General features: G+C 41.0%; 11 protein-coding genes across 11 annotated transcripts; 2 read left to right on the top strand and 9 right to left on the bottom strand.

The window, feature by feature from the left end:
* Positions 1 to 9464: 9464 nt before the first annotated feature.
* Positions 9465 to 10327, bottom strand: LOC122984220 (olfactory receptor 13C8-like). Its single transcript, XM_044354554.1, has 2 exons — positions 10152 to 10327; positions 9465 to 9671 (listed from the first exon to the last, which is right to left on the bottom strand). The coding sequence occupies exons 1-2, from the start codon at positions 10325 to 10327 to the stop codon at positions 9527 to 9529; spliced, it is 321 nt and encodes a 106-aa protein (XP_044210489.1). The 3' UTR covers positions 9465 to 9526.
* A 5161-nt stretch (positions 10328 to 15488) lies between these two features.
* On the bottom strand, positions 15489 to 17174 carry LOC122984518 (olfactory receptor 4D1-like). Its single transcript, XM_044355017.1, has one exon. The coding sequence runs from the start codon at positions 16618 to 16620 to the stop codon at positions 15694 to 15696; it is 927 nt and encodes a 308-aa protein (XP_044210952.1). The 5' UTR covers positions 16621 to 17174; the 3' UTR covers positions 15489 to 15693.
* A 250-nt stretch (positions 17175 to 17424) lies between these two features.
* Positions 17425 to 19266, bottom strand: LOC122984142. Its single transcript, XM_044354471.1, has one exon. The coding sequence runs from the start codon at positions 19034 to 19036 to the stop codon at positions 18233 to 18235; it is 804 nt and encodes a 267-aa protein (XP_044210406.1). The 5' UTR covers positions 19037 to 19266; the 3' UTR covers positions 17425 to 18232.
* A 3444-nt stretch (positions 19267 to 22710) lies between these two features.
* On the bottom strand, positions 22711 to 24789 carry LOC122984380 (olfactory receptor 10G4-like). Its single transcript, XM_044354781.1, has one exon. It carries the CDS (start codon positions 24237 to 24239, stop codon positions 23313 to 23315), a length of 927 nt encoding a protein of 308 aa, XP_044210716.1. The 5' UTR covers positions 24240 to 24789; the 3' UTR covers positions 22711 to 23312.
* A 641-nt stretch (positions 24790 to 25430) lies between these two features.
* LOC122984381 lies at positions 25431 to 26836 on the bottom strand. The gene has a single exon (XM_044354783.1). It carries the CDS (start codon positions 26665 to 26667, stop codon positions 25726 to 25728), a length of 942 nt encoding a protein of 313 aa, XP_044210718.1. The 5' UTR covers positions 26668 to 26836; the 3' UTR covers positions 25431 to 25725.
* Positions 26837 to 27068: 232 nt separating this feature from the next.
* On the bottom strand, positions 27069 to 32421 carry LOC122984219 (olfactory receptor 4D1-like). Its single transcript, XM_044354553.1, has 4 exons — positions 31300 to 32421; positions 28035 to 28183; positions 27726 to 27947; positions 27069 to 27083 (listed from the first exon to the last, which is right to left on the bottom strand). Exons 1-4 carry the CDS (start codon positions 31859 to 31861, stop codon positions 27069 to 27071), a joined length of 948 nt encoding a protein of 315 aa, XP_044210488.1. The 5' UTR covers positions 31862 to 32421.
* Positions 32422 to 33241: 820 nt separating this feature from the next.
* LOC122984440 lies at positions 33242 to 34459 on the bottom strand. The gene has a single exon (XM_044354899.1). The coding sequence runs from the start codon at positions 34288 to 34290 to the stop codon at positions 33349 to 33351; it is 942 nt and encodes a 313-aa protein (XP_044210834.1). The 5' UTR covers positions 34291 to 34459; the 3' UTR covers positions 33242 to 33348.
* A 4237-nt stretch (positions 34460 to 38696) lies between these two features.
* Positions 38697 to 44746, bottom strand: LOC122984216 (olfactory receptor 4D11-like). Its single transcript, XM_044354550.1, has 2 exons — positions 44501 to 44746; positions 38697 to 39968 (listed from the first exon to the last, which is right to left on the bottom strand). The coding sequence occupies exons 1-2, from the start codon at positions 44744 to 44746 to the stop codon at positions 39054 to 39056; spliced, it is 1161 nt and encodes a 386-aa protein (XP_044210485.1). The 3' UTR covers positions 38697 to 39053.
* A 6164-nt stretch (positions 44747 to 50910) lies between these two features.
* Positions 50911 to 52429, bottom strand: LOC122984215 (olfactory receptor 52I2-like). Its single transcript, XM_044354549.1, has one exon. The coding sequence runs from the start codon at positions 52427 to 52429 to the stop codon at positions 51632 to 51634; it is 798 nt and encodes a 265-aa protein (XP_044210484.1). The 3' UTR covers positions 50911 to 51631.
* An 8487-nt stretch (positions 52430 to 60916) lies between these two features.
* On the top strand, positions 60917 to 61891 carry LOC122984214 (olfactory receptor 2AT4-like). The gene has a single exon (XM_044354548.1). It carries the CDS (start codon positions 60917 to 60919, stop codon positions 61889 to 61891), a length of 975 nt encoding a protein of 324 aa, XP_044210483.1.
* Positions 61892 to 67109: 5218 nt separating this feature from the next.
* LOC122984212 (olfactory receptor 2AT4-like) lies at positions 67110 to 68084 on the top strand. The gene has a single exon (XM_044354546.1). The coding sequence runs from the start codon at positions 67110 to 67112 to the stop codon at positions 68082 to 68084; it is 975 nt and encodes a 324-aa protein (XP_044210481.1).
* The last annotated feature ends 2817 nt before the right edge of the window (positions 68085 to 70901 follow it).

Here is a 70901-nt window from a genome sequence, read left to right as displayed (position 1 = left end):
GTACTTAAATGGGCAACTAATAGCAATCAATCGATCAAATGCCATAATCGATAAAGCAAATGTCACCATTACCCCTCCCAAGTGGAAAGCAAACATTCCAATGAAGCATGGCACATAGGATATGGTATTAACACCAGCAACTAGAACTCCAATCATTGTTGGACTGGTACTGGACGTGTATAATATATCAACAACAGCAAGGTTGCAAATCAGAAGATACATTGGTTTGTGTAATCGCTTGTCATATATGATGAAGAGGATGTTCATCATATTGGCTAATATAGTAAGAACATAGGTAATTAATATAACCACACCAACCACAAAAGGCTTTTCAGTTTTGTCAAAACCACCTATAATAAATTCTGTTACTTTGATTGAAGCATTCTGTAAAGACATATTCAACAAAATATCAAGATGACAAAAATAGCAAAAAAGAAGTTGATGAAAATATTCTTCTTAAAGCAAAAGATCATTCGATATATATCATGAACAGCCAGTCGTAGTCAGATTTGAAAAATGTAACTCCACCTGAGCTCAATCACACGGCTTTCTCTAAAACCAAGAATCGAGTTTACCAAACAGCTCCTAGGATTTAAGGTTTTAAGGCTCAACTGAACAGTAGGTTTTCATTGGACAGTCCCATTGTCCAATCACGCTGGATACTGATGTCAGCTACTAACTAGTTAGTTTATTCTTATTATCAACATCTGAAATTCTATATCCTAGATAAACAGTAATTTATCTGCAAAGTATGGCCCGCCAAACAGCGTCGGAGAAACAATGATTTTTTTTTTTTTTTTAACGTGAAACTGCTTGATTCAGCGTTTTTACCTGTTTTAATCACTGGGCTTTTTGTTCTGGAGAGGAGAAGACTTTTGTGGATAATTTGGCTTCTGGTAAAACGAAAGTTATGATATTGTAATCCTAGTTCTATAAGCACAGACAGAGCCCTCTGCTGGACTCTATGGGTAATACTCCTTTCCGATCACATGCATGCAATTGCTCGCTGAAATTTGCATGTATGTAGCCTGCCAATCAGGACGCGCCTACTGATTACATGTGTCCCACACCCTATATAAGCAGTGTCTCGCTGCCGCTCACCATCCAAAACCACTTCAGCGGACAGTGTGGGAGTGGCAGCGTCTGTTGGCAAAGGGCTCCGCCTGTGCTCATAAAACTAGGGTTACAATATCATAACCTGTGTTCTATCTTACAGAGGCTCCGCTCTCGACTGGACTCTCTCCGATGAATGTACACCCTGCCACGCCATATTATCAGACTGCATCACTGATTCCGGCCAGCCACAGGTTAGTCGCCGTGGTCCACCTACGACTTTATAATCCCAGCTGCTTAGTGGAGAAGTAGGAGGCCCAACCCAGTCCAGTTACCATGGACCAGAGCTGGGTGAAAAAAATGGCCTAACCTCGCAGGGGTCATAGGTCATATACCAAAACACCCTGCACACCCCAGTCATCTTGGATCATGGGAGAATACTGGTATATTATTTCCCAGGGGGGGTCAGATGAACCACAGCTGACGCACACACCACCCTTTTCACAAGTCTTGAGTTGCACCTGTGAGCATGGACCATGAGAAGGAGCCTGTCATGTCCAAGAGATAGAACCTTTTGAATGGACGAGGTGTAGACCAGGACGCTGCTGTGGATATGTCCTCGACAGTCACCTCACCAAACAAGGCTATAGATGCTGCCATGCCATGTGTGCCATTGTCTCCTAACTCCTTGCAGGACACGCTTCACGAGGGGGTGGGTGAAGACAGGTCTGTCGCCAAACCCCTCATGACAGGAGAAAACGGCTGCTACATACACTTTAACAGTGGCATGAGACAGCCCCTTATGCACCAGATATTGTAGAAGAGAGAGGACCTCTTTTACTGCACATGTCAGGGGTCCAGCCTCCTCTCCTTGCACTAGTGTTGGAATCCCAACCATTTTGCCTTGTAGCAAGCAATGGTGGATCCCACTCTTGCTGCCTGGATAGTCTGCACAACCTGTGCAGACAGTCCAGCCCTCATCAGCCTATCCCTCTCAGGAGCCAAGCCCGGAGAGGTTGGCCTAACGTGGGCAGCGCACCTATCGAGCCCGCCTCCTGGGACAAAGCCCTCCACACTTGGGGAATGGATCAGGGCTGGGCTGCCAAGTACGCGGAGTAAAACCCCTTCTGTCTGTCATGAGTGGGAATGATAAATGCAGCCTTTTTCGATAACAGGTCCTGGATGTCTTTGGAGAGAAAATCTATTTCCTCTTGGGAGGATAGATTTATCTCCTTGACACCTGAGAACGGAGGAGGAACATGGCAGAACTGAAGAGAATAACTCAGTCTGTGTTTTGTCCATCCACTTCGACAACACACAGCTGTGGCAGCATTCCTCATAAAACTGCGTCAGGGGATGGGCGGCAGCCAGGAGGCTGTGATACTCTGCTTCAGCCCTCTCCACCGCCAAACCTTCCACAAATGGAAGATTGGCCCAAGGGGGGCTGGCATCGAAAGGGCCAAGGTGACAGAGCGGTCCATGAACGCATCACTGTCAACTGTCCTGACACAGCTTCCTTGTTTGTGTTGGTGCGTCCGTCACTCTCCACATTTCTCACAGAAATAACCAGAGAGGAGCAGAGCATGCTGGGTGTCTACTTTCCACAGTGCATGAGCCATCCCATGGCGTTACTTTCTAATGAGGAAGTCACACTGTCAGCCGCGCTAACATGACCCTGAGTGAAGCACTGTGTACGCAGCGTCCCGAGCAGGGTGGTGTGAACAGCGGGAGATAGAGCCGACACATGAAGTCCTCTCGCGTCGGTCAGTGTGCAGGTGTGTGGCGTTATTCCTGTGAATGATTATAACGCCCCTCACAACGTCACAGTTTCCTGGGGGGATGTGCTGTGCTGGACAGTCCGAAAAATAACGGTACCGGCCAGCACAGCGAGACACAAACCCACTTTTGAGTGCCGTTATGTTGGGCAGGATGTGTGTTTTTCTCACCACATCATGTCTTACATAGCGCTCATGAATGCACTCAGCACTGGATTTTTTTGGCTCACACCGTGTGCAGTTAAACAAAGCCTCCCACTGTCTGCTTCTCTGACAAAGAGACGAGAGGCAGGGGTGCTGGCAGACCAGGTGCTTACAGTATTACACAGACTCTGCGATGGGCTGCTGAGCCGTTATCATCCCAGCATCACAGAGAGCCGGAGAGGATGGAGAGGGGAAGGTGGAGGATAGTGCTCTTTGGAAAATATGATTTGTTTTTATTAAAACATTTTCAACATTTTCAATAAATATAGCGTGATCAGCGTTTTTAGCGTGATGCACACAAACACACACACAACATGAACTTGAACAGGGGTGGGAGCTCCAGTGGGGTCAACCACTGCTAGTGCTTGGCCTATGAATAATTCCCCTGTGCTACAGCAGTCCATGCCACCTGTGGCCCAATGAATGATGCCTGCAACTATGCCAATGTCTCAGCAGCTAATGCAACCATCCACTGACACTGAAGGTGAACTGGCTCCAAAACCAGAGAATTGCTCACACCTAGCAAAAATTGAATTACCATGCAGTAGATGTATAAAACAAATTTGTTATTATTTTTATAGAGGGTTATACACCCACTCAATGACAATGCTGTTTTCACTTATTTACTGTATATTACTTGATAATGTTTATAGTATATACATAGTTTACTGTTGGCCACACATGTACATTGTTGAGTTATCTTTTGGGTCACTTTTTAAATATAGCAGATTCAAGGTGACAATGACAGTAATCTGTAGCCATTTGCACAATGAAACTAACAAGAAAATGGACAATTCAGCCTGTGAGGCAAAACTGGTATCTAGTTAAGTTCTTGTTAGATAGCTTGAAGCTGGCCTGTGCAATGAACACTGCCTTTCAAAAACCACCAGTTTACTAGACCCCATCCCAGAAATAAAGTTCTTATAAAGTAATGCTAACACATGGCTTTAAAACCTCAAACAAATATGCAAACAAATCCTGCAAATGTGCTACAAAGTAAAATTCTAATACAAGGGTAATCAAGGCTAAATTATGTACTGTATATACGTTAAATAAGCAAATGCAGGAGGCACTTTAGCATGTTTTCCATAAAGACTGAAGTAGAAGATTGAAAAACAATCAAATAAGCAAAAGGTTTCAGTGAAAAAAGGATCAAACTGAATGTGGCTTCATATACTATAGATGATATAGATCAATCAAGAGATGTCTTGATCAGTGCTGACACAGACTTCATACATCTCAGTAAGTATTGGCCATATTTCAAGGATTAGAGCTAATGAAAATCTTCTGGACCTCAGGCAACTTCTTCTAGTTAGACACAGCAAATGGGGAGTTCCACTTTACTTCTCTGGCTCAGAAAAATATTTTGCCAAATGTGGGAATTTAGATGATAAGCACAAGCACACAGCCTCAACCACCCTAAATTGGATGATTTTTTAATTTAAAGGTCTTGAATCAAAAATTAACCTCAACATCATTAACTCATCAGTTCTTTTTACCATGATTACTTTTGTTAAAGGTTTGAGGAAAGTTTGCGAACACCTGCAGCAGCATACAGTTTATTGACATAAACATAGTTACAGACAATAAGTAATGCTTGTAAGTATGAATTTGGTATATTGAAAAGCACTGAAAAAAACAAATAAAGCTTTTGATATACAACATATTTGCTTCATAATATATTCCATCAAGTGGCAGGGGGAAGTTGTGAGAGAGTTTGCATGTTTTTCCTTGGCTCTGTGTGGGTTTCCTCCAGTTTCCTCCCACAGTCAAAAGACATGCAGGTTAGGTTGACTGGAAAGTCTAAATTGCTGTGAACATGTAAGTGTGACTGTGTTTGTCAATAGATTGCTGACCTGACCGGGATGTAGACTGCTTCTCAGCCAATGTTTGTTGGGATAAGCTTCTGTCCATTACAACCCTAAACAGGATTAACAGTTCAGAAAATACATGGATGAATGATTCCATCATTATATCATATTACTTAGATCATAAAAGGATGCATCTTCCATAATAAAGTATTAACAAATTGACAATTCATGAGGATCTACTGAAATGTCTCAGCTGTTTTTGAAAATTCCAAAAATCTTACATCTAATTTCTTTTGTCCTAAGACAGTACACAAAAGGATTTACGAGAGATGGACCAAGGACGGCCCCGATCATTAAGCCATGGCGAGCCTCAAGAGTTAATACCACACCGATCCTGGGCGAGATAACCAAAACAAATATTGGACAGTAATAACACATTACCACAATCAAGTGACTCAAACAAGTGCTGCCCAATTTCCTTTTGTTACTATTTGAGGATAATTTGACAAAAAATATGATCAAAATGTATGACAGGCAAATAAACGTGAAAGTGAAAAATAAGTAAATAAATACTACGACGGCAACCAGATTGAAATAGGGTGTGAGATCAACACATGTAGTTCGTAATATGGCAGCAAATTCACAGAAATTATGCTTCAGCTTTGAGTGGCAGTGAGGGAGAGGTATCAGGATTGCTTGCAGAAAGGACGCAAAACCACAGGCAACAATCCACAGGATATATGCAAGGACAACAGTGCGCACATTTGTTAAATAACTGTGGTACTTAAATGGACAACTAATAGCAATCAATCGATCAAATGCCATAATTGATAAAGCAAATGTCACCATTACCCCTCCAAAGTTGAAAGTAAACATTGCAATGAAGCATGGCACATAGGATATGGTTTTAACACCAGCAACTAGAACTCCAATCATTGTTGGACTGGCACTGGAGGTGTACAGTACATCAGCAACAGCAAGGTTGCAAATCAGAAGATACATTGGTTTGTGTAATCGCTTGTCATATATGATGAAGAGGATGTTCATCATATTGGCTAATATACCAAGAACATAGGTAATTAATATAACCACACCAACCACAAAAGGCTTTTCAGTTTTGTCAAAACCACCTATAATAAATTCTGTTACTTTGATTGAAGAATTGTAAAAAGACATATTCAAAAAAATATCAAGATGACAAAATAGCAAAAATGATGAAAATACTCTTCTTAAAGCAAAAGATCATTCAATATATATTATAAACAGCCAGTTGTAGTCAGATTTGAAAAATGTAACTCCGCCTGAGCTCAATCACACGGCTTTCTCTAAAACCAAGAATCGAGTTTACCAAACAGCTCCTAGGATTTAAGGTTTTAAGGCTCAACTGAACAGTAGGTTTTCATTGGACAGTCCCATTGTCCAATCACGCTGGATACTGATGTCAGCTACTAACTAGTTAGTTTATTCTTATTATCAACATCTGAAATTCTATATCCTAGATAAACAGTAATTTATCTGCAAAGTATGGCCCGCCAAACAGCGTCGGAGAAACAATGATTTTTTTTACATGAAACTGCTTGATTCAGTGTTTTTACCTGTTTTAATCACTGGGTCTTTTTGTTCTGGAGAGGAGAAGACTTTTGTGGATAATTTGGCCTCTGGTAAAACGAAAAATACGATATTGTAATCCTAGTTCTATAAGCACAGACAGAGCCCTCTGCTGGACTCTATGGGTAATACTCCTTTCCAATCACATGCATGCAATTGCTCGCTGAAATTTGCATGTATGTAGCCTGCCAATCAGGACGCGCCTACTAATTACATGTGTCCCACACCCTATATAAGCAGTGTCTCGCTGCCGCTCACCATCCAAAACCACTTCAGCGGACAGCGTGGGAGTGGCAGCGTCTGTCGGCAAAGGGCTCCGCCTGTGCTTATAAAACTAGGGTTACAATATCATAACCTGTGTTCTATCTTACAGAGGCTCCGCTCTCGACTGGACTCTCTCCGATGAATGTACACCCTGCCACGCCATATCATCAGACTGCCTCACTGATTCCGGCCAGCCACAGGTTAGTCGCCGTGGTCCACCTACTACTTTATAATCCCAGCCGCTTAGTGGAGAAGTAGGAGGCCCAACCCAGTCCAGTTACCATGGACCAGAGCTGGGTGAAAAAAATGGCCTAACCTCGCAGGGGTCATAGGTCATATACCAAACACCCTGCACACCCCAGTCATCTTGGATCATGGGAGGATACTGGTACGCCTTTAAAGAGGAGCAGTCCAGAGGCTCACAGGGATCACTCACTAGAGCCTCAAGCACCACCAGCAGTTCCCACTGAGGGGTGGAGACACACCTCACCGGCCATTGTCTCCTAACTCCTTGCAGCGTCCCGAGCAGGGTGGTGTGAACAGCGGGAGACAGAGCCGACACATGAAGTCCTCTCGCTGCGGTCAGTGTGCAGGTGCGTGGCGTTATTCCTGTGAATGATTATAACGCCCCTCACCACGTCACAGTTTCCTGGGGGATGTGCTGTGCTGGCCAGTCTGAAAAATAACGGTACTGGCCAGCACAGCGAGACACAAACCCACTTTTGAGTGTCGTTATGTTGGGCAGGATGTGTGTTTTTCTCACCACATCATGTCTTACATAGCGCTCATGAATGCACTCAGCACTGGACTTTTTTGGCTCACACCGTGTGCAGTTAAACAAAGCCTCCCACTGTCTGCTTCTCTGACAGAGTGACGAGAGGCAGGGGTGCTGGCAGACCAGGTGCTTACAGTATTACACAGACTCTGCGATGGGCTGCTGAGCCGTTATCATCCCAGCATCACAGAGAGCCGGAGAGGATGGAGAGGGGAAGGTGGAGGATAGTGCTCTTTGGAAAATATGATTTGTTTTTATTAAAACATTTTCAAGATTTTCAATAAATATAGCGTGATCAGCGTTTTTAGCGTGATGCACACAAACACACACACAACATGAACTTGAACAGGGGTGGGAGCTCCAGTGGGGTCAACCACTGCTAGTGCTTGGCCTATGAATAATTCCCCTGTGCTACAGCAGTCCATGCCACCTGTGGCCCAATGAATGATGCCTGCAACTATGCCAATGTCTCAGCAGCTAATGCAACCATCCACTGACACTGAAGGTGAACTGGCTCCAAAACCAGAGAATTGCTCACACCTAGCAAAAATTGAATTACCATGCAGTAGATGTATAAAACAAATTTGTTATTATTTTTATAGAGGGTTATACACCCACTCAATGACAATGCTGTTTTCACTTATTTACTGTATATTACTTGATAATGTTTATAGTATATACATAGTTTACTGTTGGCCACACATGTACATTGTTGAGTTATCTTTTGGGTCACTTTTTAAATATAGCAGATTCAAGGTGACAATGACAGTAATTTGTAACCATTTGCACAATGAAACTAACAAGAAAATGGACAATTCAGCCCGTGAGACAAAACTGGTATCTAGTTAAGTTCTTGTTAGATAGCTTGAAGCTGGCCTGTGCAATGAACACTGCCTTTCAAAAACCACCAGTTTACTAGACCCCATCCCAGAAATAACGTTCTTATAAAGTAATGCTAACACATGGCTTTAAAACCTCAAATAAATATGCAAACAAATCCTGCAAATGTGCTACAAAGTAAAATTCTAATACAAGGGTAATCAAGGCTAAATTATGTACTGTATATATGTTAAATAAGCAAATGCAGGAGGCACTTTAGCATGTTTTCCACAAGGACTGAAGTAGAAGATTGAAAAACAATCAAATAAGCAAAAGGTTTCAGTGAAAAAAGGATCAAACTGAATGTGGCTTTATATACTATAGATGGTATGGATCAATCAAGAGATGCCTTGATCAGTGCTGACACAGACTTCACAAATCTCAGTAAGTATTGGCCATATTTCAAGGATTAGAGCTGGTGAAAATCTTCTGGACCTTTACTTCTCTGGTTCAGAAAAATATTTTGCCAAATGTGGGAATTTAGATGATAAGCACGAGCACACAGCCTCAACCACCCTAAATTTGATGATTTTTGAATTTAAAGGTCTTGAATCAAAAATTAACCTCAACATTATTAACTCATCAGTTCTTTTTACCATGATTACTTTTGTTAAAGGTTTGAGGAAAGTTTGCGAACACCTGCAGCAGCATACAGTTTATTGACATAAACATAGTTACAGACAATAAGTAATGCTTGTAAGTATGAATTTGGTATACTGAAAAGCACAGAAAAAAACAAATAAAGCTTTTGATATACAACATATTTGCTTCATAATATATTCCATCAAGTGGCAGGGGGAAGTTGTGAGAGAGTTTGTATGTTTTTGCTTGGCTCTGTGTGGGTTTCCTCCAGTTTCCTCCCACAGTCAAAAGACATGCAGGTTAGGTTGACTGGAAAGTCTAAATTGCTGTGAACATGTAAGTGTGACTGTGTTTGTCAATAGATTGCTGAATTGACCGGGATGTAGACTGCTTCTCAGCCAATGTTTGTTGGGATAAGCTTCTGTCCATTACAACTCTAAACAGGATTAACAGTTCAGAAAATACATGGATGAATGATTCCATCATTATATCATATTACTTAGATCATAAAAGGATGCATCTTCCATAATAAAGTATTAACAAATTGACAATTCATGAGGATCTACTGAAATGTCTCAGCTGTTTTTGAAAATTCCAAAAATCTTACATCTAATTTCTTTTGTCCTAAGACAGTACACAAAAGGATTTACAAGAGATGGACCAAGGATGGTCCCGATCATTAAGCTATGGCGAGCCTCAAGAGTTAATACCACACCCATCCTGGGTGAGATAACCAAAACAAATATTGGACAGTAAAAACACGTTACCACAATCAAGTGACTCAAACAAGTGCTGCCCAGTTTCCTTTTGTTACTATTTGAGGATAATTTGACAAAAAATATGATCAAAATGTATGACAGGCAAATAAACGTGAAAGTGAAAAATAAGTAAATAAGTACTACGACGGCAACCACATTGAAATAGGGTGTGAGATCAACACATGTAGTTCGTATTATGGCAGAAAATTCACAGAAAGTATACTTCAGCTTTGAGTGGCAGTGAGGGAGAGGTATCAGGATTGCTTGCAGAAAGGACGCATAACCACAGGCAACAATCCACAGGATATATGCAAGGACAAGAGTGCGCACATTTGTTAAATAACTGTGGTACTTAAATGGACAACTAATAGCAATCAATCGATCAAATGCCATAATCGATAAAGCAAATGTCACCATTACCCCTCCAAAGTTGAAAGTAAACATTGCAATGAAGCATGGCACATAGGAAATGGTTTTAACACCAGCAACTAGAACCCCAATCATTGTTGGACTGCTACTGGACGTGTATAGTATATCAGCAACAGCAAGGTTGCAAATCAGAAGATACATTGGTTTGTGTAATCGCTTGTCATATATGATGAAGAGGATGTTCATCATATTGGCTAATATACCAAGAACATAGGTAATTAATATAACCACACCAACCACAAAAGGCTTTTCAGTTTTGTCAAAACCACCTATAATAAATTCTGTTATTTTGATTGAAGCATTATGTAAAGACATATTCAACAAAATATCAAGATGACCAAAATAGCAAAAAAGAAGTTGATGAAAATACTCTTCTTAAAGCAAAAGATCATTCAATATATATCATAAACAGCCAGTTGTAATCAGATTTGAAAAATGTAACTCCACCTGAGCTCAATCACACGGCTATCTCTAAAACCAAGAATCGAGTTTACCAAACAGCTTCTAGGATTTAAGGTTTTAAGGCTCAACTGAACAGTAGGTTTTCATTGGACAGTCCCATTGTCCAATCACGCTGGATACTGATGTCAGCTACTAACTAGTTAGTTTATTCTTATTATCAACATCTGAAATTCTATATCCTAGATAAATAGTAATTTATCTGCAAAGTATGGCCCGCCAAACAGCGTCGGAGAAACAATTATTTTTACGTGAAACTGCTTGATTCAGTGTTTTTACCTGTTTTAATCACTGGGTCTTTTTGTTCTGGAGAGGAGGAGACTTTTGTGGATAATTTGGCTTCTGGTAAAACGAAAGTTACAGTATTGTAATCCTAGTTCTATAAGCACAGACAGAGCCCTCTGCTGGACTCTATGTGTAATACTCCTCTCCAATCACATGCATGCAATTGCTCGCTGAAATTTGCATGTATGTAGCCTGCCAATCAGGACGCGCCTACTAATTACATGTGTCCCACACCCTATATAAGCAGTGTCTCGCTGCCGCTCACCATCCAAAACCACTTCAGCGGACAGCGTGGGAGTGGCAGCGTCTGTCGGCAAAGGGCTCCGCCTGTGCTTATAAAACTAGGGTTACAATATCATAACCTGTGTTCTATCTTACAGAGGCTCCGCTCTCGACTGGACTCTCTCCGATGAATGTACACCCTGCCACGCCATATCATCAGACTGCCTCACTGATTCCGGCCAGCCACAGGTTAGTCGCCGTGGTCCACCTACGACTTTATAATCCCAGCCGCTTAGTGGAGAAGTAGGAGGCCCAACCCAGTCCAGTTACCATGGACCAGCGCTGGGTGAAAAAAATGGCCTAACCTCGCAGGGGTTATAGGTCATATACCAAACACCCTGCATGCCCCAATCATCTTGGATCATGGGAGAATACTGATATATTATTTCCCAGGGGGGTCAGGTGAACCACAGCTGACGCACACACCACCCTTTTCACAAGTCTTGAGTTGCACCTGTGAGCACGGACCATGAAAAGGAGCCTGTCATGTCCAAGAGATAGAACCTTATGAACGGACGAGGCGTAGACCAGGACGCTGCTGTGGATATGTCCTCGACAGTCACCCCACCAAACAAGGCCGTAGATGCTGCCATGCCATGTGTGGAATGCGCTCGGACCAGAGTGGGGGGTCCTTATCCGCCTGACAGTAGGCTTGGGAGATGCGCTCACAAAGCCAACTAGCTAGGTGCTTCTTGGATAGGGCCTTGCCAGCCACTCACTCTCCGTAGCACATGAACAGCTGTTCAGTTCACCGTAATGGGGCCATGCATTCAACATAACATGCCAACGCACGTACTGGGCACAAGAGGTGCAGTTTTGCATCCCTAGTGTCCCCATGGGGTGGAGGACAAAACACCTTTATCCGAATAGTTCTTGACCTAAACGAGCTCCTCATGTTCTTAGAACCAAGGGAGGGGTTCGGTCTGCGAGTATCACCACTGTGGTCACCATGAAGCAGCAAACAGCTGGTGTGAACTACCAGGGCGCCAAACTTGCATATTCTGAAGACTGTGCAAGCAGCAAAGCTGTTTTGAATGACAACGCTTTTAAAGAGGAGCACTCTAGAGGCTCATAGGGATCACTCACTAGAGCCTCAAGCACCACCGGCAGTTCCCACTGAGGGGTGGAGACACACCTCACCGGCCATTGTCTCCTAACTCCTTGCAGGAAACGCCTCACGAGGGGGTGGGTGAAGACAGGTCTGTCGCCAAACCCCTCATGACAGGAGAAAATGGCTGCTACATACACTTTAACAGTGGCATGAGACAGCCCCTTATGCACCAGATATTGTAGAAGAGAGAGGACCTCTTTTACTGCATGTGTCAGGGGTCCAGGCTGCTCTCCTTGCACTAGCGTTGGAATCCCAACCATTTTGCCTTGTAGCAAGCAATGGTGGATCCCACTCTTGCTGCCTGGATAGTCTGCACAACCTGTGCAGACAGTCCAGCCCTCATCAGCCTATCCCTCTCAGGAGCCAAGCCCGGAGAGGTTGGCCTAACATGGGCAGTGCACCTATCGAGCCCGCCTCCTGGGACAAAGCCCTCCACACTTGGGGAATGGATCAGGGCTGGGCTGCCAAGTACGCGGAGTAAAACCCCTTCTGTCTGTCATGAGTGGGAATGATAAATGTAGCCTGTTTCGATAACAGGTCCTGGATGTCTTCGGAGAGAAAATATATTTCCTCTTGGGAGGATAGATTTATCTCCTTGACACCTGAGAACGGAGGAGGAACATGGCAGAACTGAAGAGAATAACTCAGTCTGTGTTTTGTCCATCCACTTCGACAACACACAGCTGTGACAGCGTTCCTCATAAAACTGCGTCAGGGGACGGGCGGTCATCTAGGGGGCGGCAGCCAGGAGGCTGTGATACTCTGCTTCAGCCCTCTCCACCGCCAAACCTTCCATAAATGGAAGATTGGCCCAAGGGGAGCTGGCATCGAAAGGGCCAAGGTGACAGAGCGGTCCGTGAACGCATCACTGTCAACTTTCCTGACACAGCTTCCTTGTTTGTGTTGGTGCGTCCGTCACTCTCCACATTTCTCACAGAAATAACCGGAGAGGAGCAGAGCATGCTGGGTGTCTACTTTCCACAGTGCATGAGCCGTCCCATGGCGTTACTTTCTAATGAGGAAGTCACACTGTCAGCCGCGCTAACATGACCCCGAGTGAAGCACTGTGTACGCAGCTTCCCGAGCAGGGTGGTGTGAACAGCGGGAGATAGAGCCGACACATGAAGTCCTCTCGCCTCAGTCAGTGTGCAGGTGCGTGGCGTTATTCCTGTGAATGATTATAACGCCCCTCACCACGTCACAGTTTCCTGGGGGATGTGCTGTGCTGGCCAGTCCGAAAAATAACGGTACTGGCCAGCACAGTGAGACACAAACCCACTTTTGAGTGTCGCTATGTTGGGCAGGATGTGTGTTTTTCTCACCACATCATGCCTTACATAGCGCTCATGAATGCACTCAGCACTGGACTTTTTTTGACTCACACCGTGTGCAGTTAAACAAAGCCTCCCACTGTCTGCTTCTCTGACAGAGAGACGAGAGGCAGGGGTGCTGGCAGACCAGGTGCTTACAGTATTACACAGACTCTGCGATGGGCTGCTGAGCCGTTATCATCCCAGCATCACAGAGAGCCGGAGAGGATGGAGAGGGGAAGGCGGAGGATAGTGCTCTTTGGAAAATATGATTTGTTTTTATTAAAACATTTTCAACATTTTCAATAAATATAGCGTGATCAGCGTTTTTAGCGTAATGCACACAAACACACACACAACATGAACTTGAACAGGGGTGGGAGCTCCAGTGGGGTCAACCACTGCTAGTGCTTGGCCTATGAATAATTCCCCTGTGCTACAGCAGTCCATGCCACCTGTGGCCCAATGAATGATGCCTGCAACTATGCCAATGTCTCAGCAGCTAATGCAACCATCCACTGACACTGAAGGTGAACTGGCTCCAAAACCAGAGAATTGCTCACACCTTGCAAAAATTGAATTACCATGCAGTAGATGTATAAAACAAATTTGTTATTGTTTTTATAGAGGGTTATACACCCACTCAGTGACAATGCTGTTTTCACTTATTTACTGTATATTACTTGATAATGTTTATAGTATATACATAGTTTACTGTTGGCCACATATGTACATTGTTGAGTTATCTTTTGGGTCACTTTTTAAATATAGCAGATTCAAGGTGACAATGACAGTAATTTGTAGCCATTTGCACAATGAAACTAACAAGAAAATGGACAATTCAGCCTGTGAGACAAAACTGGTATCTAGTCAAGTTCTTGTTAGATAGCTTGAAGCTGGCCTGTGCAATGAACACTGCCTTTCAAAAACCACCAGTTTACTAGACCCCATCCCAGAAATAACATTCTTATAAAGTAATGCTAACACATGGCTTTAAAACCTCAAACAAATATGCAAACAAATCCTGCAAATGTGCTACAAAGTAAAATTCTAATACAAGGGTAATCGAGGCTAAATTATGTACTGTATATACGTTAAATAAGCAAATGCAGGAGAGACTTTAGCATGTGTTCCATAAAGACTGAAGTAGAAGATTGAAAAACAATCAAATAAGCAAAAGGTTTCAGTGAAAAAAGGATCAAACTGAATATGGCTTCATATACTATAGATGATATGGATCAATCAAGAGATGCCTTGATCAGTGCTGACACAGACTTCACAAATCTCAGTAAGTATTGGCCATATTTCAAGGATTAGAGCTGGTGAAAATCTTCTGGACCTCAGGCAACTTCTTCTAGTTAGACATACAGCAAATAGGGAGTTCCACTTTACTTCTCTGGCTCAGAAAAATATTTTGCCAAATGTGGGAATTTAGATGATAAGCACAAGCACACAGCCTCAACCACCCTAAATTTGATGATTTTTTAATTTAAAGGTTTTGAATCAAAAATTAACCTCAACATTATTAACTCATCAGTTCTTTTTACCATGATTACTTTTTTTAAAGGTTTGAGGAAAGTTTGCGAACACCTACAGCAGCATATAGTTTATTGACATAAACATAGTTACAGACAATAAGTAATGCTTGTAAGTATGAATTTGGTATACTGAAAAGCACAGAAAAAAACAAATAAAGCTTTTGATATACAACATATTTGCTTCATAATATATTCCATCAAGTGGCACGGTGAAGTTGTGAGAGAGTTTGCATGTTTTTCCTTGGCTCTGTGTGGGTTTCCTCCAGTTTCCTCCCACAGTCAAAAGACATGCAGGTTAGGTTGACTGGAAAGTCTAAATTGCTGTGAACATGTAAGTGTGACTGTGTTTGTCAATAGATAGCTGACCTGACCGGGATGTAGACTGCTTCTCAGCCAATGTTTGTTGGGATTAGCTTCTGTCCATTACAACCCTAAACAGGATTAACAGTTCAGAAAATACATGGATGAATGATTCCATCATTATATCATATTACTTAGATCATAAAAGGATGCATCTTCCATAATAAAGTATTAACAAATTGACAATTCATGAGGATCTACTGAAATGTCTCAACTGCTTTTGAAAATTCCCAAGATCTTACATCTAATTTCTTTTGTCCTAAGACAGTACACAAAAGGATTTACAAGAGATGGACCGAGGATGGTCCCGATCAATAAGCCATGGCGAGCCTCAAGAGTTAATACCACACCCATCCTGGTCAAGACAACGATAACAAATACTGGACAGTAATAACACATTACCACAATCAAGTGACTCAAACAAGTGCTGCCCATTTTCCTTTTGTTACTATTTGAGGATAATTTAACAAAAAATATGATCAAGATGTATGACAGGCAAATAAACGTGAAAGTGAAAAATAAATAAATAAATACTATAACGGCAACCAGATTGAAATAGGGTGTGAGATCAACACATGTAGTTCGTATTATGGCAGCAAATTCACAGAAATTATGCTTCAGCTTTGAGTGGCAGTGAGGGAGAGGTATCAGGATTGCTTGCAGATAGGACGCAAAACCACAGGCAACAATCCACAGGATATATGTAAGGACAAGAGTGCGCACATTTGTTAAATAACTGTGGTACTTAAATGGGCAACTAATAGCAATCAATCGATCAAATGCCATAATCGATAAAGCAAATGTCACCATTACCCCTCCCAAGTGGAAAGCAAACATTGCAATGAAGCATGGCACATAGGATATGGTTTTAACACCAGCAACTAGAACTCCAATCATTGTTGGACTGCTACTGGACGTGTATAGTATATCAACAACAGCAAGGTTGCAAATCAGAAGATACATTGGTTTGTGTAAACGCTTGTCATATATGATGAAGAGGATGTTCATTATATTGGCTAATATAGCAAGAACATAGGCAATTAATATAACCACACCAACCACAAAAGGCTTTTCAGTTTTGTCAAAACCACCTATAATAAATTCTGTTACTTTGATTGAAGCATTCTGTAAAGGCATATTCAACAAAATATCAAGATGACAAAAATAGCTAAAAAGAAGTTGGTGAAAATACTCTTCTTAAAGCAAAATATCATTCAATATATATCATAAACAGCCAGTTGTAGTCAGATTTGAAAAATGTAACTCCGCCTGAGCTCAGTGTAAGAGCTTTCTCTAAAACCAACAGTGGAGTTTACCAAACAGCTTCCAGGATTTAAGGTTTTAAGGCTCAGCTGAAAAGTAAGTTTCCATTGTTCAGCCCCATTGTCCAATCACACTGGATACTGCATACTGATGCCAGCTAACTTGAGCTACTAGTTAGTTAGCTTATTCTAATTATCAACATCTGGAATCCTATATCCTAGATAAATAGTCATTTATCTGCAAAGCACGGCTGGACAAAAGCACATAAAATAAATATCACAATTAATTGTCACATTTACCTCAGTCATGATTAATCAAACTATACCTTATCAAATACACTTATGCACAATATTATCTGTCATCACAGTGGAACTCTTAGTTGTTTGTACTGAAAAATAAACAAGAAAACTCTGGATTATGACTTACAGTATATTGTCATATTTATTTAAAGTTTAAAGTAACTATTCCGCATTAAAATGTCTAAAAGCGACTAGACCTATAATATATAATTTGTTCAGTTATATACTTTTATCTACTACTATTATCCCAAATGTTTCCAACAATTTTCCAACCCAGAGAAATCCATAATTTGAATCAAGGTAATGGTCAATTTCATTTGGTCGCCTGTCAATGGCGTCATATCTCCTCTACCAAAGAGTATACGTGCACAAGATGTCGGTGTTGTGGTTGTCCACCACAATGGCGTCTACCAAAGAGTATATGCATACAAGATAATACTTGGTGGGTGTTGTGGTTGTGCGCCAGAAACTGTCATAAATTGACTTTTATTCAGTTTTAAGCCACATTTTTACCATAATTTTTTAGATCTTGGTGGTTTTTTTAACTATGTCTTTGAACCTGATGAAGGATTTTAGTCATCGGACGTCTGGATCTTAAGTTATCAGAGAAACAAGCCAAGCAAACATTTGCTGCAGCTTGACTAGCAGCCCCTCCCAGACGTCCTGTGCCCACCAAACATCATCGTAGAAACAAGTTTTTTTATGTGAATCTGCTTTATTCAGTGTCTTTACGAGTTTTATTCCACATGTATGTTTGGTTTGGAGAGGAGGAGACCGCTGCGGATAATTTGGCTCACAGTAAAAACATGCATCAGAGAAACAAGCTGAGCAAACGTTAGCAGCAGCTTGGCTAACAGCCCCTCCTGTACATCCTGTGCCTGCCGAACAGCGTCGGAGGAACACTGATTTTTTTTTTTCTTCACGTGAAACTGCTTTATCCAGTATTTTTACCTGTTTTAATCAACAGGGGAATGAGACAAAGAGGGGGAAAGGCGTAAAGCAGCATTCTTGGCCCTGGTATGTGTGCAAATGCATCCACCCCCAAGGGTGGATTATCGTGCAGCGTCAGGGAGAACAAGAGTGGGCAGTGGGTGTTGTTTTGACTGGCGAACAGGTCCACTCTCCCGAACCAGTTCCTAATCTGCTACACCAACCTGGGATGCAGCACCCACTCGTCTGGCAAAGGGCTATCCCTCGACATGAGGTTGGCGCCCCTGTTCTCCAGACCCCGAACATGGAGGGCTCTCAGAGATAGAAGGTGTTCTGAGGCCCCCACCAACAGGTTCTCCACTATCTTCAACAGGGCTGCGGACCTGACTCCACCCTGCCTGTTGATGTAGGCGACTGTGGTGCGGTTGTCGTGTCTCCATGTCTCCCCTGAACCAGAGACAGGAAGTGTTAGAGAACCAGGAGCACCACCTGAAGTTCGAGGAGGTTGATGTGTTGGTTTTCCCCTGAAGGCCACACACCACCTCTCCCCAGACAGGTGCCCCCCCACACCCTGTCAGGGATGCATCTGTGAACACTGCTATGCAGGAAGTCATTTGGCCTAATGGTGTGTCTGCCAACAGATGCTGCGGGGACCCCCAGTAGTGCAGGTCCTCCTGCACTGATAGGGGGACGTTCACCAAGTGATGCTTGTGCCTCTGTGGATCCAAGCGCAGGCTGGCTAACCACCGTTGCAGGCGGAACATGTGCAGAAGCCCCAATGGAACATTTGGATGGCCTGCTACCATGAGCCCATATTCCTGCATGACAGTCAAAGCTGTCAGTGCCACTCCCCACTGCAGTCTGAGGACTGGGACTGCTGTCCGTCTGTGTTCCGACAGAGCAGCCCACAGCCTGGCCGAATCAAGCACAACCCCTAGATATTGCACATGCTGGCATGGCTGGGGGGCACTCTTCTTCCAGTTGATGGCAAAGTCTATCTGAGTTAGGTGCAGCACCAATCTGGCAGTGTGGAAAATGGCCCATTCTCTGGACCTGGCCATGACAATGAGGTCCGGTGCCGGGAGCCAGGGAGTAGCCGAACGGTAGCCTGTTGCACTTGTAGGCTATGCCCTGGAAGGCAAAAGCAGGAACTTCCTGTGTTTTGGCACCACCTCGATATGAAAATACACATCTTTCAGGTCGATGGTGGTGAACCAGCTGGTTGAATAGATTCCAGCAATCTCCTGATGGTCAGCATGAGGAACATCTTTCTGGCGATGCATTGGTTCAGAGTGTGAAGATCTACAATGGGTATGAAATCGCCTGTCTTCTTGGGAACCAAGAAGTATGTGGAGTAAAATCCCTTCTGTCTGTTGTGAGTGGGAAAGACCCAGACAGCCTGTTTCGATAACTGGTCCTGGATTTCTTCAGAGAGAAAATCTATTTCCTCTTGGAAGGATAGATTTATCTCCTTGATGCTTGAGAACAGAGGAGGAACACAGCAGAACTGAAAAGAATAACCCAGTCTCAGTGTTTTATCCATCCACTCTGACAACACACAGCTGTGACAGCATTCCTTGCAAAACTGTGTCAGGGGACAGGTGGTCATCTGGGGGGCGGCAGCCAGGAAGCTGTGAAACTCTGCTTTGGCCCTCTCCACCACAAAAACCTTTCATAAATGGAAGATTGACCCAAGGGGGGCCAGTACCGAAAGGGCCGAGCTGACGGAGTGGCTCATGAACACATCACCATCAGTTGTCCTAACACAGCTTCCGTGTTTGTGTTGGTAAATCCGTCACTCTCCACATTTCTCTCTACCACAATGTTACTTTCTAATGAGGAAGTAATGGCGTCAGCTGCGCTAGCATAATCCTGAGTGCAGCATTGTGTATGCCGGTCCCAAGCAGGGCCGTGTGAACAGCAGGAGACAGAGCTGACACATGAAATCATCTCACTCCGGCCAGTGTGGGCGTGCAGCGTTATTCCTGTGAATAGATATAATCCTGCTCACCGCGTCACAGTTTCCCAGGGAGACGTGCTGCGCTTGCCGGTCCAAAAAATAAATAATAAAATCCTTCATGGAGCAGGCTGACCAGCTTGGGAGGGAATGGGGGGGACAAAGGAACCCAACACGCTCTGCTACCATGGTCATAACTTTCAGGAAATCCTGGTAAACGGACGGTGGTGGCAGATTTCTGAAGGTCAGCGAAGTTGCTGAGACAGATGAGAGATTGTCTTCATCATCCATCAGAGAAGCTGCTCAGAGTGTCTTAGACAAGGCATCTGGCAGCAGTGGTGGCAGAGGGCCAGGGTGAATGGTGATTTCATCTTTCCCACGGAGCTCAATCTCTAGCTCTGGCTCGCTCTCGTCACAGTGGAGTGAGATGTCACGACGTCGAAAATATTCCGTCCGCCTCTAGTGTTGAACTGAAGGAAGCACCCAGCAGAGTACACAGGGCAGTGGCTGCATCATGCCACTCTCTGCGTGGTCCCGTCCAAGGCACTCAAAGCAGAGGTAATGCTTGGCAGCCGTGGCGGTGGTGGCAGTGATGAGGACGGGACACAGCGGGCAGGAGTGAGCAATTACTGGCAACTCCATCCCTGGACAAAAAAGAGATCAGCAAGCTGATTGGCCGTTGTTGAAGAAGACAGCAAGACGCTGCTTACATAGGGTGCGGGACGTAATTGCGCATGTAATTGGTAGGTGCATCCTGATAAGCTGGCTACGTACATACAAATTGCAGTGAGCGATTGTGCATGATTGGAGAGGAGTATTACCCATAGAATCCAGTAGGCTGTGGAGCCTGTGTGAGATAGAACATCCTGAATGATGAACACTGAGGTAATCCTAACCTGGAGAAGCTGGTTGTTTAACAATGAAGACAACAACTCCCAAACTACTTCACAACGTCATCAAACTCCATCTTTTCTTATTGTTTTAATTGAGAGACCCCTAGCGTTAGAAATTACATACTGTGTGTTTAACATATAAGAACAATTGTAGATATTTTTTTGCTAAAATAGGAAATTCAAAGTAAAATATAGCCATTTAACATATGTTGCAAATGTCAAAATAAGCAATATAAATAAATTTGAATAACACTTTCAGGAATTTTCTCATTTGCTTATTAGCCAGATCTTTTAGAGTGACATTATTTCAACAAATGCTTTTGTAACAGATGAATGAGCCCCAGCTTCCCAGAGGAAGTGGTCAGGAAGCTGAATGCTTTACAGACTCAGGGCTGAGTTGTAGCTGTCAACATATTCATCTGCTGGTAAACAAAACTAGTGAACTTCACTTGGTTGTTGAAGAGTTGTAGCATTTCTTTTTTGACAAACTGTAGCTAATACTGAAGATTCTGTGCTACATTTACAGTTCATTGCTAACATCCAGCATACCTGCATGCCTGTCTTGAGTGCAACCTCTTTCTCTGTCTGTCCCACACACTCGCATCACACATTCACACAAGAAGCTTAGTTTTGTCTTATACTGTGTTGAATGAAGCCAAAGTGTTCCCATATGACTGACAAAACATCTTTTTTCTGTACCAGCTTGTTCTCATCTGGACCTCTCCCCAGCTGCATTTCTTTTGACTTGAGTTGTTTCATCTTCACTGAACACATATGGTTAAATACATCGCTTTGAACTGCAGGTGGAAATTCTGTATGAAGGAATGAATTCATCGAACATGTCTATATGACTAAAATAAGGTTGGTTTGAAAAGTTGCCCTGCCATACTGCAAACAATTTTTTAATACCCATCACTGAAGACAGCGAGGCGATGGTTGCACCTCAGAGCACATCCCCTTTTAAAGAGGTCATCAATGCAGGGCTAGGATGGGCAGAGTGTAGGAATCAGTGAAAGGCAAGGAAGTGCAAGGCCAAAACTAGTTTACTTGATAGTGGACTACAGGCTTACACAGCTCAACAGAGAAGGCAGCTAGTGGAAATGTATCAAGCTGAGCAGAAACTTCAAAAATAGGAGAATGAAGCTTTTGACAAAATATTGTGGGCACAACGGGAAGCAGATGAAAGGAGACTCCATGCAAGCCCAGCAACAGGCACATCATCAGATGTTTATGCAGCTAATGGACACTGTCATCATTGCTTTGTGTCCTGGTCAACAAATGCACCCATAATCACCACACAGAATTCATCCAGCTCCAGTGGGGTCAACCACTGCTAGTGCCGGGCCTATGAATAACTCCCCTGTGCCACAGCAGTCCATGCCACCTGTGGCCCAATGAATGGGTCACTTTTTTTAATATAGCAGATTCAAGGTGATGATGACAGTAATTTGTAGCCGTTTGCATGATGAAACTAACAAGGGAATGGACAAGTCAGACTGTGAGACAGAACTGGTATCTAATTAAGTTCTTGTCAGATAGCCTGAAGCTGGCCTGTGCAATAAGCCACCAGTTTTCCAGACCCCATCTCAGAAATAAAGTTCTTATAAACTAATGCTAACACATGGCTTTAAGATCTAAAACAAATATGCAAAAAAATCTTGCAAATGTTCTACAAAGTAAAATCCGAATATAAGGGTAATCAAGGCTAAATTATGTACTGTATATATATTAAAGAAGCAAATGCAGGAAGCGCTTTTGCATGTTTTCCATAAAGACTGAAGTAGAAGATTGAAAAACAACCAAATAAGCAAAAGGTTTAAGTGAAAAAAGGATCAAACTGAATATGAATTTGATTTTTTTAATTTAAAGGTTCTGAATTAAAAATTAACTTCAACATCCTTAACTCATCAGTTCTTTTTACCATGATTACTTTTTTAAAAAGTTTTATGAAAGTTTGCAAACACCTAAAGCAACATACAGTTTATTGACATAAACATAGTTACAGACAATAAGTAAAGCTTGTAAGTATGCATTTGGTATATTGAAAACCACTGAAAAAAACAAATAAAGCTTATGTTATACAACATATTTGCTTCATAATATATTCCATCAAGTGGCAGGGGGAAGTTGTGACAGAGTTTGCATGTTTTTCCTTGGTTCTGTGTGGGTTTCCTCCAGTTTCCTCTCACAGTCAAAAGACATGCAGGTTAGGTTAAGAAGACAGTCTAAATTGCTGGCATGTGAACATGTGAGTGTGACTGTGTTTGTCAATAGATTGCAGACCTGTCAGGGATGGAGACTGCCTCTCAGCCAATGTTTGTTGGGATAAGATTCTGTCCATTACAACCCTGAACAGGATTGACAGTTCATAAAATACATGGATGAATCATTCAGTCATTTTAACAAAATACTTATACCATAAAAGGATGCATCTTCCATAATAAAGTATTAACAAATTGACAATTCATGAGGATCTACTGAAATGTCTCAGCTGTTTTTGAAAATTCCAAAAATCTTACATCTAATTTCTTTTGTCCTAAGACAGTACACAAAAGGATTTACAAGAGATGGACCAAGGATGGTCCCGATCATTAAGCCATGGCGAGCCTCAAGAGTTAATACCACACCCAACCTGGTCAAGACCATGAGAATAAATACTGGACAGTAATAACACGTTACCACAACCAAGTGACTCAAACAAGTGCTGCCCATTTTCCTTTTGTTACTATTTGTGGATACTTTAACAAAAAATATGATCAAAATGTATGACAGGCAAATAAATGTGAAAGTGAAAAATAAAATTAAAAACACTATGATGGACGCCTCATTGAAATAGGGTGTGGGATCAACACATGTAGTTCGTATTATGGCAGGATAGTCACAGAAAGTGTACTTCAGCTTTGAGTAGCAGTGAGGGAGATATAGCAGAGTTGCTGAAATACCGGACACAATAGCACAGGCAACAATCCACAGGATATATGTAAGGACAAGAGTGCGCACATTTGTTAAATAACTGTGGTACTTAAATGGACAACTAATAGCAATCAATCGATCAAATGCCATAATCGATAAAGCAAATGTCTCCATTACCCCTCCCAAGTGGAAAGCAAACATTTCAATGAAGCATGGCACATAGGATATGGTATTAACACCAGCAACTAGAACCCCAATCATTGTTGGACTGGCACTGGAGGTGTACAGTATATCAACAACAGCAAGATTGCAAATCAGAAGATACATTGGTTTGTGTAATCGCTTGTCATATATGATGAAGAGGATGTTCATTATATTGGCTAATACAGCAAGAACATAGGTAATTAATATAACCACACCAACCACAAAAGGCTTTTCAGTTTTCTCAAAACCACCTATAATAAATTCTGTTACTTTGATTGAAGCATTCTGTAAAGGCATATTCAACAAAATATCAAGATGACCAAAATAGCAAAAAAGAAGTTGATGAAAATACTCTTCTTAAAGCAAAAGATCATTCAATATATATCATAAACAGCCACTTGTAATCAGATTTGAAAAATGTAACTCCACCTGAGCTCAGTCGAACAGCTTTCTCTAAAACCAACAATGGAGTTTACCAAGCAGCTTCCAGGATTTAAGGTGTTAAGGCTCAGCTGAACGGTAAGTTTTCATTGGACAGCCCCATTGTCCAATCACATTGGATACTGATGCCAGCTAATTTGAGCTACTAGTTAGTTAGTTTATTCTAATTATCAACATCTGGAATCCTATATCCTAGATAGTCATTTATCTGCAAAATACGGCTGGACAATATCACATAAAATAAATATCACAATTAATTGTCACATTTACCTCAGTCATGATTAATCAAACTATACCTTATTAAATACACTTGTGCACAATATTATCTGTCATCACAGTGGAACTCTTAGTTGTTTGTACTGAAAAATAAACAAGAAAACTCTGGATTATGACTTACAGTATATTGTCATATTTATTTAAAGCCATAATATGTAACTATTCCGCATTAAAATGTCTAAAAGCAACTAGACCTATGTTATATAATTTGTTCAGTTATATACTTACATTATCCCAAATGTTTCCAACAATTTGGAAATAATCCTGAGAAATCCATAATTTGAATCAAGGTAATGGTCAATTTTATTTGGTCGCCTGTCAATAGCGTCATATCTCCTCTACCAAAGAGTATACGTGCTCAAGATGCATATGTTGGTGTTGTGGTTGTCCACCACAATGGCGTCTACCAAAGAGTATATGCATACAAGATAATACTTGGTGGGCGTTGTGGTTGTGCGCCAGAAACTGTCATAAATTGACTTTTATTCAGTTTTAAGCCACATTTTTTCGATAATTTTTTAGATCTTGGTGTTTTTTTAACTATGTCTTTGAACCTGATGAAGGATTTTAGTCATCGGACGTCTGGATCTTAAGTTATCAGAGAAACAAGACAAGCAAATGTTAGCAGCAGCTCAACTAGCAGCCCCTCTCGGACGTCCTGTGCCCACCAAACATCATCAGAGAAACAATGATTTTTTTTATGTGAAACTGCTTTATTCAGTGTTTTTACGAGTTTTATTCCACATGTATGTTTGGTTTGGAGAGGAGGAGACCGCTGTGGATAATTTGGCTCACAGTAAAAACACGCTGAACGGCTGGATCTTAAGTTATCAGAGAAACAAGCTGAGCAAACGTTAGCAGCAGCTTGGCCAACAGACCCCTCCTGTACATCCTGTGCCTGCGTCAGAGGAACACTGATTTTTTTTTCTTTACGTGAAACTGCTTTATCCAGTATTTTTACCTGTTTTAATCAGCAGTGGAATGAGACAAAGAGGGGGAAAGGCGTAAAGCAGCATTCTTGGCCATTGGAATGTGTGCAAATGCATCCACCCCCAAGGGTGGATTGTTATGCGGTGTCAGGGAGAACAAGAGCGGGCAGTGGGTGTTGTTTTGACTGGCTAACAGGTCCGCTCTCCCGAACCAGTTCCAAATCTGCTACACCAACCTGGGATGCAGCACCCACTCGTCTGGCAAAGGGCTGTCCCTCGACATGAGGTCGGCGCCCCTGTTCTCCAGACCCCGAACATGGAGGGCTCTCAGAGATAGAGGGTGTTCTGAGGGCCACACCAACAGGTTCTCCACTATCTTCAACAGGGCTGCGGACCTGACTCCACCCTGCCTGTTGATGTAGGCGACTGTGGTGCGGTTGTCGTGTCTCCATGTCTCCCCTGAACCAGAGACAGGAAGTGTTAGAGAACCAGGAGCACCACCTGAAGTTCGAGGAGGTTGATGTGTTGGTTTTCCCCTGAAGGCCACACACCACCTCTCCCCAGACAGGTGCCCCCCCACACCCTGTCAGGGATGCATCTGTGAACACTGCTATGCAGGAAGTCATTTGGCCTAGCGGTGTGTCTGCCAACAGATGCTGCAGGGACCCCCAGTAGTGCAGGTCCTCCTGCACTGATAGGGGGACGTTCACCAAGTGATGCTTGTGCCTCTGTGGATCCAAGTGCAGGCTGGCTAACCACCGTTGCAGGCGGCACATGTGCAGGAGCCCCAATGGAACGGCTGGATGGCCTGCTGCCATGAGCCCAAATTCCTGCATGACAGTCAAAGCTGTCAGTGCCACTCCCCACTGCAGTCTAAGGACTGCCTGCTGCAGGGCTGTCCGTCTGGGTTCCAACAGAGCAGCCCACAGCCTGGCTGAATCAAGCACAACCCCCAGATATTGCACTTGCTGGCATGGCTGGGGAGCACTCATCTTCCAGTTGATGGCAAAGTCTAACTGAGTTACGTGCAGCACCAATCTGGCAATGTAGAAAATGGCCCGTTCTCTAAACCTGGTCATGACAATGAGGTCCAATACCGGGAGCCAGGGAGTAGCCGAAAGGTAGCCTGTTGTACTACTACTGCTATCCCCTGGAAGGCAAAATGCAGGAACTTCCTGTGTTTTGGCACCACCTCGACATGAAAATAGACTTTCAGGTCGATGGTGGTGAACCAGCTGATTGAATAGATTCCAGCAATCTCCTGATGGTCAGCATGAGGAACATCTTTCTGGCGATGCATTGGTTCAGAGTGTGAAGATCTACAATGGGTATGAAATCTCCTGTCTTCTTGGGAACCAAGAAGTATGTGGAGTAAAATCCCTTCTGTCTGTTGTGAGTGGGAAAGACCCAGACAGCCTGTTTTTTAACAGGTCCTGAGTTCCTTTAGAGAGAAAATCTATTTCCTCTTGGAAGGACAGATTTATCTCTTTGATGCCTGAGAACAGAGAAGGAACACAGGAGAACTGAAAAGAATAACCCAGTCTCAGTGTTTTATCCATCCACTCTGACAACACACAGCTGTGACAGCATTCCTTGCAAAACTGTGTCAGGGGACAGGTGGTCATCTGGGGGGCGGCAGCCAGGAAGCTGTGAAACTCTGCTTTGGCCCTCTCCACCGCAAAAACCTTTCATAAATGGAAGATTGGCCCAAAAGGGGCTGGTACCGAAAGGGCTGAGCTGACGGAGTGGTCCGTGAACGCATCACCATTAGCTGTCCTAACACAGCTTCTGTGTTTGTGTTGGTGTGTCCGTCACTCCACATTTCTCTCTACCACAATGTTACCTTCTAATGAGGAAGTAATGGCGTCAGCTGCGCTAGCATAATCCTGAGTGCAGCATTGTGTATGCTGGTCCTGAGCAGGGCCACGTGAACAGCAGGAGACAGAGCTGACACATGAAATCATCTCACTCCGGTCAGTGTGGGCGTGCAGCATTATTCCTGTGAATACATATAATTCTACTCACCGCGTTACAGTTTCCCAAGGACATATGCTGCGCTGGCTGATCCAAATCCTTCATGGGCTGACCGGTTTGAGAGGGAATGGGGGGGGCAAGGGAACCCAACACGCTCAGCTACCATGGTCATAACTTTCAGGAAATCCAGGCAAACGGACGGTGGCGGCAGATTTCCATAGGTCAGCGAAGTTGCTGAGACAGATGAGAGATTGTCTTCCTCATCCATGGCAGAAGCTGCTTGGAGTGTCTTAGCTGAGGCATTTGACAGCAGTGGCAGCAGAGTGCCAGGGTAAATGGTAATTTCATCTTTCCCACGGAGCTCTATCTCAAGCTCTGGCCAGCTCTCGTCACAGCGGAATGAGACGTGACAATGTTGAAAATGTTCCTTCCGCTTCTAGCGTTAATCTGAAGGAAGCACCCAGCAGAGTACACAGGGCGGTGGCTGCATCATGCCACTCTCTGCATGGTCCCATCCAAAGCACTCAAAGCAGAAGTAATGTCTGGCAGCGGCGGTGGTGGTGGCGGTGATAAGGACAGGACACAGCGGGCAGGAGTGAGCAATTACTGGCAACTCCATCCCTGGACAAAAAAGAGATCAGCAAGCTGATTGGCCGTCGTTGAAGAAGAGAGTACGGTGAGAGACAGCAAGACGCTGCTTACGTAGGGTGCGGGACGTAATTGTGCACGTAATTGGTAGGCGCATCCTGATAAGCCAGCTACGTACATACAAATTTCAGTGAATGACTGTGTGTGATTGGAGAGGAGTATTACCCATAGAGTCCAGTAGAGGGCGGAGCCTGTGTGAGATAGAACATCCTGAACGATGAACACTGAGGTAATCCTAACCTGGAGAAGCTGGTTGTTTAACAATGAAGACAACAACTCCCAAACTACTTCACAACGTCATCAAACTCCATCTTTTCTTATTGTTTTAATTTAGAGACCCCTAGCGTTAGAAATTACATACTGTGTGTTTAACATATAAGAACAATTGTAGATATTTTTTTGCTAAAATAGGAAATTCAAAGTAAAATATAGCCATTTAACATATGTTGCAAATGTCAAAATAAGCAATATAAATAAATTTGAATAACACTTTCAGGAATTTTCTCATTTGCTTATTAGCCAGATCTTTTAGAGTGACATTATTTCAACAAATGCTTTTGTAACAGATGAATGAGCCCCAGCTTCCCAGAGGAAGTGGTCAGGAAGCTGAATGCTTTACAGACTCAGGGCTAAGTTGTAGCTGTCAACATATTCTTCTGCTGGTAAACAAAACTAGTGAACTTCACTTGGTTGTTGAAGAGTTGTAGCATTTCTTTTTTGACAAACTGTAGCTAATACTGAAGATTCTGTGCTACATTTACAGTTCATTGCTAACATCCAGCATACCTGCATGCCTGTCTTGAGTGCAACCTCTTTCTCTGTCTGTCCCACACACTCGCATCACACATTAGCACAAGAAGCTTAGGTTTGTCCTATATCGTGTTGAATGAAGCCAAAGTGTTCCCATATGACTGACAAAACATCTTTTTTCTGTACCAGCTTGTTCTCATCTGGACTTCTCCCCAGCTGCATTTCTTTTGACTTGAGTTGTTTCATCTTCACTGAACACATATGGTTAAATACATCGCTTTGAACTACAGGTGGAAATTCTGTATGAAGGAATGAATTCATCGAACATGTCTATATGACTAAAATAAGGTTGGTTTGAAAAGTTGCCCTGCCATACTGCAAACAATTTTTTAATACCCATCACTGAAGACAGCGAGGCAATGGTTGCACCTCAGAGCACATCCCCTTTTAAAGAGGTCATCAATGCAGGGCTAGGATGGGCAGAGTGTAGGAATCAGTGAAAGGCAAGGAAGTGCAAGGCCAAAACTAGTTTACTTGATAGTGGACTACAGGCTTACACAGCTCAACAGAGAAGGCAGCTAGTGGAAATGTATCAAGCTGAGCAGAAACTTCAAAAATAGGAGAATGAAGCTTTTGACAAAATATTGTGGGCACAACGGGAAGCAGATGAAAGGAGACTCCATGCAAGCCCAGCAACAGGCATATCATCAGATGTTTATGCAGCTAATGGACACTGTCATCATTGCTTTGTGTCCTGGTCAACAAATGCACCCATAATCACCACACAGAATTCATCCAGCTCCAGTGGGGTCAACCACTGCTAGTGCCGGGCCTATGAATAACTCCCCTGTGCCACAGCAGTCCATGCCACCTGTGGCCCAATGAATGGGTCACTTTTTTTAATATAGCAGATTCAAGGTGATGATGACAGTAATTTGTAGCCGTTTGCACGATGAAACTAACAAGGGAATGGACAAGTCAGACTGTGAGACAGAACTGGTATCTAATTAAGTTCTTGTCAGATAGCCTGAAGCTGGCCTGTGCAATAAGCCACCAGTTTTCCAGACCCCATCTCAGAAATAAAGTTCTTATAAACTAATGCTAACACATGGCTTTAAGATCTAAAACAAATATGCAAAAAAATCTTGCAAATGTTCTACAAAGTAAAATCCGAATATAAGGGTAATCAAGGCTAAATTATGTACTGTATATATATTAAAGAAGCAAATGCAGGAAGCGCTTTTGCATGTTTTCCATAAAGACTGAAGTAGAAGATTGAAAAACAACCAAATAAGCAAAAGGTTTAAGTGAAAAAAGGATCAAACTGAATATGAATTTGATTTTTTTAATTTAAAGGTTCTGAATTAAAAATTAACTTCAACATCCTTAACTCATCAGTTCTTTTTACCATGATTACTTTTTTAAAAAGTTTTATGAAAGTTTGCAAACACCTAAAGCAACATACAGTTTATTGACATAAACATAGTTACAGACAATAAGTAAAGCTTGTAAGTATGCATTTGGTATATTGAAAACCACTGAAAAAAACAAATAAAGCTTATGTTATACAACATATTTGCTTCATAATATATTCCATCAAGTGGCAGGGGGAAGTTGTGACAGAGTTTGCATGTTTTTCCTTGGTTCTGTGTGGGTTTCCTCCAGTTTCCTCTCACAGTCAAAAGACATGCAGGTTAGGTTAAGAAGACAGTCTAAATTGCTGGCATGTGAACATGTGAGTGTGACTGTGTTTGTCAATAGATTGCAGACCTGTCAGGGATGGAGACTGCCTCTCAGCCAATGTTTGTTGGGATAAGATTCTGTCCATTACAACCCTGAACAGGATTGACAGTTCATAAAATACATGGATGAATCATTCAGTCATTTTAACAAAATACTTATACCATAAAAGGATGCATCTTCCATAATAAAGTATTAACAAATTGACAATTCATGAGGATCTACTGAAATGTCTCAGCTGTTTTTGAAAATTCCAAAAATCTTACATCTAATTTCTTTTGTCCTAAGACAGTACACAAAAGGATTTACAAGAGATGGACCGAGGATGGTCCCGATCATTAAGCCATGGCGAGCCTCAAGAGTTAATACCACACCCAACCTGGTCAAGACCATGAGAATAAATACTGGACAGTAATAACACGTTACCACAACCAAGTGACTCAAACAAGTGCTGCCCATTTTCCTTTTGTTACTATTTGTGGATACTTTAACAAAAAATATGATCAAAATGTATGACAGGCAAATAAATGTGAAAGTGAAAAATAAAATTAAAAACACTATGATGGACCCCTCATTGAAATAGGGTGTGGGATCAACACATGTAGTTCGTATTATGGCAGGATAGTCACAGAAAGTGTACTTCAGCTTTGAGTAGCAGTGAGGGAGAGGTAGCAGAGTTGCTGAAATACCGGACACAATAGCACAGGCAACAATCCACAGGATATATGTAAGGACAAGAGTGCGCACATTTGTTAAATAACTGTGGTACTTAAATGGACAACTAATAGCAATCAATCGATCAAATGCCATAATCGATAAAGCAAATGTCTCCATTACCCCTCCCAAGTGGAAAGCAAACATTTCAATGAAGCATGGCACATAGGATATGGTTTTAACACCAGCAACTAGAACCCCAATCATTGTTGGACTGGCACTGGAGCTGTACAGTATATCAACAACAGCAAGATTGCAAATCAGAAGATACATTGGTTTGTGTAATCGCTTGTCATATATGATGAAGAGGATGTTCATTATATTGGCTAATACAGCAAGAACATAGGTAATTAATATAACCACACCAACCACAAAAGGCTTTTCAGTTTTCTCAAAACCACCTATAATAAATTCTGTTACTTTGATTGAAGCATTCTGTAAAGGCATATTCAACAAAATATCAAGATGACCAAAATAGCAAAAAAGAAGTTGATGAAAATACTCTTCTTAAAGCAAAAGATCATTCAATATATATCATAAACAGCCACTTGTAATCAGATTTGAAAAATGTAACTCCACCTGAGCTCAGTCGAACAGCTTTCTCTAAAACCAACAATGGAGTTTACCAAGCAGCTTCCAGGATTTAAGGTGTTAAGGCTCAGCTGAACGGTAAGTTTTCATTGGACAGCCCCATTGTCCAATCACATTGGATACTGATGCCAGCTAATTTGAGCTACTAGTTAGTTAGTTTATTCTAATTATCAACATCTGGAATCCTATATCCTAGATAGTCATTTATCTGCAAAATACGGCTGGACAATATCACATAAAATAAATATCACAATTAATTGTCACATTTACCTCAGTCATGATTAATCAAACTATACCTTATTAAATACACTTGTGCACAATATTATCTGTCATCACAGTGGAACTCTTAGTTGTTTGTACTGAAAAATAAACAAGAAAACTCTGGATTATGACTTACAGTATATTGTCATATTTATTTAAAGCCATAATATGTAACTATTCCGCATTAAAATGTCTAAAAGCAACTAGACCTATGTTATATAATTTGTTCAGTTATATACTTACATTATCCCAAATGTTTCCAACAATTTGGAAATAATCCTAAGAAATCCATAATTTGAATCAAGGTAATGGTCAATTTTATTTGGTCGCCTGTCAATAGCGTCATATCTCCTCTACCAAAGAGTATACGTGCTCAAGATGCATATGTTGGTGTTGTGGTTGTCCACCACAATGGCGTCTACCAAAGAGTATATGCATACAAGATAATACTTGGTGGGCGTTGTGGTTGTGCGCCAGAAACTGTCATAAATTGACTTTTATTCAGTTTTAAGCCACATTTTTACCATAATTTTTTAGATCTTGGTGTTTTTTTAACTATGTCTTTGAACCTGATGAAGGATTTTAGTCATCGGACGTCTGGATCTTAAGTTATCAGAGAAACAAGCCAAGCAAATGTTAGCAGCAGCTCAATTAGCAGCCCCTCTCGGACATCCTGTGCCCACCAAACATCATCAGAGAAACAATGATTTTTTTTATGTGAAACTGCTTTATTCAGTGTCTTTACGAGTTTTATTCCACATGTATGTTTGGTTTGGAGAGGAGGAGACCGCTGTGGATAATTTGGCTCACAGTAAAAACACGCTGAACGGCTGGATCTTAAGTTATCAGAGAAACAAGCTGAGCAAATGTTAGCAGCAGCTTGGCCAACAGACCCCTTCTGTACATCCTGTGCCTGCGTCAGAGGAACACTGATTTTTTTTTTCTTTACGTGAAACTGCTTTATCCAGTATTTTTACCTGTTTTAATCAGCAGTGGAATGAGACAAAGAGGGGGAAAGGCGTAAAGCAGCATTCTTGGCCATTGGAATGTGTGCAAATGCATCCACCCCCAAGGGTGGATTGTTATGCGGTGTCAGGGAGAACAAGAGCGGGCAGTGGGTGTTGTTTTGACTGGCTAACAGGTCCGCTCTCCCGAACCAGTTCCAAATCTGCTACACCAACCTGGGATGCAGCACCCACTCGTCTGGCAAAGGGCTGTCCCTCGACATGAGGTCGGCGCCCCTGTTCTCCAGACCCCGAACATGGAGGGCTCTCAGAGATAGAGGGTGTTCTGAGGGCCACACCAACAGGTTCTCCACTATCTTCAACAGGGCTGCGGACCTGACTCCACCCTGCCTGTTGATGTAGGCGACTGTGGTGCGGTTGTCGTGTCTCCATGTCTCCCCTGAACCAGAGACAGGAAGTGTTAGAGAACCAGGAGCACCACCTGAAGTTCGAGGAGGTTGATGTGTTGGTTTTCCCCTGAAGGCCACACACCACCTCTCCCCAGACAGGTGCCCCCCCACACCCTGTCAGGGATGCATCTGTGAACACTGCTATGCAGGAAGTCATTTGGCCTAGCGGTGTGTCTGCCAACAGATGCTGCAGGGACCCCCAGTAGTGCAGGTCCTCCTGCACTGATAGGGGGACGTTCACCAAGTGATGCTTGTGCCTCTGTGGATCCAAGTGCAGGCTGGCTAACCACCGTTGCAGGCGGCACATGTGCAGGAGCCCCAATGGAACGGCTGGATGGCCTGCTGCCATGAGCCCAAATTCCTGCATGACAGTCAAAGCTGTCAGTGCCACTCCCCACTGCAGTCTAAGGACTGCCTGCTGCAGGGCTGTCCGTCTGGGTTCCAACAGAGCAGCCCACAGCCTGGCTGAATCAAGCACAACCCCCAGATATTGCACTTGCTGGCATGGCTGGGGAGCACTCATCTTCCAGTTGATGGCAAAGTCTAACTGAGTTACGTGCAGCACCAATCTGGCAATGTAGAAAATGGCCCGTTCTCTAAACCTGGTCATGACAATGAGGTCCAATACCGGGAGCCAGGGAGTAGCCGAAAGGTAGCCTGTTGTACTACTACTGCTATCCCCTGGAAGGCAAAATGCAGGAACTTCCTGTGTTTTGGCACCACCTCGACATGAAAATAGACTTTCAGGTCGATGGTGGTGAACCAGCTGATTGAATAGATTCCAGCAATCTCCTGATGGTCAGCATGAGGAACATCTTTCTGGCGATGCATTGGTTCAGAGTGTGAAGATCTACAATGGGTATGAAATCTCCTGTCTTCTTGGGAACCAAGAAGTATGTGGAGTAAAATCCCTTCTGTCTGTTGTGAGTGGGAAAGACCCAGACAGCCTGTTTTTTAACAGGTCCTGAGTTCCTTTAGAGAGAAAATCTATTTCCTCTTGGAAGGACAGATTTATCTCTTTGATGCCTGAGAACAGAGAAGGAACACAGGAGAACTGAAAAGAATAACCCAGTCTCAGTGTTTTATCCATCCACTCTGACAACACACAGCTGTGACAGCATTCCTTGCAAAACTGTGTCAGGGGACAGGTGGTCATCTGGGGGGCGGCAGCCAGGAAGCTGTGAAACTCTGCTTTGGCCCTCTCCACCGCAAAAACCTTTCATAAATGGAAGATTGGCCCAAAAGGGGCTGGTACCGAAAGGGCTGAGCTGACGGAGTGGTCCGTGAACGCATCACCATTAGCTGTCCTAACACAGCTTCTGTGTTTGTGTTGGTGTGTCCGTCACTCCACATTTCTCTCTACCACAATGTTACCTTCTAATGAGGAAGTAATGGCGTCAGCTGCGCTAGCATAATCCTGAGTGCAGCATTGTGTATGCTGGTCCTGAGCAGGGCCACGTGAACAGCAGGAGACAGAGCTGACACATGAAATCATCTCACTCCGGTCAGTGTGGGCGTGCAGCATTATTCCTGTGAATACATATAATTCTACTCACCGCGTTACAGTTTCCCAAGGACATATGCTGCGCTGGCTGATCCAAATCCTTCATGGGCTGACCGGTTTGAGAGGGAATGGGGGGGGCAAGGGAACCCAACACGCTCAGCTACCATGGTCATAACTTTCAGGAAATCCAGGCAAACGGACGGTGGCGGCAGATTTCCATAGGTCAGCGAAGTTGCTGAGACAGATGAGAGATTGTCTTCCTCATCCATGGCAGAAGCTGCTTGGAGTGTCTTAGCTGAGGCATTTGACAGCAGTGGCAGCAGAGTGCCAGGGTAAATGGTAATTTCATCTTTCCCACGGAGCTCTATCTCAAGCTCTGGCCAGCTCTCGTCACAGCGGAATGAGACGTGACAATGTTGAAAATGTTCCTTCCGCTTCTAGCGTTAATCTGAAGGAAGCACCCAGCAGAGTACACAGGGCGGTGGCTGCATCATGCCACTCTCTGCATGGTCCCATCCAAAGCACTCAAAGCAGAAGTAATGTCTGGCAGCGGCGGTGGTGGTGGCGGTGATAAGGACAGGACACAGCGGGCAGGAGTGAGCAATTACTGGCAACTCCATCCCTGGACAAAAAAGAGATCAGCAAGCTGATTGGCCGTCGTTGAAGAAGAGAGTACGGTGAGAGACAGCAAGACGCTGCTTACGTAGGGTGCGGGTGTCAGCGGGACGTAATTGTGCACGTAATTGGTAGGCGCATCCTGATAAGCCAGCTACGTACATACAAATTTCAGTGAATGACTGTGTGTGATTGGAGAGGAGTATTACCCATAGAGTCCAGTAGAGGGCGGAGCCTGTGTGAGATAGAACATCCTGAACGATGAACACTGAGGTAATCCTAACCTGGAGAAGCTGGTTGTTTAACAATGAAGACAACAACTCCCAAACTACTTCACAACGTCATCAAACTCCATCTTTTCTTATTGTTTTAATTGAGAGACCCCTAGCGTTAGAAATTACATACTGTGTGTTTAACATATAAGAACAATTGTAGATATTTTTTTGCTAAAATAGGAAATTCAAAGTAAAATATAGCCATTTAACATATGTTGCAAATGTCAAAATAAGCAATATAAATAAATTTGAATAACACTTTCAGGAATTTTCTCATTTGCTTATTAGCCAGATCTTTTAGAGTGACATTATTTCAACAAATGCTTTTGTAACAGATGAATGAGCCCCAGCTTCCCAGAGGAAGTGGTCAGGAAGCTGAATGCTTTACAGACTCAGGGCTAAGTTGTAGCTGTCAACATATTCTTCTGCTGGTAAACAAAACTAGTGAACTTCACTTGGTTGTTGAAGAGTTGTAGCATTTCTTTTTTGACAAACTGTAGCTAATACTGAAGATTCTGTGCTACATTTACAGTTCATTGCTAACATCCAGCATACCTGCATGCCTGTCTTGAGTGCAACCTCTTTCTCTGTCTGTCCCACACACTCGCATCACACATTCGCACAAGAAGCTTAGGTTTGTCCTATATCGTGTTGAATGAAGCCAAAGTGTTCCCATATGACTGACAAAACATCTTTTTTCTGTACCAGCTTGTTCTCATCTGCACCTCTGCCCAGCTGCATTTCTCTTGACTTGAGTTGTTTCATCTTCACTGAACACATATGGTTAAATACATTGCTTTGAACTGCAGGTGGAAATTCTGTATGAAGGAATGAATTCATCGAACATGTCTATATGACTAAAATAAGGTTGGTTTGAAAAATTGCCCTGCCATACTGCAAACAATGTTTTAATACCCATCACCGAAGACAGCGAGCCAACTGTTGCACCTCAGAGCACATCCCCTTATAAAGAGGTCATCAGTGCAGGGCTAGGATGGGCAAAGTGTAGGAATCAGTGAAAGGCTGGCCATTCCTGGGGCTGAAGCAAGGAAGTGCAAGGCCAAAACTAGTTTACTTGATAGTGTACTACAGGTTTACACAGCTCAACAGAGAAGGCAGCTAGTGGAAATATATCAAGCTGAGCAGAAACTTCGAAAACAGGAAAACGAAGCTTTTGACAAAATATTGTGGGCACAACGGGAAGCAGAGGAAAGGAGATTCCATGCAAGCCCAGCAACAGGCATATCATCAGATGTTTATGCAGCTAATGGACACTGTCATCATTGCTTTGTGTCCTGGTCAACAAATGCACCCATAATCACCACACGGGATTCATCCAGTTCCAGTGAGGTCAACCACTGCTAGTGCCTGGCCTATGAATAACCCCTGTGCCACAGCAGTCCATGCCACCTGTGGCCCAATGAATGATGCCTGCAACTATGCCAGTGTTTCAGCAGCTAATGCAACCACCCACCGACATTGAAGAGAAACCAGAGAATTGCTCACACCTAGCAAAAATTGAATTACCATGCAGTAGATGTATAAAACAAATTTGTTATTGTTTTTATTTTCCCTGATTTACTGTATATTACTTGATAATGTTTATAGTATATATATAGTTTACTGTTGGCCACACATGTACATTGTTGTATTATCTTTTGGGTCACTCTTTTTAATATAGCAGATTCAAGGTGACAATGACAGTAATTTGTAGCCGTTTGCACAATGAAACTAACAAGAAAATGGACAATTCAGCCTGTGAGACAAAACTGCTATCTGATTAAGTTCTTGTCAGATAGCTTGAAGCTGGCCTGTGCAATAAACACTGCCTTTCAAAAACCACCAGTTTCCAGATCCCATCCCAGAAATGAAGCTCTTATAAAGTACTGCTAACACATGGCTTTAAGATCTCAAACAAATATGCAAACAAATCCTGCAAATGTTCTACAAAGTAAAATCCTAATACAAGGGTAATCAAAGCAAATGCAGGAGGCACTTTAGCAGGTTTTCCATAAAGACTGAAGTAGAAGATTGAAAAACAACCAAATAAGCAAAGGTTTCAGTGAAAAAAGGATCAAACTGAATATGACTTCATATACTATAGATGATATGGATCGCTCAAGAGATGCCTTGATCAGTGCTGACACAGACTTCACAAATCTCACTAAGTATTGGCCATATTTTAAGGATTAGAGCTGATGAAAATCTTCTGGAACTCAGGCAACTTCTTCTAGTTAGACACAGCAAATGGGGAGTTCCACTTTACTTCTCTGGCTTAGAAAAATATTTTGCCAAATGTGGAAATGTAGATGAGAAGCACAAGCACACAGCCTCAACATCCCTGAATTTGAATTTTATATAATTTGGAGGTTCTGAATTAAAAATTAACCTCAACATCCTTAACTCACCAGTTCTTTTTGCCATGATTGCTTTTTTAAAGGTTTGAGGAAAGTTTGTGAACACCTACAGCAGCATATAGTTTATTGGCATAGACATAGTTACAGATAATAAGTAATGTTTGTAAGTATGAATTTGGTATATTGAAAAGCACTGAAAAAAACAAATAAAGCTTATGGTATACAACATATTTGTTTCATAATATATTCCATCAAGTGGCAGGGGGAAGTTGTGAGAGACTTTGCATGTTTTTCCTTGGCTCTGTGTGGGTTTCCTCCAGTTTCCTCCCGCAGTCAAAAGACATGCAGATTTTGTTAACTGGAACTTGCTAGCATGTGAACATATGAGTGTGACTGTGTTTGTCAACAGATTTCAGACCTGTACGGGATGTAGACTGCTTCTCAGCCAATGTTTGTTGGGATAAGCTTCTGTCCATTACAACCCTGAACAGGATTAACAGTTCAGAAAATACATGGATGAATGATTCCATCATTTTATCATAATACTTAGATCATAAAAGGATGCATCTTCCATAATAAAGTATTAACAAATTGACAATTCATGAGGATCTACTGAAATGTCTCAACTGCTTTTGAAAATTCCCAAGATCTTACATCTAATTTCTTTTGTCCTAAGACAGTACACAAAAGGATTTACAAGAGATGGACCAAGGATGGCCCCGATTGTTAGGCCATGGCGAGCCTCGAGAGTTAATACCACACCCATCCTGGTCAAGACAACGCTAATAAATACTGGACAGTAATAACACGTTACCACAACCAAGTGACTCAAACAAGTGCTGCCCATTTTCCTTTTGTTACTATTTGAGGATAATTTGACAAAAAATATGATCAAAATGTATGACAGGCAAATAAATGTGAAAGTGAAAAATAAAATAAAAAACACTATGACAGTAACCAGATTGAAGTAGGGTCTGGGATCAACACACGTAGTTCTTATTATGGCAGGATAGTCACAGAAAGTATACCTCAGCTTTGAGTGGCAGTGAGGGAGAGGTAGCAGAGTTGCTGACATACCGGACATAATACCACAGGCAACAATCCACAGGATATATGTAAGGACAAGAGTGCGCACATTTGTTAAATAACTGTGGTACTTAAAAGGACAACTAATAGCAATCAATCGATCAAATGCCATAATTGATAAAGCAAATGTCTCCATTATCCCTCCCAAGTGGAAAGCAAACATTTCAATGAAGCATGGCACATAGGATATGGTTTTAACACCAGCAATTAGAACCCCAATCATTGTTGGGCTGGCACTGGAGGTGTACAGTATATCAACAACAGCAAGGTTGCAAATCAGAAGATACATTGGTTTGTGTAATCGCTTGTCATATATGATGAAGAGGATGTTAATTATATTTGCTAATACAGCAAGAACATAGGCAATTAATATAACCACACCAACCACAAAAGGCTTTTCAGTTTTGTCAAAACCACCTATAATAAATTCTGTTACTTTGATTGAAGCATTCTGTAAAGACATATTTAACAAAATATCAAGATGACCAAAATAGCAAAAAAGAAGTTGATGAAAATACTCTTCTTAAAGCAAAAGATCATTCAATATATATCATAAACAGCCAGTTGTAATCAGATTTGAAAAATGTAACTCCACCTGAGCTCAGTGGAACAGCTTTCTCTAAAACCAACAATGGAGTTTACCAAGCAGCTTCTAGGATTTAAGGTTTTAAGGCTCAGCTGAACGGTAAGTTTTCATTGGACAGCCCCATTGTCCAATCACACTGGATACTGATGCCAGCTAATTTGAGCTACTAGTTAGTTAGCTTATTCTAATTATCAACATCTGGAATCCTATATCCTAGATAGTCATTTATCTGCAAAATACGGCTGGAACTCTTAGTTGTTTGTACTGAAAAATAAACAAGAAAACTCTGGATTATGACTTACAGTATATTGTCATATTTATTTAAAGCCATAATATGTAACTATTCCGCATTAAAATGTCTAAAAGCAACTAGACCTATGTTATATAATTTGTTCATTTATATACTTACATTATCCCAAATGTTTCCAACAATTTTCCAACCCAGAGAAATCCATAATTTGAATCAAGGTAATGGTCCATTTCACTTGGTTGCCTGTCAATGGCGTCATATCTCCTTTACCAAAGCCCAGCAACAGGCATATCATCAGATGTTTATGCAGGTAATGGACACTGTCATCATTGATTTGTTCAATTATGTACTTATATTATCCCAAATGTTTCCAACAATTTTCAAACCCAGAGATAATACCCATAATTTGAATCAAGGTAATGGTCCGTTTCACTTGGTTGCCTGTCAATGGCATCATATCTCCTCTACCACAGGGTATACATGCACAAGATGCATGCGTCAGTGTTGTGGTTTTCCGCCACAATGGTGTCTACCAAAGAGTATATGCATACAAGATAATATGTTGACGTTGTAGTTGTCCAGCAGAAACTGTCATAAATTGACTTTTATTCAGTTTTAAGCCACATTTTTACACTAAATTTTAGGACCTTGGTCGTTTTAATTCTCTCGCGTCTCTCTCCCGCTTCTCTCTTGCCTCTCTCTCTTGAATAAATGTAGCGTCTGCCCCATCCCGTCTCGCACGCTTTTACGCATAAGTAAACATGATTTTATATCAGCATATCTCCGGTTTTACTTGGTCTATCAACACCAAACAAAAACTGGCATACAGTTTCAAGCTCGCACTTTCTAGGGATGTTGATGGCAATACTCAATGGGACTTTGTTTTTATGTTGTGGTATCCTGAAACAGACACGTCATTTGATCACGCCGGCGTGATCGGCGACTCCTAAGGGTTAACTATATCTTTGAATCTAATGAAGGATTTTAGTCATCAGATGCCTGGATATTAAGTTATCAGAGAAACAAGCCAAGCAAACGTTAGCAGCAGCTCGACTAGCCCCCTTCCAGATGTCCTGTGCCTGCCAAACAGTGTTGGAGAAACAATGATTTCTTTTACTCGAAACTGCTTGATTCAGTGTTTTTACCTGTTTTAATCACCGGGTCTGTTTGTTCTTGAGAGGAGGAGACCTCTGTGGATAATTTGGCTTCTGGTAAAACAAAAGTTACAATATTGTAACCCTAGTTCTATAAGCACAGACAGAGCCCTCTGCTGGACTCTATGGGTAATATTCCTCTACAATCACACGCATGCAATCGCTCGCTGAAATGTACGTAGCCAGCCAATCAGGACACGCCTACTGATTACGTGTGTCCCACACCCTATATAAGAAGCGTCTCTCTGCCGCTCACCATCCAAAACCACTTCAGTGGACGGCGTGGGAGTGGCAGGGTCTGTCAGTAGAGGGCTCCCCTGTGCTTATAAAACTAGGGTTACAATATCGTAACCTTCGTTTTATCTCACACAGGCTCTGCCCTCTACTGGACTTTCTCCAATGAATGTAAGCTCTGCCGTGCCATAATATCAGACTGCCTCACTGATTCCGGCCAGCCACAGGTTAGTTGCTGTGGTCCACCTACTACTTTATAATCCCAGCCGCTTAGCGGAGAAGTAGGGGGCCCAACCCAGTCCAGTTTACACTAAGACCGCCAGCATTCTAGCACCCCCTACAGGTGCCACAACGGTCTCCCAGACTGTCATGTGTAATTTCATTGTTTGCGTTGTTACAACCCTGCAGGTGTCTGGTAATAAGAGAATCAACATACTGCTGATGTAGTCAGACTGCCATTTATTGTTTAGTGTACAGACAATAATAAAATGTATAAGCTTTCTGCTTAGCAGTTAAACACAAGAAAACCAGATAAGGAATCAAGAGAGACAAGGAACAAAGGGAAGGGCTGTGGGTGGCGCCTAATTATGAAACAAACAAAACACTTCCTAACTGAACAGATTCCCACTGACTCACTACAGATGAAAAATAGCTAAAAGAAACTAAATAAAAACCTACCTAGTTGTGCTGATCTTATCTGTTGAAATACTAGCAGCCACTCATAAGACCTGACGTCCAACTAGACAATCAAATTACCATGTGGTGCCTAAATAATGGATGTATGAAAATAAACAATGTAAACCTACTGCCCAGATCCCGAAACCGCTAAACTGGTGCCTCAGACTAGTTAAAATTATTTTACACTCACGGAAAGACCTAATACCTAATCGAAGACAAAGAAGATTGGGGCACAAACACAGTTGGGAGGTCCAGGATTCCCCCTGGAGAAACACATCATCATCACAATCATCCCGCCTGATGACGTGTTGATTATATAAAATATAATAGCCTCCTGAACAGTGTCCTCTTCTGATCTTTTGCTTTTAGGCAAAAGTAGTTTAACAGTAGTAGTTTTAATAGCTAGCTACTTCAGGCGTATAGGATAAATAAAATAGCTACTTCTCTCTCTCCCCAGACAGTTCCCACACATGAAAAAACAGCAAACTGACCATTGAAAAATATGATAGATGCTCATAGAGCTACTCATAGAGCGTGAAAACAAACCCTGCGAAATGGAAAATCTGACCATATATGGCAATAATGTGTAATATGGTAAATGCAGTCAGAGGTATAAATGCTCAAAAATCTTGTGTTTTATTTTAGCACCTTATAGGCTTCAGAAAACATCAAAAACACATATTTAGGAAAAGTATGAGCTGAAAGGCTTGTAATTTTTATTTAAACTGAGTTTTTTGCATTATAGAAACCCCAACGGTCTGTCAGACCATCTTGGCAGTGCTAGTGTTAACATGGACCAGAGCTGAGTGAAAAAAATGGCCTAACCTCGCAGGGGTCATTGATCATATACCAAACACCCTGCACACCCCATTTCCAGAGTCATCTTGGATCATGGGAGAATACTGATGTGTAATTGCCCGGGGGGGGTCAGGCGAACTACAGTTGACACATACACCACCCCTTTTCACAAGTCTTGAACCTGTGAGCACAGACCTTGAAAAGGAGCCCATCATGTCCAAGAGATAGAACCTTATGAATCCTTACCCACCTGACTGTAGGCTTGGGAGATGTACTCACAAAGGCAACTAGCTAGGCACTTCTTGGATAGGGCCTCACCAGCCACACCCCCTCCATAGCACACGAACAGCTGTTCAGTTCACTGAAAGGAGGCCATGCGTTCAACATAACAAACAAGAGGTGCAGTTTTGCCTCCCCAGCATCACCATGGGGTGGAGGACAAAATGCCAATGGACAAAAGCACCTCTTCTGTTTGGTCACCACCTGCACCTCCAAAGCCTCCTCATTTCTTCGCCATCATGACCTGCTTCTCCGTTCTGCTCCACTCTGCTCCACCACGCTACCTCATGTTGTCACTACGTTTTACCCGGTGTTATAACCCACACGTAATCAAGTCATCATCTTCCGACACAAGCAACGTGATTAAGTGAAAGATAAGAGCCTTAGCTTCCAGCTGCAAAAAGAATGAAAGCTCTAGCTGTTATAGTTTTTATTTTAGATCTATTTGAATTGGACTATGTGAACAACAATCCCCCGCCATCAGTTTAGGGCTGCCCGCGGGATGTTCATTTTCAAAGGGTTAAAGATTTAACACTTAGCACCTGAACTCCAGTCTTCCTAGGTTCCTCCTTCATGTACAGTCTTTCTTGATCATACTTAGTACAATCTATGCTTGCATGCAAAATAGTCTCCTCAGCCAGCTGGAAAAAAATATGTGCATATATCAGTATTGACATCGGCAATTGGCCACTATGAGTTGGAAATATGGGATATCGGCAAAAAGTCCAATATCATGCATCCCTAGTAGAAAGGAGAGGACCTCTCCCACTGCACATGTCAGGGGGTCCAGCCTCCTCTCCTTGCACTAGCGTTGGAATTCCAATAATTTTGCCTTGTAGCAAGCAATTGTGGATCCCACTCTCACTACCTGGATAGTCTGCACAACCGGTGCCGACAGTCCAGCCCTCATCAGCCTATCCCTCTCAGGAGCCAAGCCCGGAGAGGTTGGCCTAATGGGGCAGTGCACCTATCAAGCACGCCTCCTGGGACAAAGCGCCCCACACCTGGGGAATGGACCAGGGCTGGGCTGCCAACATCTGAGTCATCTCTGCATACCACGGCACTGAATGGCGATCCGGGACTATCAGGATGACCGACAGCCGCTCTTGTCTCACACTCTCCAGCAGCAGGGGAATGACTTCGATGTGAAAATACGCGTCTTTCAGGTTGATGGTGGTGAACCAGCTGATTGAATCAGTTCCAGCAATCTCCTGATGGTCAGCATGAGGAACATCTTTCTGGCGATGCATTGGTTAAGAATGCAAAGATCTAAAATGGGTCTGAAACCTCCTGTCTTCTTGGGAACTGGGAAGTACATGGAGTAAACGACTGAGACAGCCTGTTTCAATAACAGGTCCTGGATCTTTTTGGAGAGAAAATTTATTTCCTCTTGGGAGGATAGATTTATCTCCTTGATGCCCAAGAATGGAGGAGGAACACGGCAGAACTGAAGAGAATAACCCAGTCTCAGTGTTTTGTCCATCCACTCCAATGACATGCAGCTGAAACTGTGTCAGGGGACGGGCAGTCATCTTGGGGGTGGCAGCCAGGAAGCTGTGATTCTCTGCTTTGGCCCTCTCTGCCACCAAACCTTCCATAAATGGAAGATTCACCCAAGGGGGGCCGGCATCAAAAGGGCCGAGCTGACGGAGTGGTCCGTGAACGCCATCACCATCGGCTGTCCCGACACAGCTTCCACATTTGTGTTGGTGCGTCCGTCACTCTCCACATTTCTCACAGAAATAACTGGAGAGGAGCGGAACAGGCTGGGTGTTTCCTCTCCACGGTGCATAAGCTGTCCAGTGGCATTACTTTCTAATGAGGAAGGCTGCGCTAACATAACCCTGAATGGAGCACTGTGCAGGCAGGGTCCCGAGCAGGGCGGCATGAACAGCGGGAGATGGAGCCAACACATGAAGTCATCTCACTCTGGTCAGTGTGTGGGCACACGGCATTATTCTGTGAATGGATTTAATGCTGCTCACCATGTCACAGTTTTCCGGGAGATGTGCTGTGCTTTGAGTGTCGCTATGTCGGGCAGGATGTGTGTTTTTCTCACCACATGACACCTAACATAGCGCTCATGAATGCGCTCGGCACTGAGCTTTTTTCGGCTCATACCGTCTGCGGCTAAACAAAGCCTCCTGTCTGCTTCTCTGACAGAGAGAAGAGAGGCAGGGGCACCAGCACAGCCAGGGCTTACTGTATTACACATATTTTGTGATGGGCTGGATGAAGCAGGCTGAGCCATGATCAGGATAGGGTGGAGGATAGTGCTCTTTGGAAAATGTAATTTGTTTTTTATTAAAACATTTTCAACAAATGTAGTGTGATCAGCATTTTTAGCATGATGCGCACAAACACACACAGAACATGAACTTCAACAGGGGTAGGAGGGGGCGGTGAACTCCGCTGGCACATCCAGGATGTGTGGCCCACACCGATGTGATGCTCCCTCCCTCGAGCATAACTCAGTTTCAGCGGAGGTCTGTCTGCACTCCTCACTGCAGCATGGGCCGGGGCTGCAGTGACTCCGTCGAGGTGGCGTTGGAGGTGGCTGAAGCAGTGGAGGCTGCTGGTGCTCTAGCCTGCCTGGGCACTCTCCTCCTTGCCGTCACGTTGCGGTGTCGCATATTGTTTCCTCTCTGATTCGAAGAAGGGGCGAGTGGCAGATGATGGCTCAACTGTGCCTTCTCTTCTTTGAGCCTATTGAAGCACTGAGTGACAGAGGAGAAGAATCCAAAAAGACCGTCCGGCATTACGGTGGCTCCCAGGAGGTCCTCTCTGTCCCTCCTCTGTAGGGCGGCGAGTCCCAACCACACATGATGTGAGCCTACTGTGGCAAGTGACATCACCCATCCTGCGGCAGACTCAACACCTAGAATGAGGTTGTTAACCTGACTGATGGTGTGACCCAGAAATTCAGCCCAGCAACACGCAAATCATCAGATGTTTATGCAGCTAATGGACACTGTCATCATTACTTTGTGTCCTGGTCAACAAATGCACCCATAATCACCACACTGGATTCATCCAGCTCCAATGGGGTCAACCACTGCTAGTGCCTGGTCTATGAATAACTCCCCTGTGCCACAGCAGTCCATGCCACCTGTGGCCCAATGAATGATACCTGCAACTATGTCAATGTCTCAGCAGCTAATGCAACCACCCACTGACATTGAAGGTGAACTGGCTTGCGAAACCAGAGCATTGCTCACACATAGCAAAAATTGAATTACCATGCAGTATATGTATAAAACAAATTTGTTATTAGTTTTATAGAGGGTTACACACCCATTCTACGATAATCCTGTTCTCACTTCTCTACTGTATATTACTTGATAATGTTTATAGTATATAGTTTACTGTCACTTGTACATTGTTGTGTCATCTTTGGGGTCACTTTTTTTAATATAGCAGATTCAAGGTGATGATGACAGTAATTTGTAGCCATTTGCACAATGAAACTAATAAGGGAATGGACAATTCAGCCTGTGAGACAAAACAGGTATCTAGTTAAGTTCTTGTCAAATAGCTTGAAGCTGGCCTGTGCAATAAACACTGCCTTTCAAAAACCACCAGTTTTCCAGACCCCATCCCAGAAATAAAGTTCTTATAAAGTAATGCTAACACGTGGCTTTAAGACCTCAAACAAATATGCAAACAAATCCTGCAAATGTTCCACAAAGTAAAATCCTAATATAAGGGTAATAAAGCCTAAATTATGTACTGTATATACATTAATGAAGCAAATGCAGGAAGCGCTTTTGCATGTTTTCCATAAAGACTGAAGTAGAAGATTGAAAAACAACCATATAAGCAAAAGATTTAAGTGAAAAAAGGATCAAACTGAATATGACTTTATATACTATAGATGATATGGATCAATCAAGAGATGCCTTGATCAGTGCTAACACAGACTTCACAATTCTTAGTATTGGCCATATTTCAAGGATTAGAGCCGGTGAAAATCCTTTCGACCTCAGGCAACTTCTTCCAGTTAGACACAGCAAATGGGGAGTTCCACTTTATGTCTCTGGTTCAGAAAAATATTTTGCCAAATGTGGGAATTTAGATGATAAGCACAAGCACACAACTTAAACCACCCTAAATTTGATGAATTTTGAATTTAAAGGTTTTGAATTATGAATGAACCTCGACGTCCTTAAGTCATCAGTTCTTTTTACCACGATTACTTTTTTAAAAGTTTGAGGAAAATTTGCGAACACCTACAGCAACATACAGTTTATTGACATAGACATAGTAACAGACAATAAGTAATGCTGGTAAATACAGTATGCATTTGGTATACTGAAAAGCAGCCAAAAAAACAAAGTTTATGATATACAGCATGTTTGCTTCATAATACATTCCATCAAGTGGTGCAGTGAAGTTGTGAGAATTTGCATGTTTTTCCTTGGCTGTGTGTGGGTTTCCTCTCACAGTCAAAAGACATGCAGGTTTGGTTAAATAGAAAGTCTAAATTGCTAGCATTTGAACATGTGAGTGTGACTGTGTTTGTCAATAGATTGCAGACCTGTCAGGGATGGAGACTGCTTCTCACCCAATGTTTGTTGGGATAAGTTTCTGTCCATTACAACCCTGAACAGGATTTGCAGTTCAGTAAATACATGGCCATCATTTTATCATAACACTTAGACTATTAAAGGATTCATCTTCTATAATAAAGTATTAACAATGAAAATTCATGAGGATCCACAGAGATGTATCAACTGTTTCTGAAAATCCCAAAGATCTTACATCTAATTTCTTTTGTCCTAAGACAGTACATAAATGGATTTACAAGACATGGACCAAGGATTTTCCCGATCATTAAGCCATGGCGAGCCTCAAGAGTTAATACCACACCCATCCTGGTCAAAACAATGAGAATAAATACTGGACAGTAATAACACGTTACTACAACCAAGTGACTCAAACAAGTGCTGCCCATTTTCCTTTTGTTATTATTTGATGATAATTTGACAAAAAATATGATCAAAATGTATGACAGGCAAATAAATGCAAAAGTGAAAAATATAAGAAAAAACATTATGATGGTAACCAGATTGAAGTAGGGTGTGGGATCAACACATGTAGTTCGCATTATGGCAGCATATTCACAGAAACTGTACTTCAGCTTTGAGTAGCAGTGAGGGAGAGGTAGCAGAGTTGCTGATATACCGGACATAATACCACAGGCAACAATCCACAGGATATATGTAAGGACAAGAGTGCGCACATTTGTTAAATAACTGTGGTACTTAAATGGACAACTAATAGCAATCAGTCGATCAAATGCCATAATCGATAAAGCAAACATCTCCATTATCCCTCCCACATGGAAAGCAAACATTTCAATGAAGCATGGCACATAGGATATGGTTTTAACACCAGCAACTAGAACTCCAATCATTGTTGGACTGCTACTGGAGGTGTACAGTATATCAACAACAGCAAGGTTGCAAATCAGAAGATACATTGGTTTGTGTAATCGCTTGTCATTTATGATGAAGAGGATGTTCATTATATTGGCTAATATAGCAAGAACATAGGTAATTAATATAACCACACCAACCACAAAAGGCTTTTTAGTTTTGTCAAAACCACCTATGATAAATTCTGTTACTTTGATTGAAGCATTCTGTAAAGACATATTCAACAAAATATCAAGATGACAAAATAGCAAAAATGATGAAAATACTCTTCTTTAAGCAAAAGATCATTCAATATATATTATAAACAGCCAGTTGTAGTCAGATTTGAAAAATGTAACTCTACCTGAGCTCAATCACACAGCTTTCTCTAAAACCAAGAATCGAGTTTACCAAAAAGCTTCTAGGATTTAAGGTTTTAAGGCTCAACTGAACAGTAGGTTTTCATTGGACAGTCCCATTGTCCAATCACGCTGGATACTGATGTCAGCTACTAACTAGTTAGTTTATTCTTATTATCAACATCTGAAATTCTATGTCCTAGATCTGGGCTATTCAACTTCAGTAGCAAGTGGGCCAAATAGGAAAATCACAGGGGTCCGTGGGCCACACAGAATACTTTGTCAATCAATGGCTACAAATAATTTACAGTATAATGTTAATAGATATATTAGTACGTGGAATAAACTAGTCATGTGTATCCCTTTTCTTTCACTTTAATTGTATCATTACAATCAATTCCAGACAGCAGCGAGTCCATACAAAAAGTTGGAAAGTTATGGTTACAAGGCTTGAAACAGAAGTGCAAAAAGTAACATCTAAAAACCCAAGGAGACATGAGGTGTTTTTCTGACAGGTCCATATCCACAAATGTAGAAAACAAGATGAATGTAGTAAAACAGTATCCATCAGACTAACAGTAAGTAGGCCTGTTTGTAATATCCTCAACAACACTTCCAAGCATACAGGAGCTTTTAAAACAGGTCCATATCCATAAATGCTAAATGCAAGATGAACATAATAAAACAGTAGCCATCATACTAATAATAAATGGGCCTGTTCATGATACTATCAAAAACAATTCCAAGCAGACATATGGTGCTTATAGCAGGTCCATATCCATATTTGTTAAGGATGAAAACAGTAAAACAGTATCCAGACTAACAATAAGTAGGCCTGTCTGAATCATCATAAAACAGATCTGTAGTCTTTGCATTTTCACTAAAAGAGCATTACATGCCTCAATCAGGTGATTTACTACTACACAACTACCATACAAATCAGACTTCTATCATTTTGAGCCTGTTTGAGTCAGTGAGAGAAATTACACTGCCTTGATTTTGCTATTTCAACATAGTTTGGGTCATAAGCAGTAAGGGCAATCCTGAGACACTCATGTAACTTCTCATTGGTCATCGAACAACGTGCCCTTGTTTTGATGGCATTCATATGAAAAAAGCTAGACTCACAAGTATAAGTGGATCCAAACATTGTCAGTATTAGCAAGGCCACTTTTCTTATTGTGGGGTACTGATATTGGCTAACATGCTTAGACCAAAAGACCCCATTCCAGAAATAAAGTTCTTATAAAGTAATGCTAACATGTGGCTTTAAGACCTCAAACAAATATGCAAACAAATCCTGCAAATGTTCCACAAAGTAAAATCCTAATATAAGGATAATAAAGCCTAAATTATGTACTGTATATACATTAATGAAGCAAATGCAGGAAGCGCTTTTGCATGTTTTCCATAAAGACTGAAGTAGAAGATTGAAAAACAACCATATAAGCAAAAGGTTTAAGTGAAAAAAGGATCAAAGTGAATATGACTTTATATACTATAGATGATATAGATCAATCAAGAGATGCCTTGATCAGTGCTAACACAGACTTCACAATTCTTAGTATTGGCCATATTTCAAGGATTAGAGCCGGTGAAAATCCTTTCGACCTCAGGCAACTTCTTCCAGTTAGACACAGCAAATGGGGAGTTCCACTTTATGTCTCTGGTTCAGAAAAATATTTTGCCAAATGTGGGAATTTAGATGATAAGCACAAGCACACAACTTAAACCACCCTAAATTTGATGAATTTTGAATTTAAAGGTTTTGAATTATGAATGAACCTCGACGTCCTTAAGTCATCAGTTCTTTTTACCACGATTACTTTTTTAAAAGTTTGAGGAAAATTTGCGAACACCTACAGCAACATACAGTTTATTGACATAGACATAGTAACAGACAATAAGTAATGCTGGTAAATACAGTATGCATTTGGTATACTGAAAAGCAGCCAAAAAAACAAAGTTTATGATATACAGCATGTTTGCTTCATAATACATTCCATCAAGTGGTGCAGTGAAGTTGTGAGAATTTGCATGTTTTTCCTTGGCTGTGTGTGGGTTTCCTCTCACAGTCAAAAGACATGCAGGTTTGGTTAAATAGAAAGTCTAAATTGCTAGCATTTGAACATGTGAGTGTGACTGTGTTTGTCAATAGATTGCAGACCTGTCAGGGATGGAGACTGCTTCTCACCCAATGTTTGTTGGGATAAGTTTCTGTCCATTACAACCCTGAACAGGATTTGCAGTTCAGTAAATACATGGCCATCATTTTATCATAACACTTAGACTATTAAAGGATTCATCTTCTATAATAAAGTATTAACAATGAAAATTCATGAGGATCCACAGAGATGTATCAACTGTTTCTGAAAATCCCAAAGATCTTACATCTAATTTCTTTTGTCCTAAGACAGTACATAAATGGATTTACAAGACATGGACCAAGGATTTTCCCGATCATTAAGCCATGGCGAGCCTCAAGAGTTAATACCACACCCATCCTGGTCAAAACAATGAGAATAAATACTGGACAGTAATAACACGTTACTACAACCAAGTGACTCAAACAAGTGCTGCCCATTTTCCTTTTGTTATTATTTGATGATAATTTGACAAAAAATATGATCAAAATGTATGACAGGCAAATAAATGCAAAAGTGAAAAATATAAGAAAAAACATTATGATGGTAACCAGATTGAAGTAGGGTGTGGGATCAACACATGTAGTTCGCATTATGGCAGCATATTCACAGAAACTGTACTTCAGCTTTGAGTAGCAGTGAGGGAGAGGTAGCAGAGTTGCTGATATACCGGACATAATACCACAGGCAACAATCCACAGGATATATGTAAGGACAAGAGTGCGCACATTTGTTAAATAACTGTGGTACTTAAATGGACAACTAATAGCAATCAGTCGATCAAATGCCATAATCGATAAAGCAAACATCTCCATTATCCCTCCCAAGTGGAAAGCAAACATTCCAATGAAGCATGGCACATAGGATATGGTTTTAACACCAGCAACTAGAACTCCAATCATTGTTGGACTGGCACTGGAGGTGTACAGTATATCAACAACAGCAAGGTTGCAAATCAGAAGATACATTGGTTTGTGTAATTGCTTGTCATTTATGATGAAGAGGATGTTCATTATATTGGCTAATATAGCAAGAACATAGGTAATTAATATAACCACACCAACCACAAAAGGCTTTTCAGTTTTGTCAAAACCACTTATAATAAATTCTGTTACTTTGATTGAAGCATTCTGTAAAGGCATATTCAACAAAATATCAAGATGACAAAATAGCAAAAATGATGAAAATACTCTTCTTTAAGCAAAAGATCATTCAATATATATTATAAACAGCCAGTTGTAGTCAGATTTGAAAAATGTAACTCCACCTGAGCTCAATCACACAGCTCTCTCTAAAACCAAGAATCGAGTTTACCAAACAGCTTCTAGGATTTAAGGTTTTAAGGCTCAATTGAACAGTAGGTTTTCATTGGACAGTCCCATTGTCCAATCACGCTGGATACTGATGTCAGCTACTAACTAGTTAGTTTATTTTTATTATCAACATCTGAAATTCTATATCCTGGATCTGGGCTATTCAACTTCAATAGCAAGTGGGCCAAATAGGAAAATCACAGGGGTCCGTGGGCCACACAGAATACTTTGTCAATCAATGGCTACAAATAATTTACAGTATAATGTTAATAGATATATTAGTACGTGGAATAAACTAGTCATGTGCATCCCTTTTCTTTCACTTTAATTGTATCATTACAATCAATTCCAGACAGCAGCGAGTCCATACAAAAAGTTGGAAAGTTATGGTTACAAGGCTTGAAACAGAAGTGCAAAAAGTAACATCTAAAAACCCAAGGAGACATGAGGTGTTTTTCTGACAGGTCCATATCCACAAATGTAGAAAACAAGATGAATGTAGTAAAACAGTACGTAGGCCTGTTTGTAATATCCTCAACAACACTTCCAAGCATACAGGAGCTTTTAAAACAGGTCCATACCCATAAATGCTAAATGCAAGATGAACATAATAAAACAGTAGCCATCATACTTCATGATACTATCAAAAACAATTCCAAGCAGACATATGGTGCTTACAGCAGGTCCATATCCATATTTGTCAAGGGTGAAAACAGTAAAACAGTATCCAGACTAACAATAAGTAGGCCTGTTTGAATCATCATAAAACAGATCTGTAGTCTTTGCATTTTCACTAAAAGAGCATTACATGCCTCAATCAGGTGATTTACTACTACACAACTACCATACAAATCAGACTTCTATCATTTTGAGCCTGTTTGAGTCAGTGAGAGAAATTACACTGCCTGTATTTTGCTATTTCAACATAGTTTGGGTCATAAGTTACACTCATGTAACTTCTCATTGGTCATCGAACAACGTGCCCTTGTTTTGATGGCATTCATATGAAAAAAGCTCGACTCACAAGTCTAGAAATGCACCCTCTGACTGCAAGTGCTGTTTTAAAGCAAAGGAGGACCGCACATCAACCAATTCCATCTGAAAGATACTCTCAATACCTCAATACCTCAATGGGAATGCTGAAGCCTTGTAATCTCTCATTAAAGTTCTCAGTCAATTTTGTCATGAGGTCTGTCATGGTGGGCGTTATGTGTGCCCCAGGTGCGGTGCTCATGAATGCATGGAGTTCTGGGAAGTGCAGCAATTTTTTTACCATTAGGTCTGTTGTGAAAATCGTTAGCTTTGTCTTGATGGCACAAAGCCTCTCAACCAAATCAGCAATAGATTTTTCCTGCCCCTGCACTTCCAGATTCAAAGTTTTCAAGTGTCCAAAAATGTCACACAAAAAGTAGACTTCTGCCATAAACTGTTCATCCAACATGCGCTTCAAGAGGTTTGTTGCCCGTTTGTGTTTACACGTGCGAAGGAAAGACACAATCTCCTGGCGGAGTTGACAGAAATGGTCCAGAACCTTTCCTTTGCTGAGCCATCTGACGTCATTATGTACAAGTAAGTCAGTGTGTTCGGCAAAGGTGTCAGCAAGTAGCTGACGGAAAAAGCGATGTTGCAGGCTGGAGGTTGATCGACTAAAATTCACAATGTTCATAACAGTGTCCATGGTGTTTTTCAGATCACCACTGAGCTTTGCACACAGCAAAGACTGATGCATGATACAGTGTAAAAACTGTATATGTCGGGCTATAGCTGATAGCCTCACCACCAGCCCTTGCACTCTACCAATCATAGCCGGAGCACCATCAGTAACCAACAGGCAAACTTTTTGTGAATCCAGTTCACGCTCATAAAAAAACAAGACATTCTTTTGAAAAAACACTTCACCTGTAGTGTTTCCCTCCAACAGAATAAGCCCCAGAAGTTCTTCCCAAAAGCACACTCCGGCAACAAACCTGACATAGATGCTTAGCTGGGCGATATCGGTCCAATCAGTTAAATCGTCGACAGCGATAGACATAACCTCTGCTTTTTGAAGGTTTCCAAAAGCTTCCTTGTGACATCCTTTGAAGAGTTCATGTGTCCGAGAGAGGCACTTTTTTAATGGTTGAAGTGACACTTTCCTTAACTTTTTCATCAACAACCATTTCATCAATGACAGCAAGCATGCGATTTCTGATGGTTTCCACCTCGGTAAAAGGCCTCTTCTGTCTGGTTAGTGTCCAGGCTACACGCAGGGATGCTATCATGGCTCTCTCTTGTTCTGTGCAAAAGCTACCAAGGGCCAATTTACTCCCTTGAAAAGATGCCAGCAGTCCTTGTACTTTTCTTCTCCGTTCCTCCGAGCCCTCTGCAAAACTGGCAGAAAACGAGCCATGATTTGACTTGTAGTGCCTCTTCACGTTATATTCTTTTATCACAGCAATGCATTCGTTGCACAATAAACACACCGGTTTATTACTTGCTGTGGCTGGCAAAGTGAATTAATACTTGTCAGTCCATTCGCTTTGGAATTGACGATTTTCACAATCAACTTTACGTCTCTTTAGCTTCGACAGAGACATTTTGAAGCTTGCTGTTGGCTAACGTGAGTTTCTCTGTAGCCCGCCAGCCCAGGGCGCAACTTGACCAAGTGAGCAAATGGCAGGTATGGAGCGGGTGTGATACTTCTTCTTTTTTCCATTTTATGGTGGTTGGCAACCAGCGTTAAGGCGCATTACCGCCACCCATTATGTTGGAGTATGAACCACAGTTATTTGTCCCGTTGAACAAACAAACACAAGAAAATAAAAATATTTTTACCATGCCAGCCTGATTTGCAGGCACCCTCTTGCTGGCCATAGAAAAAATCAAAAGGGCCATATCCGGCCCACGGACTGCTAGTCGAATAGGCCTGTCATTTAATTGCAAAGTAGGGCTGAACGATATCACCTAAAATCAATATCATGATTAACTGTCACATTTACCTCAGTCATGATTAATCAAACTATACCTTATTAAATACACTTGTTCACAATATTCTCTGTCCTCACAGTGGAACTCTTAGTTGTTTGTAATGAAAAATAAACAGAAAACCCTAGATTATGACAGGATTATGATTATATTTACAGATGGGTGATAATAGGGATGTGCCCGAACGCAAATACATTATTCTGCAAAGCACAAACAGTGGGGTTTTTTTTACGAATATTTGTTTCATACAAATATTTTAAAAATTATTTGCTTTCGGGAAGAAAAACAAAACATGTCAAATACCAGCACGCAGGTCAGTTACATCGCTATGTCAGTCTCTCTCCTCTGCTACGTCTATCAGCGGGTCTCAACGAGGGGATTCACATCCACCTGCTACATGATGCACATTTCCTAATTTGGACATTGCTCCTGGAGTTGGAGGTGTTCCCCAGAGATAAAGCTGAGCTACTGACACATGTGAAGTGCTCCCGACACATGTGAAGTGCTCCCAAGGGACTCTACATAACCTGTTGTGCCCCTTCTACTTTCCACAAAGTTAGGTTGCAAAAAATAGGCAATGAATGAAAGGTGCAAAGTGAGAATCGCCTTTGAAGTTTTTCTCTACACGTTACATGATGTGCTGTCTCTGTGTTATGGGTAGAGGTCTGTCTGCAATGAGGCAATGAGTAAAGTTTTAGCTCAGTAGTCAGCGCAGTCATCTACGATCTGGGAAACTCCAGTTCGAGACCTGGTGTGGGGACCTCCTTTGTAAGGTGGTTCATTCATTAACAATTATTGTAACACTTTAATTTTCTAAAATTAAAAGCTCTTTCCACTTTTATTAAAATAAAAATACAAATACAAATAATTTTGCTGTCTCAACAAATATAGATACAAATAAAATACTGTGTTTTAGTAAGGTGTTGGGCCACTACGTGCCACCAGAACAGCTTCAATGCGCCCTAGCATTGATTCTACAAGTCTCTGGAACTCTTCAGCAGGGATGGACCATTCTCCCAAAAGATCAGAAGTAACTCAAGAAGTAATTGAAGGATCAGAGACAGGTGTGCAGGAGTCAGGCTACCAGCTGCCATCCATCATGATTAGCCCTGCTATAAATACCCGGTTCAGATTCCTCCACTTTGCCAGATTGTAGACTCTGTTTACTGAAAAACTTCAGCCCCAGCCCCAGCCCCAGCCCCAGCCCCAATCCCAATCCCAATCCCAATCCCAATCCCAATCCCAATCTCCAGTCCTCCTGCCTCGTTGGTCTCCTTCCTTGGTTCAGCTCAGCTCCCTGCTTTCTGGAACCTGCTCTGCCTGGCTCCCCTCTGCATTCCCCTACCCTGATTGGTCCCCAGTTCTTGCCCTAAACTCTGCCCCAGGTTTCCAGCTACCTACCCAAGCCCCCACCCCAGTCCCCCGGCTACCAGCCCTGCAGTAAACTGCTATGCAACTATTCACTGCCTCTTGTCTCTGTGTGCTGCACTTGGCTTCACTAGCCAAGCCTTCACAAGTTCATGGCTAACATCCAGCATACCTGCCTGCCTGTCTTGAGCACAACCTCTTTCTCTGTCTCTCCTGCACACTTGCATTACATTCTCACACAAGAAGCTTAGTTTTGTCCTACATTGTGTTGAATGAAGCCAAAGTGTTCCCATATGACTGACAAAACATCTTTTTTTCTGTGCCAGCTTGTTCTCATCTGCACCTCTCCCCAGCTGCATTTCTCTTGACTTGAGTCTGAGTTTTGTCTTCACTGGACACATTAGGTTAAATACATTGCTTTGAACTGCAGGTGGACATTCTGTATGAAGGAATGAATTTATTGAAAATTTCCATATGATTAAAATGAGGTTGATTAGAAGGCCATAATGTTGGTGTCAGTTACTTTTCCATTAATTACATTACTGAAAACAATGTTTTAATACCCATCACTGAAGAAAGCAAGCCAGCTGTTGCAGCTCAGAGCACATCCCCTAATAAAGAGGTCATCAATGCTCCACAGAATACAAGAAGAAAACAACAAGCAGGGCTAGGATGGGCAGAGTGTAGGAATCAGTGAAAGGCTGGCCATTCCTTGGGCTCAAGCAAGGAAGAACAAAGGCCAAAACAAGTTTAGTTGATTGTGAGCTACAGGCTTACACGGCTAAATGGTAATGTGCCTCATTTTGTTAAAGGAGACAGCTCCATTTATTTATTGTTTATTTAATAGGGACCATGCACAATACATTTATTGTACCAGGTATAGTCAAAAGCTTATTTCCATCTGTGGTCTCTGGGTGGAGACCACCAGTGATGTGCAAGTTATCGAATTAAAAGAGGACATTGCCTTTGAGGCGCTCAAAGCCCCTCACTAGTGTCATTCATGCCTGACTCAGCCGCTGATTAAAGTGAGTAATAGATAGGCTGAGTCACCCAGGGTAACTAGCCGTCACATCTATTCCCTCAAATGTTTCCATCCATCTTGGTAATAGTCTGTTGTCCTGGCCGCGATCATATAGAGAAGAAAGAGGAAAAATAAGAGCACTGTGGACTTTGCCAAGTTCAACATTTATATCCTAAAACTTGGTTATTGTCTACCACACCTTATAAAATAATTGAATACTGTCCCTTTCGATTGTAATAGTCAGCTGGAGCATGCCACAGCAACTTCTGAGAATCACTTGTCACGAAAACCTTGAACTGTTGTTCTTAAATCAGCTGCAGAGGGTGTTTTGATGTGAGTGTTTGTGTGTTTATACTGGCACATTGTTGAGTGTCAGTCACCCGCAATTTCCTATATCAGGAAGGACTGTGTTTATTGGTTATTTAACCAGCAAATTGTCTTTGCATAAACAATGCCTTTCTCTAACTTTTCTTATTTTTTAATCCTGTTTGGCATCAGGGGAGCTGGAGTCTCCCAGCACACTTTGAGCAAGAGCTCTAGGTTCTGAGTATTGACCACTGTGTCATCCAATTTTTTGTGTGATTTCTCATCCAATATGTAGCAAAAACTGATTCAAAACTAACCTCTTGTAAGCACCAGTTTATTGTCAACAACTTTGTTAAACTGACTTGCAAAGTTACATGTGCAAATAATGCACAATTAATGATGTTGTGTCAAAATGTTTTGTCCTGGAGGCAGAGTGATGTGTTTGTGCAACAATACAATTGAGCTCCAAGAGGAAGCTAATTAGTCTCTCATGTCAATAACGGTCTCAAGTGTGTGATTAAAGTGAGCATGTGTGAGTGTAGGCCTCTCTGTGTGCATCCTTGTACCTCAGTGAATTCTCCTCCCAAAACAATCTTATGTAATGTTGTTTTCCCCTGAAGGGCATATTTTCCTTTACATTTGCCAAACACTTTTTCACATAAATCTGTTAAATAAATTATTTTCACTTTTTTGTGTGTTTTGGGGAACACCAACTTTTGACAACTGACATCTTACACAACATAAACTTTGGAAACCAAAATATTATATGCTTATCTGTGTAGCCTGTAATAAAGCCTGTAAATTGCCTGGCAGCAATACATTCAATTCAATTCAGTTTTATTTATATAGCACCAAATCACAACCGAAGTTATCTCAGGGCACTTTTCACATAGAGCAGGTCCAGACTGTACTCTTTAATTTACATGCACTTGGCAGTAGCAGCAAGGAAAATGTATTGTGCATGGTCCCCTTTAACAGGTAGAAACCTTGAGCAGAACTGGGCCCCAGTGGGCGGCCATCTGCCTTGACCAGTTGGGTTGAGAGAGAAAGAGGGAGGAGGAGAGAGAGACACAAAGAAGCATACATACCATACTTGAGGCCTAAAGCCTCTCTGGCCAAAATACATTTGTTCAGAGAAGCAAGCACTGCCTGCGACTGCATGTTTATTCCACAACAAAAATAGAGTTCTTATTGTTTAAATGTTATGAAAGATTTGAATTTGAATTTTTTTTTTTTTCTTTGATTAATTTTTTTTTCCATTGATAACTGATTGTTGTCATTGACTAATTCATGTAACTTGTTATAAAACTAAATTAAGTGTGAGACATACATATATAACTTCTTTCATGGTAGGTTTACCATTTGTGTATCTGGAGCTTCAGTTCAGTACCGCTTACACCAATAATAATTTTTGCTACTACTACTATTATTATTATTATTATTATCATTATTATTATTATTATTATTATTATTATTATTATTATTATTATTATTATTATTATTATCATCACAATTATATCACTAAGACTATAACTATGCTAATACCTATGGTATAATAAGAAAAACCACAGGTAGGCATTGTCTGACAATTTAGAAAGAGAAAAGAAAAGCTAACAGGCTCCATATTTCAATTTTAACCTTGTAATCTTGAGGGTTATGCTGTAAAGACATCCACTCTGTGTAAACACACGCTATGTGCTGAGAGACCACCATTAAACACTAGGGATATTAGCTCTCTTTTTGCAGAGTCAATTTAGATACACATTGGGATTTTCTTAAATGACAGTTGTTTACTCCTACGGGCTTTATAATTCATTAGCATAATTGAATAATAGTTCTTTCCTATTAGCCATCACGAGGTGAGTGTTCCTTGCTATGAAAAGTATATACATTTTTCCATTCACAGATTTCATGTTAATTACTATGTGGTTTACACTCCATAACATAATAATAAGAATAGAATAAGAAACTTATGAGAAACAACGATACTTTTACTAATGTTTCAATTACACAATGATACACAATCAATGACTCCAGTTGGTTTACTGTCATTTTTATTCATCTTCAGAGTAAATGATGGATGTGTTTCTGCTTGATGGAAACCTACCATTAGTGTTGCCTAGAGAGACTGATTGAAGAAATGTGAGTAATCCACTGAGAATAAAAAAAGAACGGCTACCATTACTTCATCACAAGGCGTATGGTAAAACGTCACTTTAAGAGGTGAATCCACATGTGAATCAGCAGAGTATACTGTCATATTGTTTGAGAGAGGTAAGTGTAAACGGTTGAGTCCCACATACTGGCAGGCAGCTAAATCCTTCTAATGAGTTACTCACGTTTGTATTTTATTTTAATGTATAACATTGATTACTAGAAAATGGTTGATAGTGCAAAGACAATTGGTTATCAGTATAAGAAATGGCATACAAGCATTGCTATAGTTTATATGCTTGAGACAATGTTAAAATGTTTTATCTAATGTGTTTAGTGCCTCCATTTTTCTTTTAGGAAATTTCTGCTCCATCATGGCAGAAGAAAATCAGAGCACTGTGACTGAATTTATCCTTACCGGCTTCCCTGGACTTCATTCGAAGTACCAAGGCATTGTCTCAGCTGTATTGTTCTTAGTTTATTCCTTAACTATGATAGGCAATGCAACAATATTTTTTTTATTTGCAACTGACCGCAGCCTTCATAAACCAATGTATTATATCATTCTAAATCTGAGTGCATGTGACATTCTCTTTAGCACAACCACTTTACCTAAGATCATCAGTAAGTACTGGTTTCAATCAGGGACCATTTCATTCACTGCTTGCTTTGTCCAAATGTACTTTGTTCACTATCTTGGCTCAGTGAATTCCTATATTCTCTTCCTTATGGCTTTAGATAGGTATCTGGCTATCTGCCATCCTCTCAGATATCCACTTGTTCTTAAAAACTCCACTATCTGCATCATCAGTATTACTGCATGGGTTATTGCTAATGCAGCCCCTTTAATGTTAGTTATTAGGGCCTACCCTCTTCCTTACTGTGCCTCAAACATAATCAATCACTGCTACTGTGATCATATTGGTATAACAGTGCTAGCATGCACTGACAGGGCCCCTTATGGCTTTCCTGCTTTTGTGTTTGCAATGGTTGTACTACTGGGGCCTCTGGCATTCATATTGTTTTCATATTGCTCTATAATCATAGCAGTACTTAAGATAGCAAATTGGCAAGGTCGCCTAAAATCTCTGTCCACTTGTAGTACTCAGTTGATAATAATCTCACTCTATTATTCACCAAGATGTTTTGTATATTTAGCCAGCAATGTTGGCATTAAATTTAGTGCTGATATGCGAATAGTAACTATCATGCTGTATAGCCTTTGCCCCCCCATGATAAATCCACTTATATACTGCTTAAGAGCTAAAGACATGAGAGAAAGCTTGAGGAAGCACTTCAACAAAAGGACCGTTCCACAAAAAGAACAGGTCTCAGCTATTTGTAACTGATAAACCAATGCATTATTCAATGTTTTACCTTTCTTGTTATTAGTCACCTCTGTTAGTGAAGACTCTTTGTGATAAAATGTTGCCAAATCTGTCACAATGTTAACCCTGTCATTTAAAACATGTTTTAATTTAAACCAAGCCCATTCTCAAGAAGGCATCTTCTATCTGATATATAGATATTTATTCAATGGAACAGCTCTTTTCTATATTTATGTGAAACAAATAGTCTTATATATACAGTATATGTCATATATATTTATTGATTTTTTTTCCAGAGTACAAAGGAAAGAAGCCTAATATGGGTTTGCAAACGTTTTCTGGACCATGACTCCATTGTTAGTATAGCTCTAACTGACCCCAGCAATTACTGTAGGGAACTGTCAAGTTCGTACGTGAATTGGAGAGTCAAGTGTTTAACTTTCAGAGCACCAAGGGAGCTAAAGATGGATTATACTGTACAAAAGTATAATTAAGAATTAATTAAACATAAAAACACATAAATTATTATGTACTGCATCAAGATTCCAAGATTTATTCGTCATATACTCATATTTCTATATATGTGCAGTGAAATCCAGGGAAATATTAACTTTAATTGCATTCCACCATGACAATGTCCAGCTACAATCAGACCATAGATGTATACATGTAGATACCACACTGGGCACTGTTACTCATTGTATCGATGTGTCATTGTGGATGCCATATTAGAATGGGGTAGTCCCTTTGAATGCATACATGTATATTAACTCACTGAATTGTCAACAATCAATCAATTTTCCAGCAGTTTGGGTTGACACAAAATATTAGACATTTATGTGTATTACAGAATACTCTGTAGATCAAAAATGATTGTTTTCATACCAAAATGCTTATGTTTGATGCAAAGTAAATAATAGATCAAATAAAGTTGAGCCTATGTTTTGTCATTATTTTACAGGTATATTCTGTTTTCATATTTTGTTGTAATTTGATGATTTAAAAAACACAGTGTTTTGTCAGTTGATAGTATGACAATACTATCTACAGTACATAACAGGTAGATAAAGATTTGCCTACTATTAGAGATTTTTCTATTTGTTTATATTGAAGTTGGTATCCCTTTAGTATTTCTATTTGTTGTTGTAAGAAATGTTGCAAATCAAAGAGCTAGACTGTTTTTGGCTTTAGAGGATTTCAGGCATCCGTGTGATAAAGTACTTTGATTTGTCACCTATGTAATTCGTTGCATCAGCCAAAAACTATGGTGGCATTGAAGTGCAAATCACAATGACAAATAGGAAAACAACACCAAATAACAAAACACAACAGCAAATTGCAAATCAAATTAACAAAAGAGAAAACAAAACAACAAATTGGAAATCACAACAGCAAAACAGAAACCACAACCACAAAAGCAGAAAACACAACAACATTAACTTCTACCAGAAAAGGTAGGTACGTGCTATTGACAAGGCACATGGCTGACTGGATGGACACACTGTCCATCTTTTTAACAGGAAGGAGAGGCACTGTACGTCTTCGTTTGGGGTCTGTGTACCTCCGTCCAAAGTTGTGTTCAACTTCTTTCATGAAAGGATAAACAAACAATATGTTATTTTGTTTTTCTGTTTTTCGTACAAATTAAAAAAAAAAAAAGAAAGAAAACGGAAATCCATGTGCTTTTCCCGTTTTTGTCTTCAAAGCAGCAGTTGGAATAGAAATTAAACCCAAACCAGAAAACAACTTGTTTTTTGCTTTTATTGTTATATCTATACTATCAGCCCCTACTGCATCTCTACAAAAACATTGTCATTGGCTATGCTTGCTATAGCACAGATGGATAAATAGATAGATAGATAGGCACGTATAGCCTATCTATTTTTATGATGACAGCATGTTGTGTTATTGCATATTGTGATTACTTTCAAAGAGCTAAATTACACAGTGACTTGCAAGGATGACATTAAGGGCCCTAGTATCATGGAGGCTCAATGACCAACGCAAGCAGCGCTCTGACTACTCGATATTTTCCTGACCTTGGAACTTGGTTTGATTGGTATTTCTGTGACCAGTGCAGAGTGCACAGTGCACAGGTGGGAGAAGAGGCGCAGACAGGTGGGAGGTTCATTCAAATGAAGCAGCACAAGGGCAGTTGTTGTATTTTTGGTTGAATTATAAACATTGCACTGAAAACAGACGTCTCAGTACCACGTCTGTTTCTAGCACAATGTCAATCCGCTGCTGCTTTGGTGATTGTACTTACAAGAGCAAACTAAATACTTGCTGCAAACGTGCTATAATAACGGATTTATGCTTGAAATATATATAAGATATTTCAATTTAACACTCTCCAACCAAAATTGCTACAGACGATATGGTTAAAAACGGAAATCAGTCCCCATTGATCTATAAATGAATGTAGATTATTCTTACAATATCTATTGTCCACAGTCGTTTATAGTGAAAAGATTCTCGTTCAGTTCATTAAATCTCTGCAGCATCAGGAATGATATGTTGATAAATCTGCAGCCTGATTAGAGAAGTGTTGCACAAGAGCGCAGTGCCATTACGCACAGCTGTTCACTGTGTTTACCTTCATTAATTTGCCTGAAAATGACACCAGGCTACGACAGAATAACCACACACACCTCTACTCACAGCAGACTGGTTGGTTATAACTCGATATTCTACTTTTTATGAAGGAGCGTCGGTTTACCAGGGCTCACCACAGCTTCTTTTCCAACTTTCTTTTTACCAAAAGTAGCGTCTCATTTTATTCTTGACACATGTTGCAGTGCAAACACTGTTGCACTATCGCATAGTTTAGTAATTAATGTTACATTAGTGTACGAGGTGAGATACATTAAAATTATTGCTGAAATAGGGTCGGTTTGATATAATCATATAAGTGGCTTCACCAAATTAATTTCTTTATTTTTTACTAGGCCAACTGACTGATGAAAAAAAACTACTCCATCTGTCTTTGGCTTCAGATTTATGGTGATGTGTGTTCATGTCATAACACTTCGAACCATCCAGACATTTCCCAAAGAAAATCTTTCTGTTTATTTAGCTGTCGTTATCACGTTTACTATGATTGCGCAACTGTTTCACAGCTATGTGACTGGCTGAGAGAGCGTTAATCACCACACCCTCTGATCTATATTCACCTTCATCCATCCCTTTTGCATGTTGCACTGCTGCACATACATAGCAGGTGTGCACAGAGTGACCACACAGTCTGTGAGCTTAAGACCTACTACACTGCACTTGTCATTGCACTTGTGCAGTTAAATTAGGGCCCAAGAGTATTTGGCACGTCTGTCCGAGTAGCGCTATCCACAGTTCTGAGAGGAGTGTATTGTATTTATTTATCGGGACAGTGTACAGTTTTTAACATAAACGATGCACTGTACCAGATTTAGCTTAAAGCTAATTTTCATCTGCAGTCCCTTACAATTAAAACATATAACAGCACAATAACAAACAATACAAAGCAAAAAACACACAGAACACATTATACAAAATAGTACATCACATACACCCACAATATCAACTAGAAATTAATAATGTAAACTTATCAAATTAAAAGAAAGATTATTTGCATTAATGAGAAGACCATAGATGAACTTTTGGATTCAGTGGTTACAGAGCTGAGTGTTTTTTACTAGATTTTTAAATTTGGTTTTGTATTGATGGAACTGCAGCTCTTCATATCATCAGGTAGGACATTCCACTGAGTTGTGGCTTTCACAGAGAAAGCTGACTGCCCAAATGCAGTGCGACGAAATGGTATGGTACAATCTTGTATAGAGGATATTCTGGAGGATCTAATAGAACTCACTGAGTGAGTGTACACAAAGTCACATAGTGGAGTAGGGGCCAAACCATTTAAAATTTTATAAACTAGGCAGAAATTTGAGAATAATCTAAAATTTTCAAAGCTCAGTTAATTATATTTCTCTAGTATCCTACAGTGATGGAAATGCACTGGCTTTTTGTCCAAAGTTTTGAGAGTTTGTTTGTATAAGGACTCAAGAGGTTTTATGGCTGTTTCTCCAGCCTGCCCCCAACATGTGAGGCAATAAGACATATGGGAAAGAATCATAGCATGCATAAATATCTTGGCTGCGTCAAAAGAGAGACAGTTTCTAATATGTCTAAAAGTTCTACTTTATGGTTTTAACCATTTTTTTAAACGTTTCTTTAAGTTCAAATTTGGATCCAATGTCACACCAAGATATTTTAAATGTGACTATGTCTATCTTTTCACCTTTGATGAGAATATCAGCATTAGGAGGTTGTACCATGGTTTTAGAGAAAAACATACCTTTTGTGACATACCTTAACCTTGTAATCTTGAGGGTTATGCTGTAAAGACATCCACTCTGCGTAAACACACGCTATGTGCTGAGAGACCACCATTAAACACTAGGGATATTAACTCTCCTTTTGCAGAGTCAATTTAGATACACATTGGGATTTTCTTAAAAGACAGTTGTTTACTCCTACGGGCTTTATAATTCATTAGCATAATTGAATTAATGGTTCTTTCCTATTAGCCATCACGAGGTGAGTGTTCCTTGCTATGAAAAGTATATACATTTTTCCATTCACAGATTTCATGTTAATTACTATGTGGTTTACACTCCATAACATAATAATAAGAATAGAATAAGAAACTTATGAGAAACAACGATACGTTTACTAATGTTTCAATTACACAATGATACACAATCAATGACTCCATTTGGTTTACTGTCATTTTTATTCATCTTCAGAGTAATTGATGGATGTGTTTCTGTGAAAAACTACCATTAGTGTGGCCTAGAGAGACTGATTGAAGAAATGTGAGTAATCCACTGAGAATAAAAAAAGAATGGCTACCATTACTTCATCACAAGGCGTATGGTAAAACGTCACTTTAAGAGGTGAATCCACATGTGAATCAGCAGAGTATACTGTCATATTGTTTGAGAGAGGTAAGTGTAAACAGTCGAGTCCCACATACTGGCAGGCAGCTAAATCCTTCTAATGAGTTACTCACGTTTAAATTTTATTTTAATGCATAACATTGATTACTAGAAAATGGTTGATAGTGCAAAGACAATTGGTTATCAGTATAAGAAATGGCATACAAGCATTGCTATAGTTTATTTGCTTGAGACAATGTTAAAATGATTTATCTAATGTGTTCAGTGCCTCCATTTTTCTTTTAGGAAATTTCTGCTCCATCATGGCAGAAGAAAATCAGAGCACTGTGACTGAATTTATCCTTACCGGATTCCCTGGACTTCATTCGAAGTACCAAGGCATTGTCTCAGCTGTATTGTTCTTAGTTTATTCCTTAACTATGATAGGCAATGCAACAATATTTTTTTTATTTGCAACTGACCGCAGCCTTCATAAACCAATGTATTATATCATTCTAAATCTGAGTGCATGTGACATTCTCTTTAGCACAACCACTTTACCTAAGATCATCAGTAAGTACTGGTTTCAATCAGGGACCATTTCATTCACTGCTTGCTTTGTCCAAATGTACTTTGTTCACTATCTTGGCACAGTGAATTCCTATATTCTCTTCCTTATGGCATTAGATAGGTATCTGGCTATCTGCCATCCTCTCAGATATCCACTTGTTCTTAAAAACTCCACTATCTGCATTATCAGTATTACTGCATGGGTTATTGCCAGTGCAGCCCCTTTAATGTTAGTTATTAGGGCCTACCCTCTTCCTTACTGTGCCTCAAACATAATCAATCACTGCTACTGTGATCATATTGGTATAACAGTGCTAGCATGCACTGACAGGGCCCCTTATGGCTTTCCTGCTTTTGTGTTTGCAATGGTTGCACTGTTGGGGCCTCTGGCATTCATATTGTTTTCATATTGCTCTATAATCATAGCAGTACTTAAGATAGCAAATTGGCAAGGTCGCCTAAAATCTCTGTCCACTTGTAGTACTCAGTTGATAATAATCTCACTCTATTATTCACCAAGATGTTTTGTATATTTAGCCAGCAATGTTGGTATTAAATTTAGTGCTGATATGCGAATAGTAACTATCATGCTGTATAGCCTTTGCCCCCCCATGATAAATCCACTTATATACTGCTTAAGAGCTAAAGACATGAGAGAAAGCTTGAGGAAGCACTTCAACAAAAGGACCGTTCCACAAAAAGAACAGGTCTCAGCTATTTGTAACTGATAAACCAATGCATTATTCAATGTTTTACCTTTCTTGTTATTAGTCACCTCTGTTAGTGAAGACTCTTTGTGATAAAATATTGCCAAATCTGTCACAATGTTAACCCTGTCATTTAAAACATGTTTTAATTTAAACCAAGCCCATTCTCAAGAGGGCATCTTCTATCTGATATATAGATATTTATTCAATGGAACAGCTCTTTTCTATATTTATGTGAAACAAATAGTCTTATATATACAGTATATGTCATATATATTTATTGATTTTTTTCCAGAGTACAAAGGAAAGAAGCCTAATATGGGTTTGCAAACGTTTTCTGGACCATGACTCCATTGTTAGTATAGCTCTAACTGACCCCAGCAATTACTGTAGGGAACTGTCAAGTTCGTACGTGAATTGGAGAGTCAAGTGTTTAACTTTCAGAGCACCAAGGGAGCTAAAGATGGATTATACTGTACAAAAGTATAATTAAAACCTATTTGTTGTATTTTTAATAAGAATTAATTAAACATAAAAACACATAAATTATTATGTACTGCATCAAGATTCCAAGATTTATTCGTCATATACTCATATTTCTATATATGTGCAGTGAAATCCAGGGAAATATTAACTTTAATTGCATTCCACCATGACAATGTCCAGCTACAATCAGACCATAGATGTATACATGTAGATACCATACTGGGCACTGTTACTCATTGTATTGATGTGTCATTGTGGATGCCATATTAGAATGGGGTAGTCCCTCTGAATGCATACATGTATATTAACTCACTGAACTGTCAACAATCAATCAATTTTCCAGCAGTTTGGGTTGACACAAAATATTAGACATTTATGTGTATTACAGAATACTCTGTAGATCAAAAATGATGGTTTTCATACCGAAATGCTTATGTTTGATGCAAAGTAAATAATAGATCAAATAAAGTTGAGCCTATGTTTTGTCATTATTTTACAGGCATATTCTGTTTTCATATTTTGTTGTAATACGGCTACTATGATGATTTAAAAAACACAGTGTTTTGTCAGTTGATAGTATGACGGGGGGGGGGGGGTTGAGCTGACCATCTCCCCATCCCGATGAGTGACCCCCAGACATATGCCATCACCTCTTGAGTCCAGGGTGCATAGAGAGGCTCCAGCATGCATAGATTACATTACCAGCAAGGATCCTTTAAGTTTTCTTCTTGTTTTCAAAAAATAACTCTTCTGATAGCTTCTCTAGTGCTGTATATCCTTTGGAATATTGGTAACAGCAGGTAGCAGTGAAGGCCTAAATGCACTGGAAGCGTCTGACGTGTGCGTTTTGAAGTACACCTATTGTTTTTAATGGCCGAACATGCACTAAAAGCGTTATGAGGCGCGCCAAATTGTCTTGAAGCCCCAACTCCAACCTTGGGGACCCAGCGACCAAAGCTGTTTTCTCTACAGCCAAAAAAGAGAGACATAGCACAATCCAGCTGAGCACCAGCTGAGCACCAGCAAGCCAGCGAGCGAGAGAGGGAGGGAGAGACAGCACAGTGGTGGTCAAGTAAGGAGAGTGAGCAGTAGTGAGAACAAAACCTCTGAATTAGAGAAATAAAACATTATATTCTAATTATTTCATGACAGTCATGACGTTTTAAAGCACAAACAAATAACCATCAAACAGTCAACAGATGATTTACTGTGGACACAGACGCTCTTAGTTTCAGTTTAATTTTCCTCCTCTGCATTTTCCTTTTCATTCATTCATTACATCCAACTAATGTAGTGGTTAATATGAGGACAAAATGACAAACCTGTGTTGGTTCTATGGTGTTGGCATTTCAAATCTGATGCTTGTAGTGCGCCATAGGAGCATCAATTGACGCACATCAATTATCGCTTTTAATGCGTTTGGGCCTTTACAGTTAACAGCTAGCTAGTTGTTTTGATTTGAAATATATCCAAAGATGATGTTTTCTCTTCTGTTCTTGCTGATCAATGCTATTACTTTCTGAAGATTTTTGAGGGTTATTTTACAAAATGTTCCACTTTTCAGGGCCCAAGTTTGAGATGTAATCAGGAGCTCGCTCCCAATGTAGCCACTCCTCTGGAAGCATTGGGGGGATTTAATCCTGGCATGTGAAACTAGAATTTAACGTTTTGTTTTGTTGTATATGATCACATCTCCCATGTGGACAGGCCATGAACTTCACATCACATCGCTGAGAGTGAAAATATCACTCTACATGATGAATTAATTTTTTTAAAAAATGGATTAAGATATTCCTGCAAATTCAGTGGTCAAGTTCAAGTTTTGTAATTGTTTTATTAAAGTTCATAATTAGTTTATAAATATTACTGTTGCAGCTGCAGGAAACAGGGTAATATACGTTAATAGTGTTTATAGGCCCACTGTGATTGTGAAAACATCCCTCTCTGATTTTTTCACAAATTGCTCCCTGTATCTGTTTGTCTATCTATCTATCTATCTATCTATCTATCTATCTATCTATCTATCTATCTATCTATCTATCTATCTATCTGTGCTATAGCAAGCATGGCCAATGACAATGTTAAGTGAGAAAAACAAGCTGTTTTCTGGTTTGAGTTTATTTTCTATTCCAACTGCCGATTTGAAGATGAAAACAGGAAAAGCATGTGGATATCCATATTTTTTTAGTTCCAACGAGAAACAGACTGTATTGTTTGTTTATCGTGTTATGAAACAAGTTGAACACAGCTTTGGACGGAGGGTACATGGACCCCAAATGAAGGCGTACAGTGCCTCTCCTTCCTGTTAAAAAGACGGACAGTGCATCCGTCCAATCAGCCATGAGCCTTATC

The sequence above is a fragment of the Thunnus albacares genome, chromosome 6 (genome assembly GCF_914725855.1).
Source record: "Thunnus albacares chromosome 6, fThuAlb1.1, whole genome shotgun sequence".
NCBI lineage: Eukaryota > Metazoa > Chordata > Actinopteri > Scombriformes > Scombridae > Thunnus > Thunnus albacares.
This window is presented reverse-complemented; position numbering and strand designations above follow the sequence as displayed.

Bases quoted from the DNA above. Each gene is read 5' to 3' on its own strand.
- LOC122984214 (XM_044354548.1), top strand. From the start codon at position 60,917: ATGGCAGAAGAAAATCAGAGCACTGTGACTGAATTTATCCTTACCGGC.
- LOC122984220 (XM_044354554.1), bottom strand. From the start codon at position 10,327: ATGATGAACATCCTCTTCATCATATATGACAAGCGATTACACAAACCA. The intron at 9,672-10,151 runs GTTTACTTTCAA...TATCTCACCCAG, and splicing joins GTGCCATGCTTCATTGCAAT to GATGGGTGTGGTATTAACTC.
- LOC122984219 (XM_044354553.1), bottom strand. From the start codon at position 31,861: ATGCCTTTACAGAATGCTTCAATCAAAGTAACAGAATTTATTATAGGT. The intron at 28,184-31,299 runs GTGTTGATCCCA...TTTTTTGTCCAG, and splicing joins TGCCATAATACGAACTACAT to GGATGGAGTTGCCAGTAATT. The intron at 27,948-28,034 runs GTACTCTGCTGG...CGCTGTGACGAG, and splicing joins TGATGCAGCCACCGCCCTGT to AGCTGGCCAGAGCTTGAGAT.
- LOC122984440 (XM_044354899.1), bottom strand. From the start codon at position 34,290: ATGACCAGGTTTAGAGAACGGGCCATTTTCTACATTGCCAGATTGGTG.
- LOC122984212 (XM_044354546.1), top strand. From the start codon at position 67,110: ATGGCAGAAGAAAATCAGAGCACTGTGACTGAATTTATCCTTACCGGA.
- LOC122984142 (XM_044354471.1), bottom strand. From the start codon at position 19,036: ATGGCCAGGTCCAGAGAATGGGCCATTTTCCACACTGCCAGATTGGTG.
- LOC122984381 (XM_044354783.1), bottom strand. From the start codon at position 26,667: ATGACCAGGTTTAGAGAACGGGCCATTTTCTACATTGCCAGATTGGTG.
- LOC122984216 (XM_044354550.1), bottom strand. From the start codon at position 44,746: ATGCATCGCCAGAAAGATGTTCCTCATGCTGACCATCAGGAGATTGCT. The intron at 39,969-44,500 runs GTGTGGGGCGCT...ATGTCTTTACAG, and splicing joins AGCCCTGGTCCATTCCCCAG to AATGCTTCAATCAAAGTAAC.
- LOC122984380 (XM_044354781.1), bottom strand. From the start codon at position 24,239: ATGCCTTTACAGAATGCTTCAATCAAAGTAACAGAATTTATTATAGGT.
- LOC122984215 (XM_044354549.1), bottom strand. From the start codon at position 52,429: ATGAACATCCTCTTCATCATAAATGACAAGCAATTACACAAACCAATG.
- LOC122984518 (XM_044355017.1), bottom strand. From the start codon at position 16,620: ATGCCTTTACAGAATGCTTCAATCAAAGTAACAGAATTTATTATAGGT.